The sequence below is a fragment of the Spermophilus citellus genome (genome assembly GCF_964194105.1).
Source record: "Spermophilus citellus genome assembly, chromosome: 3".
NCBI classification, from domain to species: Eukaryota; Metazoa; Chordata; class Mammalia; order Rodentia; family Sciuridae; genus Spermophilus; species Spermophilus citellus.
This window is the reverse complement of record NC_138184.1, coordinates 154258610-154330698: the sequence shown is the minus strand read 5'-3', so window position 1 is coordinate 154330698 and position 72089 is coordinate 154258610. Positions and strand designations below refer to the sequence as shown.

The 72089-nt window shown below is 37.6% G+C and overlaps 2 protein-coding genes across 2 annotated transcripts in view; one reads left to right on the top strand and one right to left on the bottom strand.

Annotated features, from left to right (window-relative positions):
• The first annotated feature begins 27321 nt into the window (after nucleotides 1-27321).
• Nucleotides 27322-57787, top strand: TSPAN13 (tetraspanin 13). The gene is made up of 6 exons (XM_081283762.1): nucleotides 27322-27631; nucleotides 50421-50588; nucleotides 51229-51309; nucleotides 51914-52027; nucleotides 53342-53455; nucleotides 56724-57787. The coding sequence occupies exons 1-6, from the start codon at nucleotides 27569-27571 to the stop codon at nucleotides 56796-56798; spliced, it is 615 nt and encodes a 204-aa protein (XP_081139888.1). The 5' UTR covers nucleotides 27322-27568; the 3' UTR covers nucleotides 56799-57787.
• Nucleotides 57788-62291: 4504 nt separating this feature from the next.
• Nucleotides 62292-72089, bottom strand: part of AGR2 (anterior gradient 2, protein disulphide isomerase family member) — a 12324-nt gene continuing 2526 nt past the window's right edge. The window contains exons 2-8 of the mRNA XM_081286848.1: nucleotides 71196-71341; nucleotides 70867-70930; nucleotides 70703-70755; nucleotides 68747-68820; nucleotides 66272-66335; nucleotides 64847-64930; nucleotides 62292-62996 (exon numbers count right to left, since the gene is read on the bottom strand). Of these exons, the coding sequence (XP_081142974.1) occupies nucleotides 62947-62996; nucleotides 64847-64930; nucleotides 66272-66335; nucleotides 68747-68820; nucleotides 70703-70755; nucleotides 70867-70930; nucleotides 71196-71334 (528 nt within the window). The 5' untranslated portion in view covers nucleotides 71335-71341 and the 3' untranslated portion in view covers nucleotides 62292-62946. The remainder of the gene's footprint in view (nucleotides 62997-64846; nucleotides 64931-66271; nucleotides 66336-68746; nucleotides 68821-70702; nucleotides 70756-70866; nucleotides 70931-71195; nucleotides 71342-72089) is intronic.

Here is a 72089-nt window from a genome sequence, read left to right as displayed (position 1 = left end):
AATAGTACATTATTGTTATTGTGTCCTTAGGTGGGTTACAGATTTAGTAACATTATAAAGCTTATTCTTCAGTTACATACTATAGTTACAATGTACAAATTAGGAGTTTTGTGTAGCTCTCAGGAAAGTCCATTGTTTAAAATTACTGTTCTGTAACAGGTTCAGGTGCAGTGGAGCTTGGTGAAACATTGTAATTGTCTAAGAAGAGAGTTTCTTTTTTAAATTATTATTATTTTTATTTATATATGACAGTGGAATGCATTACAATTCATATTATACATGTAGAGCACAATTTTTCATTTCTCTGTCTGTATACAAAGTATATTCATAGCAATTCATGTCTTCATACATGTACTTTGGATAATAATGTCCATCACATTCCACCATCATTTCTAACCCCATGCCCCCTCCCTTCTTCTCCCACTCCTCTGCCCTATCTAGAGTTCATCTATTTCTCCCATGCTCCCCCTCCCTACCATTCTATGAATCAGTCTCCTTGTATCAGAGAAAACGTTCGGCATTTGGTTTGGGGGGATTGGCTAACTTTATTTAGCATTACTTTCTTTAACTGTATCCATTTACCTGCAAATGCCATGATTTTATTCTCTTTCCTTGCTGAGTAATATTCCATTGTGTATATATGTCACATTTTTTTTTATCCATTCATCTATTGAAAGGCATCTAGGTTGGTTCTATAGTTTAGTTATTGTGAATTGTGCCACTATAAACATTGATGTGGCTTCTTTAATTTCTTTCTTTAGTGTTCTGTTGATTTCATTGCAGAAGTCTTTCACTTCTTTTGTTAAGTTGATTCCCAAGTTTGTTTGTTTGTTTGTTTTGAGGCTATTGTGAGTGGGGTAGTTTTCCTAATTTCTCTTTCAAAGGATTCATCACTGATGTACAGAAATGCATTTGATTTATGGGTATTGATTTTGTATCCTGCTACTTTGTTAATTAATTCTAGAAGTTTTCTGGTTGAGTTTTTTGGATACTCTAAGTATATAATCATGTCGTCAACAATTAATGATAGTTTGAGTTCTTCTTTTCCTATTTGTATCCCTTTAATTTCTTTCATCTGCTTAATTGCCCTGGCTAGAGCTTCAAGGACTATGTTGAATAGAATTGGTGAAAGAGGGCATCCCTGTATTGTTCCAGTTTTTAGGGGAAATGATTCCAATTTTTTCCATTTAGAATGATGTTGGCCTTGGGTTTAGCATAGATAGCATTTATAATGTTGAGGTATGTTCATACTATCCCTAGTTTTTGTAGTGTTTTGAATGTGAAAGGGTGCTGTATTTTGTCAAATGCTTTCTTTGCATCAATTGTTATAATCACACAACTCTTATCTTTAAGTCTATTGATGTGATGAATTATATTTATTGATTTCTGCATGTTGAACCAACCTCGCATCCCTGGAATGAACCCCACTTGATCATGGTACCCTATTTTTTAAATATGTTTTTGTATGAGATTTGCTAAAATGTTATTGAGAATTTTTGTATCAATGTTCATCAGGGATATTGGTTGGAAGTTTTCTTTCCTTGATGCGTCTCTGCCTGGTTTTGGTATCAGGATGATGCTAGCTTTGTAGAATGAATTTGGAAGGATTTCTTCCTTTTCTATTTCATGGAATAATTTAAGAAGTATTGGTATTAGTTGTTCTTTGTAGGTCTTGTAGAACTCAAGAGTTAATCTCTCTGGTCCCAGGCTTTTCTTGGTAGGCTTTGATGGTGTCTTCTATTTCCTTGCTTGAAATTGATCTGTTTAAATTTTGTATGTCTTCTTGACTCTGAGTTGATCATATACCTCTAGAAATTTGTTGGTGTCTTCGAGGTTTTCTATTTTACTAGAGTATAAGTTTTCAAAATAGTTTCTAATTGTCTTCTGTATTTCAATAGTGTCTGTCACAATATTTCCTTTTTCATCACAAATTATACTAATTTGAGTTTTCTCCTGCCTTCTTTTGTTAGGGTAGCGAAGGGTTTGTCAATTTATTTATTTTTTCAGAGAATCAGCTTTTTGTTTTGTCAATTTTTTGAATTATTTCTTTTGTTTCAATTCATTGATTTCCTCCCTGATTTTAATTATTTCGTCTTCTACTACTTTTGGTGTTGATTTATTCTTCTTTTTCTAGGGCTTTCAGCTGTAATGTTGACTTTCTTTTCTTTTAATGAACAAACTCCATGCAATAAACTTTTCTCTTAGCACTGCCTTCATAGTGTCCCAGAGATTTTGATAAGTTATATCAGAGTTCTCATTTACCTCTAAGAATTTTTTTAAATCTCTTTCCTGATGTTTTCTGTCATCCATGTGTCATTCAAAAGCATATTATTTAGTCTCCATTTGTTGGAGTGGCTTCTCTTTTTAATTTTGTCATTGATTTCTATTTTCATTCCATTACCGTCAGATGGAATGCAGGGTAGTATCTCTATTGTGTGTGTGTGTGTAAGACTTGCTTTGTGGCATAACATATGGTCTATTTTGGAGAAGGATTCATGTGCTGCTGAGAAGAAAGTATATTTGCTTGTTGATTGATGGAATATTCTATATATATCTGTGAAGTCCAAATTATTGATTGTATTATTGAATTCTATAGTTTCTTTGTTTATTTTTTGTTTGGAAGATCTATCCAGCGGTGAGAGAGATGTATTAAAGTTACCCAGTATTATTGTGTTGTTGTCTATTTGGTCCTTGTATTTGAGAAGGGTGTGTTTGACATATATAGATGCCTCATTGTTTGGAGAATAGACATTTATGATTGTTATGTGTTGCTGATGTATGATTCCCAAAAGCAGTATGAAATGTCCTTCTTTATCCCTTTTCAGTAGTTTTAGTTTGAAGTCCACTTTATCTGATATGAGGATGGAAACCCCTGCTTGTTTATGTGTTTCATGTGAGTGGTATGTTTTCCCCACCCTTTCACCTTCAGAATGTGGATGTCTTTTCCTGTGAGATGAGTCTCTTAAAAGCAACATATTGTTGGGTCTTTTTAAAAATCCAATCTGTTGGTCTATGTCTTTTAATTAATGAGATTAGGCCATTCTCATTCAGGGTTATTATTTAAATATGAATTATGTTACTGGACATTTTGGTTTATTTTTGGTTTTTAACTTGACTTAGTTTCTCCTTTGATTGGCCTTTCCTTCAGTGTAGTTCCTCCATTTGCTGATTTTCTTTCTTTTTTTAAAAATATTTTTTCAGTTGTTGATGGATCTTGTTTTATTTGTTTATTTTATGTGGTGCTGAGAATTGAACCCAGTACCTCACACATGCAAGATAAGAGCTCCACCACTGAGCCACAGCTCAGCCCCAATTTGCTGATTTTCTTTTTTGTTTTTGACTTCCTCCTCCTGGAATATCTTCCTGAGAATGTTCTGTAGTCCAGGCTTTCTCACTGTAAGTTCACTTAACTTTTGTTTATGATGAAAGGTTTTTATTTCATCATCAAAGCTAAAACTTAATTTTGCTGTATAATAAGATTCTTGGTTAGCATCCATTTTCTTTCAGAATTTGGTGTATGTTGTTTCAGCATCTCCTGGATTTGAGAATCTTGGTTGAAAAATCTGTTGAGATATGAATTGATCTCCCCCTATATGTGATCTGATTCCTCTCTTTTGCAGCCTTTAAAATTCTATCCTTTTTCTGTATGCTAGTCATTTTCGTTAAAATGTGCCTTTGTGTAGATCTGTTGTGATTTTGTACATTTGGTGTCCTGTAAGCCTCTTGTATTTGATTTTACAATTCATTCTTCATATTTGGGAGATTTTCTGACATTAGCTCATTGAAGAGATTGTGCATTCCTTTGGTTTGAATCTCTGCACCTTTCTCTATACCCATAACTCTTATATTTGTTCTTTTGATGCTGTCCCATAATTCTTGGATGTTCTCTTCATGGTTGCTTACCATCTTCAACTTTATTGTCCAGATTGTATACTTTGTCTTCATTATCTGACATTCTGTCTTCTAAGTCATCTAGTCTTTTGGTGATGCTTTCCATTGAATTTTTGTTTTGTTTATTGTTTCCTTCATTTCAAGGATTTCTAATTTTTTTTTCAGAATCTCTTTCTTGAAGTAATCTTTTGCTACCTGTATTTTCTCCCTTATCTCCTTATTAGTGTAATCAATTTTTGCCTGTATTTGCTCATTTAGGTCATTCTTTAAATCAAAGATCATTTTAATTATGTATATTCTGAACTCCTTCTCTGACATTTCATCAACTGCACTGTCCATGGATTCTATTACTATAGTATCCTGGTTTGTTTGGGGCACTTTCTTCCCTTGTTTTGGGCTGGGGATGTGGCTCAAGTGGTATGCGTGCGGCCCGGGTTCGATCCTCAGCACCACATACAAACAAAGATGTTGTGTCCGCCGAAAACTAAAAAAAATAAATAAATATTAAAAATTCTCTCTCTTCCCTTGTTTTTTCATGTTGTGTATGCGTCTTCCTTTCTTGCAGTGCAAATCTGAGGTATTACAGTTTCTACCCTATAATCTTGTAGTATCTGTGCAGATTATCTGTACCTCACCTTGGTGTTGGGCTTCCAGACCCCACCAGTGTCCTGTGATGGATGCTATTACAACTAAAGGTGGTAGTGGCAATAACGGAGGTAAGTTGAGATAACAGTGGGGATGTCCCAAGACAGATGCAACTACTTTCAGACATAGGGCTGAAAGGGTAGGACTTATTATGTCTTTGGGCTGTCTGTTCCAAGATGCAGCTGCCTCCAGGCCCTTGTCTGTTGTCCCAAGGTGAAGGTACTGCATGGGGAGGGCTATGGTGATGGCTGCAGTATCCTAAGATGGAGGTGGATTAGACCTGGGTTCCCAGGTAGGGAGGGGGGTAGGCCTGGGCCTACCATGGTTCTGGGCTCCCATGCAAGTTGGCATAGCGGTCCTAGACCTAGGCCTAGACCTGGATCTGGCATAGGTCAGCAGATCATCAGGGGTGGTCCTGGGCCAGAGTCTGGGCACTGGTGTGGGTCTCCAGGTTGCGGTGTGGACCACATCCTACCCTGGGCCTGGGCTCCTACATGGGTGAAGGGGGTGGTCCTGTATGAGTCTCTTGATTAGTCAAATAACTAGTATAAAGGGTCCACTTAGGTTGTAAGTCAATTGTTGCCAAAAGCTTGATACTTGTCCCTGATGCCAATCCAATACTGAGGATACAGTTCTGATAAAAAGGACAAAGAAGGTTTGTTGCTTTGCTAGCAAAGGAGAAACCCAAAGGCTGTGATTCTGCCCATCAGCAGGAACAGGGGGCTTTTGAGGAGATGATTCAAAGGCTGCAGTCCACGTGTTCTGTGTTCTCTGTGTGGAGTTGTAATTCACTTGTTAATTTGGGAGATAATAATTTCTGACATCTTCTGGCACCATCACCAAAGTCTGGACGCTTCATTACTATGGTGGGTGTATACTCAGGGACAGATAAATCTGCCTAGGATGAGCAAGAAGGTAAACCTGTTTCCCCTGAGATTAGGGAGAGGGGAAGAGAGGAACAGAAGGAAACATGTCCTCTTTAAAAATCACTTGCAGGGGCAGACCAACAAGGGTTATGTTCAAAGCATAAAGTGGACTACTGTTACAAAATGACAAACATCTCTCTATTGAAAAAGTCCACCTAACTGCACAATTTCTTCAGAGCACAAATAAACTATATTGATAATAAACCTTTATTGCAACTAAATTAAGAATTTATAATAATGTTTTTATTCAAAGATGGCTGTAATGTTTCCCAATTTTTTTCAGATATTTTATCATTTTTCTTTCTAACTCTGATTTAATGGAGTTAGAGAAAAATTATCATTGCAGGTTATAAATGAGAAAGTTGAGGATCAGATTTATCCAAGGCCTAATCTTTGACTAAGGGAGAGATTTACTGACTTTCCAATTAAATTTTTTATCAATTATCAAGTCAAAATAATAATAACAATAATAATAAGCTACTTTCCCTATGAATTTCTTTAAATAAAGAAAAAAATACTGCAAACTCATTTTCTTCATTTTGCTAAGATGCCTGTTCAGAGCTGAATGTTTACTTGGTACTTGGCCAAGAAACATGAGAATGATTTAAACCTCTTATGTGTGTAACTTAATTCTTTTAATAAACTCGCATCTAGCACTTTGTATCTCTGAAAAATAGCATGGAAATGTTTTATTATAAGAGAGTTAAGGAGAGCTGGGTGCGATGGCAATTGCCTGTAATCCCAGCAGCTCAGGAGGCTGAGACAGGAGGATTGTGAGTTCAAAGCCAGCTTAGCAAAAATGGGGTGTTTAGCAACTCAGTGAGACTCTGTCTCTAAATAAAATACAAAATAGGGCTGGGGATGTGGCTCAGTGGTTGAGTGCCCCTGAGTTCAATCCCCAGTACCAAAAAATAAAATAAAATAAAATTTAAAAAGGCAGTTAAAAGGTTAAAGGCATAGTTCAGTGTTAGACTACATGCTTAGCATGTGTGAGGTCCTAGGTTTAATCCCCTGTATAACAGGGGTTTACTTGATGCTTCGACTATATCCCTTATGGCTTTGAAACTTACATGTTTTTTTCTTTTTCCCAAAGCTCTTCTTCCTGATCTTGTCCCCCATGATTTTCTTTTCCCTGATCTTCTCTTCCCTGATCTCTCCTCCCTAATCTCATTTTCTCTAAATCACCTCTATAAAAGCCCCCCCGTTTCTGCTGATGGGCAGAATCACAGCCTTTGGGACAAGAGTCCCCTGTGTTTCTTCTTTGCTAGAAAAATTATAAACCATCTTTTTCCTTTTTCTCAAAACTATGTCCTCTTATTGGATTGGCATTGCGGACAAGGACCAAACTTTTGGCAACACCAGCACCAAAAAAAAAAAAAAAAAAAAAAAAAAAAAGTTAATTATAAAAAGCTTTTATTTTTCAACTAAAAGTCCAAATTTATAAGTATAGACTATAGAAATTGGCAAGACAGATAGCTTGGCATATTAGAGATTGTGCTGGGGGGACAATTCATTTTCAGGTTTGCTGATTCACTAGAAGGATTCACAAGACTCAGAAAAGCAGCCACATGCTCCATTTCAATTTAAGACAGTGAAAGGATACAGATAAAATGCAGCAAAATAAAAGGCACATAGGAAAAGTTCCAGGGGTAGCCAGGTACAAGTTTCTAGGTCTTTTTCTCCTATTGATATTCCATGGGATGAACATAATTCTCCCAGCAATACGAAAAGTTCTAAACCAAAAAAGTTCAACCTAGCCTTGATGTCCAGGATGTTGTTGGAGGTCACTTGTGTCTCCTGGCAGCACCAGTGTGACTGACCACAACTGTTCAGACTCCAACCCCTGCTCCTCAGCCCCTACAAGAGCAAACAGACATTTACCATGAATACAGCATGGTCCAAGGCTTCAGGTACACAAAAACAGTGACATATTCAGGTACATTATTCCAAGGACTCATGAGCCATTATTTGGGAAGTGGCCAAAGGCAATCCTTCATTTAGAATGTGTAGGGTTTATGCAACTCAGGCCTGTTATATCAACCCATTTCTGCCCAGATGTAAAATGGGATCTAGAATTTGAACAAAGCAACTTTGTTATATGACCAAAAAGAAAGTCTCTGTAATTTCTAAACTTCAACATCATGATCTTTTTTGTTTTTTGGTACTGGGATGAACTCATCGTTCTCAACCATTGAGCCACATCTCAGCCCTATTTTGTATTTTATTTAGAGACAGGGTCTCACTGAGTTGCTTAGCACCTTAGTTTTGCTGAGGCTGGCTTTGAACTGGCAATCCTCCTGCCTCAGCCTCCCCAGCCATTGGGATTACAGTTCTTTCTTTCTTTCTTTCTTTCTTTCTTTCTTTCTTTCTTTCTTTCTTTCTGTCTTTCTGTCTTTATGTCTTTCTATTTTTTATTTTGTGACAGGGTCTCACTAAATTGCTTAGGGCCTTGTTAGATTGCTGAAGCTGTTCTTGAACTTGCCATCTTCCTGTCTAGTTTCCTCAGTCACTGGAATTAGAGGCATGTGCCACCACACCCAGCCAAGTTTCATAATTTCTTCAAGTGATTATGGAAAGTTGTAGTTGAGTCTTGTAATAAACATTTGATAGTTCATATATATTATTCATTTATTTATTCAGTAAACATTCATTGACTGCCTGCAATTTGCTAAGTGCTAGGAGAGAACAAAATATTTAGCCATACAAATATATTTCCTCCTTTCACAGAAATTGCTTTATGATAGTAAAGGGTAGAGAGAAAGTGAAAACTCCTGGGCAATACGTGAGATAAGGATGTTGGCAGGGAGGCAGGCATGGTGGCATACACCTATAAGCCCAGCAGCTCAGGAAGCTGAGGCAGGAGAATTGTGAATTCAAAGCCAGTATCTGGGGAGATCCAACATGGTGGAGGGCGTGGAGAGATCAAGTCTCTGACCTCTTCAGCTGTGTGGGCACAGGGAGTCGTAAACAGTCTAAATGCTGTTTGCTCAGGATCACTAGGCAATGCTGAGCTGACGTGGATCTGGGGCGAATAGTCTGGGCCTCTCAGAACACACACTGAGCCCGGATCGGCTGAATTCAAGCTCCCGTTCGCCTGCTTCCAACAGACGAACAGCTGTGACTCAGCACTAATCCATCCCGCTAAAACAACTGGTCGGCCCTTCTAATCCTACAGAGGTAGGTAAATGCCAACCGAGCCTTCATAGGCAGTGGCCACAGGATTGAAACGGGGCTTAGGAGAGACAGGACCCATCCATTGCATTGGTCACCCGGCAAAGGGAAACGAACTGTCGCCATTTGCAAGAGACACCACCATGGCAGAGAACTGACATCACCAAACTGCGGTGGAGGAGATAACTTCATTGAAACCAGCGATTACAGGTGTGTAATCCCCTAGCCTTCCTTCTCCACACATCGGGGAAACCTTAAGGGCCCCTCCCAGCTCTCCCTTGAGCGCAATAGCCAGACCGAGGGAATCAGACATGGCGCAGGATCTGTGGAGTGGAATTCCCGGCTACCGCTCCCACCAGTGCTGACAACTGAGGTCTCTTGCACCAGCTACCGGGGGCGTGGCTACCGGAGGGCAAGTAAAATTCCCTGAGGATTCTCAGCCCCAAGCTGTACAAACTTAGGGTCTGAGGGAATGGCAAACAGGGAGAGTGTGCCCAGTCGTTCATGAAAACAGGGCTCCTGGGAGCAGCAGACCTGGCGTGTAGCCAGTATTGTGGTGAGCGGCACCCGTGAGAGGGGCCTGGCTAGAGGAAAAGTGGGGAAGTGACTAGACACAAGAGGAGGCCCTAGGCACTCAGGATTGGAGTCTCGCCCAGTCTGGGAAGAGGAGCTGCTGCACAGTGATTGGTTCCCGCGTATTGACAGGAGAAGCTTGGCCTGGTGGGCACAGCTCCACCTACTGGAAGAGAAGTTAATCAAACTCTAAGACTGCATTTATTAGGTTTTTTTTTCTTTTTTTTTTCTTTTTTTGATTTGGGTTTTTTTTTTCATTTTCATTTTTCTTTCTTGTTGTTTTTAAAATTTTTTTAAAATTTTTTTCTTCTAATTTTAATTTTAATTTTTTATTATTATTCTTTTAAATTTTTTTTCTTTTTTTCTTTCCTATTTTTTTTCTTCTTTTGTCTTTTCATTTCTTTTCAATTTTCTTATTCCCCCTTCCTTGAATTCTACCTGCTTACTCTCATTCTCTTTAGTGACTTCTTCCCTCCCCTTCTAATACTTTTCCTCCCAAGCATCAAATAAATTTATAGGAGTAAACAGTAACTCAGCAGTCAAACAGAACAAGAAGTAACATGAGCAGCATGAAAAAGCAAGGAAGAAAAGGAGTACAAACAATGCAGGACAGCCTAAATATTCAGGAGGACCTAGAGTCATCAGAAAAATGGTCATATAAAGAACTCAAGGAACACCTTAGACAGATGGAATGGAACCTAAAAGAGGATATGAGACAGCAAATTCAAACAGTGAAAGAACACATTGAAAACGAATTACATAAACAGATAAAAGAAGAAGTTAAGCATCTCTATCAGGAGATAGAGATTATAAAAAAAATCAAACAATAATTCTAGAAATGAAGGAAACTATAAACCAAATTAAAAACTCAAATGAGAGTATTACTAACAGAGTGGAGCAAGTAGAAGCCAGAACATCAGATAATGAAGACAAAATATATCATCTTGAAAAGAGTCTAGCTAACTCAGAAAGGCAGGTAAAAAATCACGAGAAAAACATCCAAGAGTTATGGGATAACAAAAAAAAAACAAACTTAAGAGTCATCGGGATAGAGGAAGGTATAGAGATTCAAACCAAGGGAATGAGTAACCTGCTGAATGAAATAATTACAGAAAACTTTCCAGAAATAAAAAAGGAAATGGATATACAACTTGTAGATGCATACAGGACACTGAGCATACAAAATCACAGTATACCAATGCCAAGACACATTGTTATGAAGATATCCAATATACAGAACAAAGAGAAAATATTAAAAGCTACAAGAGAAAGGAGACAGATTACATTCAGGGGTAAACCAATAAGGTTAACAACGGAGTTTTCATCAGAGACACTGAAAGCAAGAAGGTCATGGAACAATGTATTTCAAACACTGAAAGACAATGGATGCCAACCAAGAATTCTGTATCCAGCAAAATTAAGCTTCAGGTATGACAACGAAATAAAAATCTTTCATGATAAACAAAAGTTAAAAGAATTTGTAGCCAGAAAACCAGCATTACAAAGCATCTTGAGCAAAACACTACATGAGGAAGAAATGAAAAACAATAACCAAAACCATCAGTGGGAAGTGCCTCGGTAAAGACAGAGGGAGGGGGGAAAGATAATCATGGAGAAACAAACTAAATTAAAAAAAAGGATAAATAATCAAACATGGCTGGAAGTACAAACCATATATCAATAGTAACTCTGAATGTTAATGGCTTAAACTCTCCAATAAAGCGACATAGGCTGGTATCATGGATTAAAAAAACAAATCCAACAATATGCTGCCTCCAGGAGACACATCTGATTGGAAAAGACATACACAGGCTGAAGGTAAAAGGATGGGAAAAAATATACCACGCTCACGGTCCTCGTAAGCAAGCAGGGGTGGCCATCCTCATATCGAATAAAATCAACTTCAAGACTAAGTTAATCAAAAGGGATAAGGAAGGACATTATATACTGTTAAAAGGAATCATTCACCAACAAGACATAACAATTATCAATATTTATGCACCAAATAATGGTGCTTCGACATTCATAAAACAAATTCTCCTCAAGTTCAAGAATCAAATAGACCACAACACAATAATTATGGGTGACTTCAACACACCTCTCTCACCATTGGACAGATCCTCCAAACAAAAGTTGAATAAACTATAGAACTCAATACCACAATCAATAACCTAGACTTAACTGACATATATAGAATATATCAACCATTATCAAGGGGATATACTTTTTTCTCAGCAGCACATGGAACCTTCTCAAAAATAGACCATATATTATGCCATAGGGCAACCCTCAGTAAATATAAAGGGGTGGAGATAATACCATGCATTTTATCTGATCATAATGGAATGAAACTGGAAATCAATGATAAAAGAAGGAAGGCAAAATCCTACATAACATGTAAAATGAACAATATGTTACTGAATGATCAATGGGTTACAGAAGACATAAAGGAGGAAATCAAAAAATTCTTAGAGATAAATGAAAATACAGACACAACATACCGGAATCTATGGGACACAATGAAAGCAGTTTTAAGAGGGGAATTCATCGCCTGGAGGTCATTCCTCAAAAAAAGAAAAAACCAACAAATAAATGAGCTCACACTTCATCTCAAAGCCCTAGAAAAGGAAGAGCAAAACAACAGCAAATGTAGCAGAAGGCAAGAAATAATTAAAATCAGAGAGGAAATCAATGAAATTAAAACAAAAGAAACTATTGAAAAAATTAACAAAACTAAAAGTTGGTTCTTCGAAAAAATAAATAAGATTGACAGACCTTTAGCTATGCTAATGAAGAGAAGAAGAGAGAGAACTCAAATTACTAACATACGGGATGAAAAAGGCAATATCACAACAGATGCTACAGAAATACAGAAGACAATTAGAAATTATTTTGAAAACTATATTCCAATAAAATAGAAGATAGTGAAGACATCGATAAATTTCTTAAGTCATATGATTTGCCCAGACTGAGTCAGGAGAATACACACAATTTGAACAGACCAATATCAATGGATGAAATTGAAGAAGCAATCAAAAGACTACCAACCAAGAAAAGCCCAGGACCGGATGGGTATACAGCGGAGTTTTACAAAAATTTAAAGAAGAATTAATACCAATACTTTTCAAGTTATTTCAGGAAATAGAAAAAGAGGGAGCTCTTCCAAATTCATTCTACGAGGCCAACATCACCCTGATTCCGAAACCAGACAAAGACACCTCAAAGAAAGAAAACTACAGACCAATATCTCTAATGAACCTAGATGCAAAAATCCTCAATAAAATTCTGGCGAATCGAATACAAAAACATATCAAAAAAATTGTGTACCATGATCAAGTAGGATTCATCCGTGGGATGCAAGGATGGTTCAATATACGGAAATCAATAAATGTTATTCACCACATCAATAGACTTAAAGAAAAGAACAATATGATCATCTTGATAGACGCAGAAAAAGCATTCGACAAAGTACAGCATCCCTTTATGTTCAAAACATTAGAAAAACTATGGATAACAGGAAATTAACTCGACATTGTAAAAGCTATCTATGCTAAGCCTCAGGCTAGCATCATTCTGAATGGAGAAAAATTGAAGGCATTCCCTCTAAAATCTGGAACAAGACAGGGATGCCCCCTATCACCACTTCTATTCAATATAGTTCTCGAAACACTGGCCAGAGCAATTAGACAGACGAAAGAAATTAAAGGCATAAAAATAGGAAAAGAACTTAAATTATCACTATTTGCGGACGACATGATTCTATACCTAGAAGACACAAAAGGGTCTACAAAGAAACTACTAGAACTAATAAATGAATTCAGCAAAGTGGCAGGATATAAAATCAACACACATAAATCAAAGGCATTTCTGTATATCAGCGACAAAACTTCTGAAACGGAATTGAGGAAAAACACTCCATTCACAATATCCTTAAAAAAAATAAAATACTTGGGAATCAACCTAACAAAAGAGGTGAAAGATTTATACAATGAAAACTACAGAACCCTAAAGAGAGAGATAGAAGAAGATCTTAGAAGATGGAAAAATATACCCTGTACATGGATAGGCAGAACTAACATTATCAAAATGGCGATATTACCAAAAGTTCTCTATAGGTTTAATGCAATGCCAATCAAGATCCCAACAGCTTTTCTTGTAGAAATAGATAAAGCAATCATGAAATTCATATGGAAAAATAAAAGACCCAGAATAGCAAAAGCAATTCTAAGCAGAAAGTGTGAATCAGGCGGTATAGCGATACCAGATTTCAAACTATATTACAGAGCAATAGTGACAAAAACAGCATGGTACTGGAACCAAAACAGGCAGGTGGACCAATGGTACAGAATAGAGGACACAAAGACTAATCCACAAAGTTACAACTATCTTATATTTGATAAAGGGGCTAAAAGCATGCAATGGAGGAAGGATAGCATCTTCAACAAATGGTGTTGGGGAAACTGGAAATCCATATGCAACAAAATGAAACTGAATTCCTTTCTCTCACCATGCACAAAAGTTAACTCAAAATGGATCAAGGAGCTTGATATCAAATCAGAGACTCTGCGTCTGATAGAAGAAAAAGTTGGCTCCGATCTACATATTGTGGGGTCGGGCTCCAAATTCCTTAATAGGACACCCATAGCACAAGAGTTAATAACAAGAATCAACAAATGGGACTTACTTAAACTAAAAAGTTTTTTCTCAGCAAAAGAAACAATAAGAGAGGTAAATATGGAGCCTACATCCTGGGAACAAATTTTTATTCCTCACACTTCAGATAGAGCCCTAATATCCAGAGTATACAAAGAACTCAAACAAATAGACAATAAGATAACAAATAACCCAATCAACAAATGGGCCAAGGATCTGAACAGACACTTCTCAGAGGAGGATATACAATCAATCAACAAGTACATGAAAAAATGCTCGCCATCTCTAGCAGTTAGAGAAATGCAAATCAAAACCACCCTAAGATACCATCTTACTCCAGTAAGATTGGCAGCCACTATGAAGTCAAACAACAACAAGTGCTGGCGAGGATGTGGAGAAAAGGGTACACTTGTACATTGCTGGTGGGACTGCAAATTGGTGTGGCCAATTTGGAAAGCAGTATGGAGATTCCTGGGAAAGCTGGGAATGGATCCACCATTTGACCCAGCTATCGCCCTTCTCGGACTATTCCCTGAGGATCTTAAAAAAGCGTACTACAGGGATACTGCCACATCGATGTTCATAGCAGCACAACTCACAATAGCTGGACTGTGGAACCAACCCAGATGCCCTTCAATAGATGAATGGATAAAAAAATGTGGCATTTATATACAATGGAGTACTACGCAGCACTAAAAAATGACAAAATCATGGAATTTGCATGGAAATGGATGGCACTAGAGCAGATTATGCTTAGTGAAGCTAGCCAATCCCTAAAAAACAAATACCAAATGTCTTCTTTGATATAATGAGAGCAACTATGAACAGAGCAGGGAGGAAGAGCAGGAAGAAAAGATTAACATTAAACAGAGACATGAGATGGGAGGGAAAGGGAGAGAAAAGGGAAATTGCATGGAAATGAAGGGAGACCCTCATTGCTATACAAAATTACATATAAGAGGTTGTGAGGGGAATGGGAAAATAAACAAGGAGAGAAATGAATTACAGTAGATGGGGTAGAGAGAGAAGATGGGAGGGGAGGGGAGGGGGGATAGTAGAGGATACGAAAGGTATCAGAATACAACAGTTACTCATAGGGCATTATGTAAAATTGTGGATGTGTAACCGACGTGATTCTGCAATCTGCATTTGGGGTAAAAATTGGGAGTTCATAATCCACTTGAATCTAATGTATGAAAAATGATATGTCAAGAGCTTTGTAATGTTGTGAACAACCAATAAAAAAAAAAAGAAAAAAAAAAACAAAGCCAGTATCTGCAGAGGCACTAAGCAACTCAGTGAGACTCTGTCTCTAAATAAAATACAAAATAGGGCTGAGGATGTGGCTCCGTGGTCAAGTTCCCCCGAGTTCAACTCCTGGTAGTAAAATGAATAAATAAATAAAGGGTTGGGGATGTGGCTCAAACTTAAGTGCTCCTAGATTCAATCCCTGGTAACCAAAACAATTAGTGAATTAAAAAATAAGATAATGGCAGGGTTGTAGAAGGTAGGATAGGAGTGGGTTAGATGAATAGCCGATCAGGTTAGTGGTGATCAGTAATTATTCTAACCACTTGATTCATTTTGGCCAAGGACATTGAGCACTTTTTTTTTTTCCCATCACAGGTATCAAACCCAGAGCCTTATAAGTACTAGGTAAGCAGCAATTCCACTGAGCTTTACCTCTAGCTCCTTAAAGGTCACTTTTGAGTAGAGGTTTCAGTAGCATATGTGTATTTTTCAAGTTCTCTCCTTCCTGCTGTGATAAGATAGAAGCTGCTTGGGTTGCTGGGTCACCACATGGAGGACAGTTGTTCTGACTCTCAATTTTACATGTGTATGAATCAACATTTGTATTATTATAACCGTGGAGCTTCAGGGTCAAAATTTCTATTAAAGAAATTTAGTCTACCATATATGATTAATAAAGTGCCTAACCTAGACCTAGGAGTTAGGAAGGCCCAGACTGAAAAGAATGTCAAGGAATTAAAAACAGTTCAGCATGACTGGATCAAAGAGTGCTTGAAGGTCAATAGAAAAATTAGTTTGAAAGATATGTATGTTCCAAGCTTTGAAAAGCCTTCTAAATCATATTAAGGAATTTTAAAAATGGCAAAAAGCCATTGAGGATTTTGAGCTAGAATGACAATCAGGTCAAATTTATGTTTTAGAATGATGACTTTTGTTTCAAGGCAGAGAAACTAAAACCCAAGGTAAGGAGACTAGTTACAGAGGCTATGATAATAAGTCTGAAGAAGGTTACCCTGAAATGAGGCAGGGACAGGAGGTAAAGGGCAGAAATGGAGTAGAATAACATAAACAGGCTTCTTCCAAGGCCTGGAGAGGGATTTTAGAAATGATTTACATGGTCCAATGTTCTGTAGAATTTCAAATATATCTTAATTCCAATTTAAGTCTGTTGGCCCTCTTTATATTCACCACTCCAGTTTTATAGAGGCTATGAACATATTTGCATTTAGTTCAGGCAAAATGAGTTGGTGGATAGCATTAGTTTGGATTAGGTGTGATAGAATTATGCAGCTTGCAGTCACTTTCCTAATTCAGTTATGTCCTTGCTAGTCTTGTGTATGTGGAGCTTCCAGGAGAACTTGTTTCCACCATGTCAGCCTATCCCATGAAACATGAAAGTGTAGTGCCAGAGATCAAAAAGAAATATATTTAGGGTGTGGTGCCTAGTCTCAAAGATGGTCCCCAATGTCTTCTGGTATTACTATCTTTGAATAATCTCCTTTCCTTAACTCTACATTGGCTGTGTTATTTGGTTTTGATCAGAAAAATATGGTAAAAGTGATTGGGTAAACTCTGAAGCTAAGTCCTAAGAAGTCTTGGAGCTTCTTGAACATGCATTCTAGGTGAAGCACGACATTGTCTAAGACCTATTGTCCTAAGTTTGCCATTCTAGGAGGAAGGTAAGCCCTGTGGAGAAGACCAGCATCTCTCAGCTATTTTAGTCATCCCAGCTGAGGCTCAGAGAGTGGTAAGGAATCCATCTTACATGACCAGCTTACAAGAGCCTTCAGATGCCTCTAACCCAGCTCCATCAAACTGCAAAAGCAGAGCGGAGTCCAGGCAATCCACAGAACCTTAAGAGATAATAATAAGTTGTCATTTTACATATCTGTTTTGGAGATGGTTCATTAAGCAGCAATAGAGAACTAGAATAGAATCCCTGTAGATACAAAATCTTTGCTACAACTCCCAGCAAACTCCCTGAACCTGAATTGGCCTATGACTGCTCTGCCAATAGAGTACACCAGAGGTCACACAATGTCAGTGCTAAGGCTCATCTTTCCAAATATGAGCTGATTCCATTGCTCCAGTGTATTGGAGCAATGAGCCACTTTGTAGAAAGTCCAGCAACCACACGGAGAGGTCCTGATACTATAGGGAAAGGGAGAACATCCCAGATGAATCCCAATATTTCCAGCCTAGCTATCACCTGCATACTTCTGAGAGACTTAGTAAACACTATGAGGAGAAGAATTGGCCAGCCAAGCCGTACTCAAATTCTTTCTTTCTTTTTTTTTTTTGGTACTGGGAATTGAACCCAGGGTCACTTAACCACTGAGCCACATCCCCAGCTACATCCCCAGGGTCTCACTGAGTTGCTTAGGGCCTCACTAAGTTACTGAGGCTGGTTTTGAACTCATGATCCCCCTGCCTCAGTCTCCTAAGTCACTGATATTACAGGTATGTGCCAGCGTGCTTGGCCCTACTCAAAATTCTTGATCTACAAAATTGTCTGATATAATGAGAAGGTTGTTGTTTTAAGCTACTAAATTTTAGGGTAATATGTTATATATAGAAATAGATAATAGACACAAGAAATTTCCCCAAATTTATGCAGCATTACCAATAAAGAATTCCGACTATAAATTGTAAAGCAAAAAGAAGATAATCCAAATTATTGATAAGAATTTTATCTATCTATTTATTTATTTATTTTACTTCTTTTTTTTTTCCTACAGGTGTAGGGGTTTGAAATCAGGGCCTCACACATACCAGGGAAACACTGTACCTCTGAGCTATACTCCCAAATAAATTCTTCCAAAATAAGCTATACTTCCAAAATAAATAAATAAATATCAACTATGCTGGAGCAAAGACTGAATTGCCTTTCTATTCTTATTGTGGAAAATATTGCAAAACTGTTGTCATATGAAGAAGATATTAAAAAGTAAACAATTGAAGAAGCAGACAAATGTATGATATAGTTATTTACTTATGATAAAGTAAGTAAAGAGTGTTAATTAATAAAAACTATGATATTCTTCAGTGTTTTGTGAGGGAGATTTGTAGTATTATCATTTATTTGTGAACATCTGTAATTTGTTGATTTTTTTCATTTAAAATCTTTACTTTTTTACCTAATTTTATTTTTTGTACTCTGATATCCTTTTTTTTCCCTTAAAGAGCTTCTAGAAATTTTCAGAACATTTCAAAAACAACTGTTCTTATAAACTTCCAAATAGAAAAAAAAATACAAATTGTCATTTATAAAATATCAGGAATCAGAATAACTGGACTTTTCAACAGCTCTGGAGGCTCAAATATAATAGAAATATAAAAGCCTTTTAATTCCTAACTGGAAAGAATTTCCAACCTAGAATCCAACATACTGTGAAACTCTCAACCAAATCAGAGAAGAATAAAAATATTTTCTGATTGGTGCAAAAATTTTCACCATGTACTCTATTTTAGGGGAGTATCAAACAATGTGTTCCAATATATTTAAAGTCATATAAACAGGATGTAACCTAATGCTGACACACTTTTATTTCCCAAAACGACGACTCTTTGTCCTAGATTGTACCTGGTAGACTTTGCCAGAAATAGCACGAAGACACAGTTGGTACTTCAGGCAGTAGCAGCCAACAAAGGCCTCTGAAGTGGAATAACAAAGGTCGCCTTATCACTACATTTCCTAAAAAATAAGGAACATTCTAAAGAAAATATGTTTATGAAATTAAGCTTGGAAAAAACCCACAAAGATGGTTTTATTATTTTTTTATAATAGCATTATTTTTATAATCTAAAATTCAGATTAGTGGTGCATTAGACTCAAAGTACTTATCTTCCCCCTCTGAACTCTTTTATAGCTCAATCTCAAAGTGACCAGACAGTACACTAGCATCACCCCAGGAAGCCTCTCTGGTCCTCCTTCCCCATCACCTCTTCACACTACCTTCTCCAACATGTGTGAATCTCCTGACTTTAATGATTAGCAATCCCTCACCTTTATTTATAATGTCACTTTTTGACATTCATCTCTAAATACTGCCATTAAAGTTTGTGTTTTTGAGCTTTATATAAATAGAATCATACAATATACTTGTTTGTATTTCTGGTTTCTTTTACTCAAGTTGATGTCTGTAAAACACAGCCAGATATAAACATAGATATAAATATAGATATAGATATTTTCTCCCTGTAGTGGGGATTGAACCCAGAGGCCCTCTACCACTGAGTTACACCCCCAGCCTTTTAAATTGTATTTTTAGCCAGTGTCTTGTTAAGTTGCTGACAGTCTTGCTAAATTGCTCAGGCTAGCCTCAAACTTGGGATCCTCCTGACTCCCTCTCCCGAGTAGGTGGGCATTACAGGTAGATGCCACCATCCAACTGACACAGTTATATTGTTGAGGTGGCTATATTTTATTGAGGGAGGTTTTCATTATGTAAATGTGCCATGATTTAGTTATCTATTTCTACTGTTGATGGATATTTGAGTTGTTTCCTGCTTGAAGGATTACCAGTACACCAGGAGCTGAATCACACTGTAGCAAATTTTTATAACTCCTAAACCGTTCATAGAGAAGAGGCAGAAAGATACATTTTTATAAAATGTAATAACACTTAACCACCCTTATAAATACCAGGTTTACTTCCATTTCCTCAAACATGCAGCTGGACACCTTAATTGCACCTTCCCCACTCATTTTTACCTATCACTTCCTCTGTGTGTTAGGCAGTGTTATTTGTTACCTTTCAGATAAAAAAAAAAAAAAACTTGTACATGTTTGTTGAAATAGTTGTTGGATAAATAAACACAACAGCTATTGATCTGCAATAATCATACTGGAAACAGATGCAGGCCTCAGAGTCCAAATAGGGTAGAGTTGCAGAAAATTCCTCAGGTGTGATAAAGTATTAAAAATGCCATCAATTCATTCTAAGTTGTGATCACATTGGTGCAATACTTTTATGAATAGAGAGTTGGAAGGGAGGATGTGGAGGAAAAAAAGAGGTAAAATGCAAGTGTGTTAACAGGTAATGAAAGCTGATTTTCTCCCCTCATCAAAGTGAGGTGAGGAGTGGTCAGGCTGGAATTGTCATCAAGCTAGTTTTATCCATTGGGCCCTGAAATTGTGTGTAAGTTGTGATAGCTAAATATGCCACTAAAAAATTCAATATGGAAATTCAGAATTGGGATGTTAGCGCCAACATCATATAACACTATAGTTACATTTATGTGTGTGATTTAGTCCCACTGGCATATGATGGAGAGGGAGAAAAGGAGAAGCATTTGCATATGACAGCAGGCTGGTAACAACAACAGCAGCAGCAACAAAAAACTTACTAGTTTAACTTGTGGTTGGAAGAAAAACATTTTTTAAAATTTGAGTTATGGTTGGAAGTTCTCTGGCATACATAGTGAAATATCCTGCATGGCAAAAGGGAGACTGATATTATTGTAGAGGTGACAAAGGTGTTGCATTTAATTGTTGAAGTCTGATGAAACATCAAAAAGAATAGGATCACACAGAAAACAGAGCAAGAGATAGACGTGGAAGGGTAGAAATCTACTGTTGATAAACTTTGGGAGAGAACTCCTTGCTCATGCTTCATTTAGTTCTAAAGATTGCAAATTATTACAAAGGAAAATTTTCTCAGTTCTCTCCTTTGTTTACTTAGGACACACAGGAATCATGGGCCAAAAAAATTATAATAAGAAATCAATGTGTTGTTGCGCCAGGTGGTGCACGCCTATAATCCCAGTAGTTTGGGAGACTGAAGCAGGAGGATTGTGAGTTCAAAGCCAGCCTCAGCAATTTAGCGAGGTGCTAAGTAACTCAGTGAGACCCTGTTTCTAAATTAAAAGGGGCTGGGGATGTGGCTCAAGTGGTTAAGTGCTCCTGAGTTCAATCCCTGGTACCAAAAAAAAAAAAAATCAGTCAATTTGTCATTAGAAATAATTGAACCTCCATTCCACTTAAAATCACTGACATTTAAAAAATTGGTATTTATCTAGTAATGATATTGCAATATGGAAACATTGCAACAAGATTTAGCTGTAGCATGGTATATTAGAGGAAAAACAATTTGAATTTTGTTGTATCGCTGATGTTTTATGTGACAACAAATTTTGTATGAACAATTTTGTTTTATCTAATTTCATCTTCATATCTCTGAGAAGTCTGGAAAAGTATTTTGGTAGAGTAGTTAACAGTGCTGTAGGTATTTAGGAGTAGCTATTTTGCTAAGATTGAGCAAACTCAAATATGGAATTTGAATTATCTTTAAAAAATGTTGATCTTAAGTTTCAATAATGAGAGTTTAAAATTTTTGAGAAAATGTCAAGCCAAACCTAAACAATGAAGAAAGAGTTTTAAGTAAGGATCATTTTAGTTTTTGTTTTGTCTGTCTTGTGATGCTGGGGATCTTACCCACGGCCTCATGCATGCTAGATAAGAGGGATTATTCAAACCTGAAATGGATTACCTAAAGTCAGAGAATTTCCTTCTCAGATAAAATGAGGAGGACTGCAAACTGCAAGCTGCTTTGAAATACGACTAGAGGGGCTAGGGTTGTTACTCAGTGGTAGAGTACTCACCTAGCATGCGTGAGGCACCGGGTTTGATCCTCAGCACCACATTAAAAAAAAAAAAGTGCCCACCTAAAACTAAAAAAAAATACATAAATAAATATTTTTTTTTTAAAAAATAAATACAACTAGAGAAAATGTTTGTAGGACATAGGGGAAAATGTTATTTGAATTAATTTTTCAAGAAATATACTTCTTGTCAGGTATAGTGGCATATGCCTGTAATCCCAGCTGTTCTGGAGGCTGAGGCAGGAGGATGGTGAGTTCAAAGCCAGCCTCCACAACAGTGAGGTGCTAAGCAACTCAGTGAGACCCTGTCTCTAAATAAAATACAAAATAGGGCTGGGGTTGTGGCTCAGTGGTTAAGTGCTCCTGAGTTCAATCCCCAGTTACCCGACCCCTTCAAAAAAGAAATGTATTTCTCAAATCTACTGTAGGGAGCATAATTGAAGATGATCCCACTGTGGTACAAAATTCATCACAGAATTTGTGGTGATGTTTCCTGCCAGTAATGGAGTATGGCTGCATGATCGGCAGGCTCAATCCAGAGAGGCGTGCAGGATTTCATGACATTCAACTTTGCCTCAGGGATTCTGCATTGGTTTTTGCATCAGTTTCTGTTGTCAATAGCACAATACACAGACTGAGTACATTTTAACAAAAAAAGAAGTTTATTTTGGCTCCTGGTTCTGGACGAGCAAGGTGGAGGGGCATCTGTGATAGTAGGAGCAAATGTGACTCCATTTTGTTTTAAGACTTCATCCTGTAAAACAACCATGCCAAGTAGAAGAGTCATGACTGGGGCAAGATGTTCTTTTCCTTTTGCTATAGAAACCTTTAAGAACACAAAACTATCTAATGGGGTATTGTTTCTGTAACTAGGGTAACAGGGCTCTGTTTCTGTAACTGGGGTGACTGGGCTAACTGTCATTGGTTAGGCTTCCCTCCGCTCGACTGCACTGTCTCACTTCTGTAACCTGGCTTGCTTGCATTGGCTGGACCCTGCCCCCCCGGCCCCCCCCAACATCCCTTTTGCGGTTTTCAGGCTTATAAGGAGCGCCCTTGCAATTGTTTGGGGCTGATCAGGGGGACAGCTTTATGTTCTGGTCAGCCACCACCGGTGTGCTTCAATAAAGGCTTGATTCGATTATACATGAGTGGTCTGGAAGTCAGTTCATGAAACCCTGGGACGAAGCTTTAACTATAACACATCTAGTCATAGACTTCTTGTTGGCAGAGTCCTGAGGAAGCACAGGGTATCATATGTCAAGAGACTGGACATGAACATGTGCACCTGTTTCATCATCTCTTCCCCTCTCTCTTTTTTTTTTTTTTTTTTTTTTTGTGGTGTTACTGGGGACTGGCCTCAGATATTCTTTACCACTGAGCTATACCCCCAGCCTCTTTTATTTTGAGTCAGTTTCACTAAGTTGCCCAGGCTAGCCTCAAACATATCATCCTCCTGCCTCAGCCTCCTAAATTGCTGGGATTATAGGCATTTATCACCATGTCTGGCTTGGCTTTCTGTCCCTCTTTTTATAAACTCACTAGGATTCAACCAGGGGGGGGCTTTACCTCAATGAGCTTATCTAAGATTAATCACCTTCTAAAGGTGCCATCACCAAACACCACAGTTAGATTAAGTTTCTACCCTCTTAATACCTCACGGTTGAAATTAAATTTCAACACATGAGGTATTAAGGTGACACTAACCATATCCAACCCAGAGCAGCTTTGGCCAAATCTTAAAACTGCATCACCATCTGAGACTCTTCCTTTTCTCTCTCCCTCTTTTTTTTCACTCCTTCCTCTCTTAATCCCTTTTTTCTTTTCTTTCCTTCCTTTCTTTGCTTCTTCACAGTTACCAAAACTTGCATTGTGGCCATTCAGCCTGCCCAGCCTCCTATAGCTCTCTCCTTGTGTCCCCTTGTAGGTATTTCTCCTAATAAATCTCTTACACATTTCACCCCATCTTGGCATCTGGCTCTCAGAAGATCTGGACTCTTGCACAAGGATTTTCTTTTGTCCTGGCTCAGAAACATACTGAAAGAGGAAGAAGGAGGAGGAGGGAAACAAGAGGGGAAGAAGGACGGGAAGGAAGAAGGGTGTAGGGGAGAAGGACAATGAAAATGAGAAGGAGGAGAGCAGGGGGGAGTAGGGAGAGGAGGAGATAATTCAGCAATCTCCTAACTTGTTCAAAATTCTCCTTTTAGTTCTGAATCAAACTTTTTTGATCATCCAAGTCTTTCAGAATTTTCTATTGTGTTTCGAGAGTGTGTATAAAAGATAAACAGAGACCAAAGTCAATATTTACTCCCAGAAAGTGGTACACCCCTTATTTTGTTAGGCTGCTAGTGTGGGGACCTCAGTCAGCATACACTTAAGTTGAGCTGGGTCAGGATTTGTTATGGGTTTTGTAGGTTGGGTCCATCATTAGTGCCAAATGTTTCTAAAGGTGTGATTAAGACTTGTATAGGAAGAAGGTCGGTACACCAGTCACTTTGAGCTTTATGTCCTGGCTACCAGGATGTATTTCTGGCCTTGGGAGTTCTCTGTGCTTAGTGTCCTGTTGCTTATTTACTGGAGACTCTTCTTTGCTCTCCAGTCATGTCCTTGGCCTTCAGTACCTTGTGAAATCTCTCCCTACCTTGTTGTTCTATATCAGCCATTGAGGGATTCTTGCATAGAGTAGTTTTCCTTTTTTGCTACTATTTCAGTCTTGGATTAGGTAAATACTCAATTGCTTTGTTGGGGTTTTAAATTCTTCCTGCCCTTTCCCCAGATTTTAGCCACCGTTTTGTACTGGGGAAGGCCTGTATTCCTTAAGGTAGTAGGGGAGGGAGAATGTCTCTCAGTACTCCAGCCTGACCCCAGCCTTTGGGGCTTATAATCCCTATTCCAAGTGAAGGGTCTTGGGGTAGAGCTGGCAAGTAGTTACAGACTCACTCTGTGGCCAGGGCTCCTTGGATTATATTTTGATACATGATTCTACATATTTGAGCGTTATAAGGTGGTTATATGTTCCACTAGTTTCTTCTGATCCTTCTCTATGGTATTATCTTCCTTCTTAGATACTCTACAAGGGATGGAAACAATAGTAGGTTTTTTTTTCTTCCTGAGAATAGCTCATTACTTCCTGGATTCTAGTTCCTTTGGATGTCTTTAGTTTCACAGTTTTGATTGTTTGTTTGTTTTTTCCTCACATCTGCTTTCTCTGTTTTCAAGAAGTCTTGGTTATAAAAACAAACAAACAAAAATCAACAACTTTACACAAAGGATAAATATTTTCACAAAGGAGAAACAGCCTAATTAATTTCTTTTTCATTCATACATTTCTTTTAATATTAAAAAAATGTATCTTTTTCTTTATAGCTCAGGAAGAACTTTTTTTTGGTTGATTTTCTTCAAAGATTTTCTCTCCTCATCGTTTTTGAAAAATTTCATTCCTAAAATGTAACATGAGAAAAGCACATGGGCAAAATTTATTTTGTTTTTACATATATTTGGTTAGAAATGAAATGCTGAGAGGGAAAAGCTAGATATCAATAAAATAACTATGATTTTTATAGCTTATCTAACTTGCTGTTATTAAAGTGGGAACAAATGTTCTTTTGAAAAAAAATGCCTACACCCAAAGTGGAAAGAGAAATTCCATCATAGCTTTTATTATTATTATTATTTTGCTATTTGATTAATTCCTCAAAGGCCATAACTCCTTGCAGATGCTTTCTACAATTACAGCTCCTGTCTGGCTTCTGTAACTGCTTCCTTAAATTATCCCTCAGTCTTAGGGGTAATTATAAGTTTCTGTTCTTACTGGCCCTGGGCTACGTCATCATACTTTGTTGGCTTCCTTCAACTTGTCCACACTTAGAAAATGGTCCCTTTATTAAACAATTATTTGAATGTACCATCTACTTCCTGGTGGGCTCTGGACCCATAGGTGGTACTTCTCTGAGAAAAAGAAAGTGTTTCAACCCACAGGGAGACAGTGAGGGTACTACAAAGAAGGCAGAGAGGGTTGCCATTGGTATAAAGTACATGACACCAAGGAGAGGAAAAGGATGAATAGATTTCCTGCCAACATTTCTTCTTTAGTAAACTTCTGGCTTCTAAAGAGGAAAGCTGAGTAATAATGTACTGTTTAGATTTGCGGATTATTTTACAGATTAATTTTTGGGATATTTCTATGTATACATAAAAGGTCACAAAAAGTAAAGAATCAATGAGACCTTGGTGTGGTGATGATGGGGGAGGTAAGAGGAGGCTAGAAGAAGACATTATTTTTCATTAACTTGTTTAAATCAATGTTTTCTTTTTCTTTTTTTTTTCTTTAAAACCATTGCTTGAATGAGTAACCACCTAGCCACATCTTAGCCCTTTTTATTTTGAGACAGGGTCTCGCTAAATTGCTAAGGCTGGCTTTAAATTTGCCATCTTTCTGCCTCAGCCTCTTGAGTTGCTGGGATTACAGATGTGCACAACCATGCCCACCTGGCATAAATCAATATTTGAACATATTTAGCATTTTCATTCATATAACCCACTCTATATAAAACTGTAGGTTCCATATAAGTGTTATAAATTCAAAAATCTCTTTATAAAAGCCTCTGTTAGGCAAAAGGTACTACAAAATAACTGAACTTTTATTGGTTTAGTTTCATTCTTGGAACACAGTGTTTAAAACTGTCAGATCTGGCTGGTTGTGGTGGCCTGGGCCTGGGAGGCTAAGAGGTTAAGGAAGGAGGAAAGTAACTTCAAGGCCAGCCTGAGCAACTTAGCAAGACATTGTCTTAAACAAACTAAACCAAACCAAACAAAACAAAAAACAAAAACAGACAACCAATCACCCACCCCCCAAACTTCAGCAGCTTGATACACTTTTAATATCTGGATTACAGGTGAGAAATTGAGGATTCAAGATGCATCTCTATAAGTAGACATGTAATGAAGTGATAATTAACTGAGGTGAAAACTTGTTTAAAGGTTTTCACAGTTCCTATTCGTGAAAAACAAAAATAAAACTTACTGAAATTCAGGAAATGACCATAAAAATAATCACTCTTGATTTTCTTTTGCATTCATGTATTCATACTTTATTAGTATTTTGCAAATCCCTATAGAGTAAGTCTTTCTGACTTGACACTGCTCATAATTATAGGCCACGTTTCTTACCTATTTTCTGACAGAAAAAAGATTTTACTTCTTCCTTTTATTCTTTCACTTATTTTGTTCCTCTCATTTGTCCCCTCTTCATCCCTTCTTTTAAATCGTTCACATTCTTGCGTTCATTCTTTCATTCAAACAAGGCCAGGTGCTTAATTTTAAAATCTCATTCAAAATGGTGCCACGTCATCCGCCGGGTCCAAGAATCGAAAGGCGCTGTCATATTTCTCCCTGCCAGCGTGGATCTCTCGGAGCCCCACCCTGGGCTCCTCACCTGCTCCGGGGGAAATGACATGGAGGCCACAAGCTCTGGCCTCCGACTCCCTCCCCAACGGCCCCCGCCCCTCTCTTCCTAGCCCAGGACCGCCCCTCCCCTCCCGGATCCCGGCTGGCAGAGCGCATTTATTTGCATATTTCTACCTTTGTTCCCAGCCAGCAGCCAATCAGAGCGCGGGGCGAGGCGGGGGAGCTGGGCGGGACTCCGGCTCCCGCTGGAGCTGCGGCGGCCGCAGGTTCCACCGCGGGTCTGTGCAGCCGCGGGCGTGCCGGGCACTGCAGCCCCAGTCCCTAGCCCCCAGCCCGCGTTGGCGCTACCGTGTAGCCTCGGCCAGGCCCTCAAGGCAAGGACAAAGCGGCTTCCCCGGAAGGCCCGCTAGAGTGGCATTTACCTGAAGCTGCCGGCAAACACAGGCTCCAAGATGGTTTGCGGGGGCTTCGCGTGTTCCAAGAACTGCCTGTGCGCCCTCAACCTGCTCTACACGGTAAGTATCCGGAGCCGGCCTGGGTGCTTTGCACCTGCAGGGGCGCCTCTTGTCTTCCCTGTCTGGCCATAGACTCGTTCGCTTCGTCCCAGCCACCCCCCCCCCCCCCCACTTCCCGTCTTCCCACGCTCTGCGCGCCCCCGGCCTAACCATCAGTCCCTGATCGGGACCTGGAGCCGGCGCATGTCGCAGTCTCTTCCTTTGGCTCATTGTGAAGCCGCGGTCTTTCAGGCTAGCTGGCCGCGTTTCTGCCACAGTGCTCCACCCCGCCCCCTCACCCACCGCCTTGTTTTTCAGGCATTTAACTAGACCTCCCCACTTTCTCATCCCGATTCCTTTTGCCGCTAGCTCCTAGCTTCCGAACCCATATGGAACGGGTTTGGAGACGCGAGAGCACCAGGGGTCTGAGGACAGTTTTGCTGAATGGCGTGGTCTGAAACTGACTGGGGGCTTACAGATGGTGTACCTCTAGGTTAGCTCTGCGTGTTCTTGTAATTTGAATTGAGGCCACCGAGTAGGTTCTGAGGATATGCGCAGCTTCCGAAGTTTGGTGCTTACATAAAGGGTTGTCTTTTTGTTAATGTTATTGCCAGTTTTGCTCCTACTTGATGGTTTTTCCATGTGTTCCCCACCCCTCCCCCGCTTATCAATATCCTAACTCCATTTTAAGAGAAGTCCTCCAGTAAATAAGATAGCCTCCACCCAAGTCGTTTCTTCTCTGCCAACCATCCTAGGCCTCTTAGTTTTAACGCTGCAAGCTATCTTTGTGATTTTTGAGGCACAATTCTGGACGGACAAGAGGATGACAAGTTGACGTTTATTGCATGCGTATCGTATCCTAGGTTTCATACACGATATTTGTTCGACTTCCTGACAACCATTCGAGGTAAGGGGAGTTGTCTAAATTGTATACACAAGGTAACAGACCAAAAAAGGTTTTAATAAGTTTTCATAGCTGGTAAGTGGTGAATCAGAAAAGAGACCTATGCTGTGGAATCCAGATCTTTCTACAGGCGCTCTCTACTGGGTGAAACTTCCTCTTCTGTCATCATCCCTCCATCATAGTCTTGCTCCTTTCTATAAATACACCTGATGCTTTGCAACACCCACCCTGAAAACAAACCCAGCTCCCCTGCATTAGCAGAGAGGTAGGCATCTTGCAAGCTTAGGTTACGTCCTTGGAATAGAGAGGCTGTCTTGTGGTCACCAACACAGAGGTTGGGTCATTTTACCATCATCCCCCCCCCCCCCCCCCCCCCCCCCCCCGTGAACATGATGGCAAAGCTTGGAAGGCAGGGCAAAAACAGGCATAGAATTTGCTTTTCTAGCTAGGTAGTAGGAATCTCCTCAACATGGTACTTACTTGAGGAAAAAAAACTAGAACATCTGGTGGTTCAGCTGCTTGTAATTGTGGATACATGTCAAGTTTTTTTGTCAAAATCTACCTGTTTCACCTGAGGCATGCCTATTATTATTTGTTAAATAAATGCTGATGAACACTTAAGGTATTTTCTTTTATTAGCATGAATGGTCTGCTTAGAACTTCATATTCTATTTTGTGTTCTTATTTGTTTTTTCCTCCTATTGATGCTTCCCCCTGCTCACCAGACATTTATTCTTACAGTGTCTGCTTGTACACAGTAGAATGTCTACGGAGTCTATGTAATGTTTATACACACACACACACACACACATATATATATATAAACATACACATACACATATATATGCATGCAAGTTATTTTTACATCAAGTTCTATTGCTTTTTTAAGATATATTATTTCTAGTTGTATTTATAGCATATCAGGACAGTAGGGAGATAGAAAGTTTTAAAAAGGAACATTAATACTAATATATATTCTAAATATTTTCCTCCAAAGCATATTCTGTTTATTTAATAGCTATGTGGTAAAACTTAATTGGACTCTGGTACCAAAAAAAATTAATTGGAAATTCATGGGAATATAAAAATGGTTTGTCCTTTTAAACCCTAGACTTTTTAGATAGACAAAGGGACATTTCTTAAAATGAATTAGTGGCCACTTCTTATGCTTTTGGGAATAGGCTAAAATAACTTTGGCAGTTTAAATTGGAGATGAATGACAGGCAGAATTAAACTAGGTCTTAAATAGATGTGGGAAATATTCTATAGCTATTATTTAGATTCTGTATCTGCTCTGGTCTCTCTCTCAACATTTTAACATGAAAAAAATGTGAGGTGGGTGGATGTAGGGTTGAACTTGGGGACTTGGAAGGCATTTATTTATAAAACATGAATAAAAGAATCTTTTGTAGGTTCTAATCCTACCTTGGTCTCTGCCTCTAAAATATGTTCAAAGCTGCAGGATTAGGTTTGAGGTAATTTCTAAAAGAATTAGTAAAACCAGGATTGCTTATGGGAATGGCAGGTGTAAAGACCATGACCTATCTAGGGCATCATTCTTTGTGTGGAAGCGCTTTTCTGAGGAACTAAGGACTCTACAACTGGACTCTGGATTCTCAGGTAGGCTTCTGATGAAACTGAGATTAGTGCTAGATTCATGATTAGCCCAGAAACATGTCACTAGAACATGGTGGAAGGAACATCCCCAAACTTGTCTTGGATACTTGATGACTATGAGAAAGTTTAATGGATGATTTTTTTTATTGTTTTTTTTTTTCTGTCTTAGTTATTATTATTAAAGGAGATCCCTAGTAGTGAACAACCATAAGTTATTGTGGTATATGTAAATAATTTATAAGTATAGAATAAAAAGTGAAAGTTACAGTCTCTTAATCCATCTTCATGGTGTTGTCAGGGAAAGTGACTTGCTTCAAAACTTCCAATATTTAAAGATGATTAAAGTTTCTTCATTCAACAAATATTGTTTGAGTGCCTACTGTATGACAGGCTTTATTTCCTGACTGGAAACACAGCAGCAAATCAAACAGGGCTTTAAAATCAATATGTTTTTAAGAAGCCTCTTTTTTGAGGGATGGGTTACTAGGGATCTAACTCAGAGGTGCTTTACCACTGAGCTACATCTTCAGCTCATTTTTTATTTTTTATTGTGAGACAGGGTCTCACTAAGTTGCTGAAGCTGGCCTTGAACTTATGATTCTCCTGTCTTAGCCTCCTGAGCCATGGGGTTTACAGGTGTGTGCCACTGAGGTTGGCCAAACCTCTTGTGCATATGAGGTCAAGAACTATATTTAGTCTATAAACATTTGCCTACTGTGTGTACTGTACTAAAAATTGTGGGAAATAAATACATACAAACATGAATGCTTGTTTGGAAAAGACAACATCTAGTTGAAGAAATAGTGTGTAAGGGTTTAGGTGCCATGAAATTTAGGAATGGGGAAGGTCTTTGTGGGAGGGGAATAAAGGTTTGATTGAATTGGGAAAATATAGAATTTAGTGTGTAATTTCTTTGAAATTATTTAGGATATAAATAAAACATGTTTGGGAAAATGATTTATTTTAATAGTATGTTTTTATATGAATATTTTAGATTGGAAATATTTTGACAAATAGTAGAAAAGAACTTTAAAAAATATACATAGTGACTTATTGGGAAAATATAAAATGTATTAAAATATGTAACATTTTAAGGTTTTTTTTTTTTTTTTTTTTTTTTTTTGGTTGTTTTTTTTTGTTGTTTTCTCCTGGTGTTGGATGGAGATCAAACCCAGGGCCTTGCACATGCTCGGCAAGTGCTTTACCATTGAACTACATCCACTGCCCTATATTTTGAAGTTTTATAGTACAACTCCTTGTACTTCTTAACCTGAGAATAAAGATCTATTTTTTTTTTAAATGAAAGAAAGAAAAGTAGTTGGGTAGCTGACTTTGTTAAATGGAACCAAATTGAAAGTATGACCAAAAATGTGTTTACTGTGTTGGGACCTTTAAGAGTTGAACTGACGGATGGTTCATATATATGTATGTGTGTGTATACACACACACACACACACACACACACACACACACACATACATATCTACACACACACACACATACACATTTGTAAGAAGTATATATGTAAAATGTATGTGAAAAAATATAAATACTAATGGGTTAATATATATGGGTTTTAATTAAGATTGTAAGGAATAAGCCAGTTGCAGAGGCACATATTTGTAATCCTAGTGGCTCAGGGAAGCTGAGTCAGGAGAATGGCAAATTCAAGGCCCAGCCTAGGCATCTTAGCAAGACCCTGTCTCAAAATAAAAACAACTAAAAAGACTGAGGATGTAGTTCAGTAATAAAGTGCCTGTAGGTTCAGTCCTCAGTTCTGCACCCCCCAAAAGAAGAACCTAAAAAACAAATAACTCATGATCTTAAAATCACAAAGGAAATTTCAGAAGTTTATTTTTGTGTGTTCATTCTTCTAAAATCACTTCAAGTTTGTCTCTTTCTCCCCCAAAATCTTTGATTATTTTGAAAAAAATTCTCACTGAACATCAAAAATTATACTAATTTAAGGCCAGGCCAGTGGCACAAGCCTGTAATCCCAGTGGCTCCGGAGGCTGAGGCAGGAGGATCCTGAGTTCAAAGCCAGCCTTAGCAAAAGCGAGGCACTGAGCAACTCAGTGAGACTCTGTCTCTAAATAAAATACAAAATAACCCTGAATATGTGGCTCCATGGTTGAGTGACCCTGATTTTAATCCCTGGTACTTCCACCCACCCCTCCAATTTTATCAATTCTGAGACACGTTGATTTACATTTTAACATTTCTGAAATTGAGATGCATTTTATAATAGATACAGTGTGCCATGTTTTACAGATTAAAAAAAAAACACTAATTTATGGAGAGAAAAATCATCAGATTTATGAAGAAAATTCAACTTTTCTAGTTCTCCCCCTTAGACAAACAACTTATTTTATTTCATCTTCAGTTTCTTCATTTATAAATTAGTAATATTTTCTATTCTCCCCTCTTGCAGTTGTAGTCAAAGTAAGATGTATATAAATGCTTTGGATATATTACAGAAATAAAATGAGTTGTTGCAGGTTCTGGTGGGAAAAGGTGAATTATTTTACATTTCTTAATTATAAATCCGCATGCTGCAATAAAAAGATTTTCAAACTATTGTTTTTTTTTTTTTTTTTTTTTTTTTTTTTTGGTACTGGGGATTGAACTCAGGGGTACTGAACCACTGAGCCACATCCCCAGCCCTCTCACTGAGTTGCTGAGCACCTCATTTTTGCTGAGGCTAGCTTTGAGCTCATGATCCTCCTCCTTCAGCCTCCTGAGCCACTGGGGTTACAGGCATATGCCCCCAAGATCTAAATTTTTTCTTTTTTTTTTTTTTTTTTTTTAATGGTGCTGGGGATTGTGTATGCAAAGCAAGTATTCTACCAACTGAGCTGTATCTCCAGCCCTCTGGGGTTTTAAACACATTCAGGCTTCAGTTAAGTCAATAGACTCTAGAAAGGAAAAAAGTTCATATCCTTAAAATAAAATAACTCTTTTAGTTCTAAGAAAAAAATTATTAAGGTGTGGTAAGTATAAATTTGGAATTACAAGGTTTACATTTTAGACTTAGTTTTGTGCATTTTTTTTTTTTCTGAGTCCTAATGTCATCACTAGAATGCTGGAGATTTGTAATTTTTGTTCAGTCATAACTCAAATGAAAAAATACTAGTACTTCAGCCAAAAGAAAAAAATGTACTTACTGCAGTTGCTTTCAAATTATTGCATTTGACATTTTAAAAAATTCTGGCCATTTAAAAAATTATTCTAGTTTAATATTTTAATGTAATTAGATTTGTAGCATTATCTCTGTCATTCAAACTACTGGATGAGTGAATTTAATTGGTTCTGAATATTTACTTGCATTTTAAGTAAAAATGATTCACTACTTACAGAAGGTGGAATTTTCAGAGGATATCATTATGTTGATATTTATAATCTGGTTTTGTGCCAAATATGTTCCTAAAATTTTCCACCTTATGATTTAAAAAATACAGTAACAAAAATGTCCTATTCATGCCATTTTTCATTTGAAATGAGCTTACTGACATTCACAAATTTTAACTACAAAATTATTAAAGACATTTCCAAACAAAGAAATAATTAATTTTGGGGAAAATTCATTGTTGAAAAGTGAGGTTTGAACATCTTATTGTCCTAATGTAAGTCACCGTGACCTGATAGTGGGTGTCATCATTTCAAACACATTGGAGTTTTTGGTGAAGGCAGGTTGGGTCTGATCCATATTCCTTCTTATATTGAGATGAATTCACATACAAACCATTTTACCACACTGTAAAAGAAATAATCCAAATCCACTTTTAAAAACATGAAAACCAGAGGAGAACAAATTCTTTAGCATGCCATTTGAGATTTTTCACCACCCTCTGACCTATGTACATTGCTTTATGCTTGGATTGGCAATACAATTGTGCCCTTTCCTACGTGTTTTTGCTAATACTAGGCTCTTCTCTGTCTTTGGAAAGTTATTCAATAAAGCCTGCTCTATCAGGAAGGAATCTTTATTTTATTTTATTTTTTTGGTATCAGGGATTTGACCCAGGGGTATTTTATGACTGAGCCACATCCCCAACTCTTTATTTGTTTTACTTTTGAGAGAGGGTCTTGCTGAATTGCTTAGGATCTTGCTAAATTGCTGGGGCTGCCTTTGAACTTGTGATCCTCCTGCTTCAGTGTTCAGAATCTCTGGGATTATATGTACCACTACACCTTGCAGAAATATTTATTTTTGCATTGTTAAGTCTGTAGTTATTTTTAAATTTTTTTTTTTAGTTATAGATGGACACAATACTTTAATTTTATTTGTTTTTATTTTTATGTGGTGCTGGGGATCGAACCCAGTGCCTCATGCACGCTAGGCAAGCACTCTACCACTGAATCACAACCCAGGCCCCAAGCCTGTGGTTATTTTTTTTTTTTTGGGGGGGGGGGTAACACAGAATTGTTTTCTAAATACTTTGCAAGTCAAATTTACAGAATTGGTTGCTCCTTTACTAACTGCTCTTTCTCACATCAGGAAAACTTCTGGAAAACTATATCTTATTCTTTTTAGCCCACTGTGATCAAAGTTAAATCCAGGGCTGGGAATGTAGCTCTGTGGTAGAGTTCTTGCCTATCATGTGCCAGATTTGAGGTCCATCTCTTGCATTGGGAGTGGGGTGGGGTGGGGGAGTGGTGTTAAATCCAGAAGCATAGTCAATCATTTATTTATTTATTTTGTGCTTCTGGGTTATCAAACCAGGGGTCTCCTATATGCTAGGCAGGCACTCTATGCTGAGCTACACCCCTACTTTTTATTTTGAAGTAGTAGCTCACTAAATTGCCCAGGCTGGCTTTGAACTTGAGATCCTCCTGCCTCACCTCCTGAGTTGCTGGAATTATAGGCATGTGCCACTGTGCCTGGCTATGATTTTTAGGTAAAAGATTGTTTGCTCTTTTATTGAGAATTGTATTCGAAAGCCTGGGCTGAAGCAGTACAACTAATTAGAAGGATATTGATATAATTTACGATTATCATCTCATCCTGAGATGATGGAGACTTGGACCAGTATGGTAGCAATGAAAGTGAAAGAAATAGATTCTGTATCTTTCTTTAGGGTGAGGTCAACAATATTTCCTGATGGATTGGAAATGGAGTGTGAGAGAAAGGGATGAGTCACAGATTACACGTGATTATGACCTAAGCAACTGGCAGGATGGATACACCATAAACTGGGACAGGGAAGGCTATCAGTGAAGTAGGATTTGGGATGAAAATCAGGGGTTTAATATTAGATTTTTTGCCAATAGGTACCCAAGTGGAGAGGTCAGGTGGCACAGACTAAGAACGTTGGTGTTCAGGTGAGAGGGCTGTCAGGAGATTTAAATTCAGAGAGCTGTCAGCATAGAGAATGTTCTTTACAGAGTTCAGATTGGATTAAACCAACAGGTTAGTGAGGTTATATAGAAAAGGGCAGCCATGGATTGAAGCAGTGACATTCATCCATTAAGTGGTCTAGGAGACAAAGCAGATTTTGCAAAGGAGTGGAGAAAGGAATAGTTAGTTGGTCAGGTAGGAGAAAAACCTGGTAGGGTTTGGCATCCTAGACACCAAATGCAAACTGAGTTAAGAAGGTGGGATTGAACATGTGTGTCAAGGGCTGCTGCTGAGATGAGGACCAAGACTTAATTCTTGAATTTATCAATGAAGTCATTGGAAAGAGTAGGCACCCTTTTTATTTTTCTTGAGATACCTATAAGCCTGTCAACAATAAAGACTGTGTCCCAATCATTTTTGCTTTGCTTTGTGCACAGCACAGCCATGGCATATGGTTGGCATTTAGTTAATTGAATGCAGGGATCAGTGCAGAGTTGTCCTGCCCGTAACTTCACTTCTTGTCATTTAGAACTAACTGCTCCAAAGAAGGAAGGGTAGGGTAGGATAGGAACTTTCTTGCCAGCTGTGAGTATCATTGCAAACTAGTTAACCTTGGAGAAAGACAAGTCAGGATCCCTCACTTTCAGTTCCCTTTATGTAATTTCTTTCCAAGAGTTACTAGATGCTCTGTATTTTCTGGCTAGTAAAAATAAAAGCAATGGCACTATGGAGAACCATAAGGAAGAAAAAATATGTGCAAGAACACTTTGGGGTTTTTCTATGACTTAAAGAATGAAAGCAATGGAAGAACTGAGGTTTTGGCTTTCACACTGTCTATTTAGCAATATCTGGATTATTTATAGAGTTTTCACATTTCCATCCAGATGTTTGGCATCATTGAAACACATGCTCGATCTCTAAATTGCTTTTTTATTTTTCCACATTTAATAGTTTAGGAAAGAGTTTAGTTTTCAAACGTGTTTACTCATAAATGGTGAAGCATCTGGAGGAAGGTGGTCTGGGACTCTTCCCATGTCAGTGGATGCTGCATTACATTTCGGTGGTATAGTTCTTCTGTATCTTAATAATGACCTAAATTTTCTTGCTTTATACTACCAGTGTAACTTCTCTCTTGCTTTATTGCTAGCAAAACATTTTTGAATAATTACAACATCTAATCCAGTGTTTTGAAATATTTTAAGTTTTTTTTTTTTTTAGCAATTTACTTACTCTAGTAGAACTTTTGTGCTCAGAAAAATGTTAACTGTTTAAGAAATATTCAAATCTGATTTTTCATCTTATTTTTGAAATGTGCATATTTGATCAAAGAATGAAAATCACTTTTATAGGTTATGTATTATGAAGAATAATCTGGGATATTATCAGACTGAATTTCTTCCCCCCAAGTATTGTATAGGCTGATGAATAAACATTTGCCCATCCTGAGCCATATCTAGAGCTCTTTCATTCAGTAGTGTATCTTGAGTACCTCTTCAGTACTAGGCACATAGCCAGGTGCTAGGAATATAAGATCAATATGTGCCTTGATTGAATGGCACTTAACAGGTAGAGGGCCCCTTAAAGGAATTCAATGAATGGGGGTGGGGATTAGTGACTAATGAATTACCTCTAGGAGTAATCCAGGCCTTTCACATGCTGGAATTTAAGAGCCTAGGTAGACTTTATCCTAAAACAAGAAACAAAGGGTAGCCAGCCCAGGAATGACCTAGTTGGATTGGCTTTAAACAAAGACCACCATATTAGTTTTTTAGTTTGTTTGCTATTGCTAAAACAGAACACACCACAGACTGGATAATTTATAAAGAAAAGAAATTTATTCCTCACAGTTCTGAAGGTTGGAAAGCTCAGGATTGAGGGGCTGCATCTTGTGAGGGTCTTCTTGCTGCATCATCATATGGAGGAAGGCATCACATGGCAAGAGAGTGGATATATACAAACTCAGGTCCACTCCTCTTCTTAAAAAATTGCTTGCTTTTGGGGCTGGGGATGTGGCTCAAGCGGTAGCGCGCTCGCCTGGCATGCGTGCGGCCCGGGTTCGATCCTCAGCACCACATACAAACAAAGATGTTGTGTCCGCCGAAAACTAAAAAATAAATATTAAAAAATTCTCTCTCTCTCTCTCTCTCTCTCTCCTCTCTCACTCTATCTTTAAAAAAAAATTACTTGCTTTCTTTCCTTTTTTGTAGTACTGGGGATTGAACTCAGGGGTGCTCTACCACTGAGTTATATCCCTAGTCTTTTTTAAATTTTAGGACAGGGTCTTACTAAACCTTGCTGAGGTTTACCTTGAACTTGAGCTCTTCCTGCCTCAGTGTCCCAAACCCTGACACTTGGCCCTTATAAAGCTTCTAATCCCCTCCTCCAGGCCCCACCCTCAAGAATTCATCTAACCCCAATAACCTCCCCAAAGCTCCATTTACAGATATCATCAAAACACGGATTTGAGGATTCTGTTTCTAACATTCAAGTTTTTGGACGACACATTCGAGACAGCAATAGGAACATTTCAGTTGCAAGAAATAGCTGCCCAGCTATACCACTGCTTAAAATGGTCAAGTTCATTCATTGTTTCCATTGAGAAATAGGTGAGGAGGTAGACAACCCCCAGGCAAGGTACACAACCCAAGCATGCTGTCATGTACCTAGTCTCCATCTGTTTTTCTGTCCAGTCCTACTTGGCATGTGGCTTTCTTCTTAGGCACCAGAATTTGTTCATGACAGAAGAAACATGATACTCTAAAATGCTTTTCCTTCTGAGGTTTTGTCTTTTGCTGGGGAGCGGGGCAGATTTATTGAGGTGTTATTGACCATGCAGACTTACAGTGTAGCATTTGATAAGTTTTGGTATAGGTGTACATCTGTGACCCCATCACCAAATTCAAGACCTTAAACATATCCATTACCCACAGAAGTCTCCCCATCTCTAATTCCTCTCTTCTCTCAACCTGGATTCCAAATCTGTAGATAACCACTGACCTACTCAGCAGTAAAATTTAGGATGGAGGTAAAGTTAGTAAGCCGAGGGAGTGTGTTTGGAGAAAAAATATGGCCTAGGATGTTACTGTGGCTCATTAACACTTTTTTTTTTTTTTTTGATTTTGGATCAAGAAGCTTTAGAGAGCTCTTCTACAAACATTTTTAAAAAGGTTTTTAAATGGACATGTAGCAATTGTAGGTATTTAATGTGCTACAGTGTGACATTTCAGTTCATATATATACAATGTGTGATGTTCAGATCAGAGAAATTGACATCATCACCTCAGATGTAGATCATTCAGAATCCTCAATTAGCTATCATGGAATGTTCAATTAATTGTTGTCAACCCTGGGTAATGTACTGGGCTGTAAAGCATTAGAAGTTATTTGTCCTATCCAGCTATACCCCTGACCCATTAGTCGTCTCTATATTTCTCTCCCCTTCCTCACCCCATCTCTTCCCAGGCGCTCTGGTAATCACTCTTTTCTAGTTCAGCAAAAAAGTCAAAGCACTAGGATAAGAAATATATGTACTAAGTTGCAAAAAGTGACGTATGTCCACTACAAAGGTTCTTCTTCTGGGCAGCAATTGTTTGGTTCTCTTTAATTCTAGAATATTCTAGAAGTTTCTTCTTTATTTGAAAGACAGTGTCATGGTTTAACATTTTAACACTTAATGCTAGATAATAAAGAACCTTGTGTATCTATTTTCTTTTTCTTTTCTTTTTTTTTCTTTCTTTAAAAAGTCTCTCCATTCTAAGGAGAATGTCTTCCTCCTCCAGTCTAGGTAACCCAGTGTGTACTCTTGTGTTTGTGTGTGAATGTAGGTGTATGTGGCAGAATTTTTTATTTAGATAAAAGAATAATAAAACACAAAAAGGGTACGATAGCATTTGGTAGTTAACTAATGGAAAGGTCATATGATTAGAGGGATTTATTGTTCTTTTACACATTACTGTGCAGTCAAATCTCATAGGAGGTAAATTAAAAAGATGCTCTTCAAACATATTGATCTGGGTTACAGAGCAAGAACTTCAATTTCTTATAAATTGTAATGGCATTTTTGATATTGTGTTAACTATTCCTTAAGTACATTGCTAGGCACAATGATATAGTCTTATGTGGAGGGAAAAATGCACCAAACAGGAAGTTTGCTACAACTCTACCACTGCATCATTTGGATGTCACCTTGCTACTGTGATGCCTTCACCTCTAAAATGAAGGGTTACATTAAGATGACTGACCAAGTACCTTTGTGTCCTGGGGTTCTGTGTTTTTGTGCTGTCTTACAGGTACTGGCTGAGGATCTCTATATCCCTTGCATGGGATTCTATTTATTTACCTTCAGAATCTACTCTTGCATGTGCTGGTAGTTTTGCCGCTGCTGTATACATCTTTGGGATTTGCTTGGTGAAGCTGTAACAGTTTTACACACTTTTATAATCTTGCTGTGGTGTGCCTTTTCCATTACAGCTTTTTTTTTTAACTCTCTTTTTTTTTTTTTGAGCATACTTATTGAATATTTATTATGTGCAAGGAACTGTCTTCAGCTTTTATTCTTTTTATTTATTTATTTATTTATTTTTTATTGGTTGTTCAAAACATTACATAGTTCTTGATATATCATATTTCACACTTTGATTCAAGTGGGTTATGAACTCCCATTTTTACCCTGTATACAGATTGCAGAGTCCCATCAGTTACACTTCCACTGATTTACATATTGACATACTCATGTCTGTTGTATTCTGCTGCCTTTCCTATCCTCTACTATCCCCCCTCCCCTCCGGAGAAATGAATTAACTCTCTCTTAAAGCTTTTTTTATATGGTCAACTTTTCTTTGTTTTAAAGAGAAAACAGGAAAGGTCGGTGCTTCCTGCTCATAAAAACATCACTATCAAGGAGTTAACAGATCCATAATCTGTTTTTATCAGCATTCTGTCTCCCAAAGGAAGGAAACTATTTGTCATGGGTCTAAATTTACTTTCTATTACAATTGGTTTCATAAGGAAACTGTTATTATAATTGAACAAAGGATTCTTTGCAGTTCCTTTTCTACCAAGTTACAGTGACAAGCTTAGACTTTTTAATTATGCAGTTAGGATTAATTTTATTTGAATCAATAATTTTTATTTATTTATTTATTTTTAAAGAGAGAGAGTGTGGGGGGAGAGAGAGAGAGAGAGAGAATTTTTTTTTTAATATTTATTTTTTTAGTTCTCGGCGGACACAACATCTTTGTTGGTATGTGGTGCTGAGGATCGAACCCGGGCCGCACGCATGCGAGGCGAGCGCGCTACCGCTTGAGCCACATCCCCAGCCCCTGAATCAATAATTTTTAGATCACTAGTTTGTAAGAATTCTTTTAACCTCCTCTTCAAAATTGCAAAGCAATGATAACATGTAATTACCACTGCTCAGAAATAAATTGTTTCATTATTATCTTTAAAAGGATCTCCTTTAGTAAAAGTTAACAAAATACCAGTAATCAAATCTTAGGGGCATATTTAAAGTTTTTATATGCTATTTTTAACTTAAAAAGTTAAACAAGTTATGAACATTTGGGAGATTTTGTTGTGTCATAGAAATATTACTCTTATACATAAATACATTGTTTTCAATTTTTTTAATGAAAAATATTTGGGGAGTCTAATGAGAAAATGGATCATCTCAAATAAGTTCATGTTGATACAATTTCACTGTTATGGTGATGGAAAATTTGTTTTTGGATTAAACAGTTGACTCTGTTCTATACTACCTTTGATGGCTCTTATAAATGACTTGTGTGTTCATACTTGAGACCAAGTGTGATGGACTTTTTGTCACACATGTGTGGAGACTCAAGAAATTATTTCCTGCTGCTTTCAGGTCTGTATGTACCACCGTCATTTGAAAGCTTTTTTTTTTTTTCTAAGTGGGAGCAAATTAGAGGAGGGAGTGTGGGCCACACTTGATGATTCAGATTGGAATTGACACAAAATATTTGAAAGAAAAGCAAGACTATCTTCATTCAAATTACTGGGTATGGGAAATGGGAGGAACGAAGGCTAGATGAGGAAAAAATGGACTGATTTGTAGAGTAAAGCCAAAAAGCAGAATTTAGACTTGGTGTTCTTGTAAGAAGCAGTTTTAAATTTTTTTTCTAGTTTTAATTAGAAAGTTAATTGATATGCAGAGAAAATAACATGCTAGAGTCCTGTGAACCCACCAGAGAGACTTCGCAGATGCTGGTACTCTGCCAGGCCCCTGTTTTGAAAGGTGAAGGATTGCAGTGGTGCGACAGGCCCCCTCTCCAGCCCCTGCCTGTTTCTCCCTCTTCAGGACTTCATTGTCCTGAAGTCAATATCTGTAGGTTTATGACATCTGTGACAACTTCACATATTGAACTCCATAGAGAATACTGAGTGTTTTTTGTGTTTGAAATATATACAAATGGTATGTTTCATCTGTATTTGTACAGCTTATCTGGTTTATGTTTTTGAAGTTTATTATTTCATAGGACTAGATTAAAAAGTCATTTGGGGTTCTGTTGTGTGATGATACCAGAGTCTATGAATCCTCATCACGAGTTTGAGGTTGTTTTCAGCTTTTCCCTGTTACAAACAAGGTTGCGGCAGAATCCTGGTGTATAGCTAGTTGGTGAAATGCATGGTTCTCTTGGGGATTAACCTAGAAACAGAATTGCAGTGGTAATACGGGATACACATCTTTAGCTTTCCTGCCAAATTTTTCTATAAAGTAGCAACAGCAGTTCATACTTCTGTTTGTCAGGTTTCTGGATCCCCATGGCTTTGGGGTCCTTGGACCTAATTTTTGACAATCTAGTGCATGTGAGTTCATGGATGTAGTTTTTGATTTTCTGATTTTTAGTGAGTGTTAACATCTTCCATGTGTAGTCCTTTTGGATTCTTCTTCAGTGGATGACCTCTTATTACCTTTGACAACTCTTCAGGGTACTTTTTCCCATTTTAAATTGATTTGTAAGGGTTGGAGATGTTTAGTCCTAGGCTTATCCTATATTTGTTGTATCTTTCATTTTATAAAATTTAAAAAAATTAACACGTATCATGGTATACAGTGGGTAATAGTACAGAATCAGCAGCCAGAAAGCCTATGTTTATATTCTACTTCTACTCCTTACTTGCTGTGTAACCTTGGGCAAGTTACTTAATATCTCTGTGAACAATTTGTTTTCATCCAGGAAATGAAAGCTGTAGTACCACTTACTTCCTAGGGTTGTTATAAAGATTAAATTGGTTAATAAATGTAAAACACTTAGAATACTTTTTTCATACATCAAATGTCATATTAGTGTGTGCCTTTTTGAGTCTTGTTTAAAAATATTTCTTTAACCACAAGGTTATTACAATATTCTCTGTACTTTTTTTTTCTTTTAACTTTCAAGTTGTGCTTCTTTTATTTAGGGTTAAATTGATTGGAGGAGGTAGGGACTAGTCCTATCCTCTTTCACAATGGAAAGTAATTGTCACAGAGCTGCTAATTGAAGCCATCTCCCTACTGATTTAGAATTCCAGCTCTCTCAAACACCACACTGTTGACTTATTTAGATCTGCCTGTCCTGGTTTTAATTACTGAACCATTAAAGTAAGTTCTGACTTTTGTTAGGATGGTTTTTAACTTCTTCACTTTTGATTTTTTTTTTTTTTTTTTTTTTTTGGTACCAGGGATTGAACCCAGAGGTGCTTAACCACTGACTCACATCCCCAGCTCTTTTTAGTTTTTATTTTGAGACAGAGTCTCATTAAGATACTCAGGGCCTTGCTAAATTGCTGATCCTGTCCTCGAACTTGTGATTCCCCCTGCCTCAGCCTGTGGAGTCACTGGGATTATAGGTGTGCCACCGTGCCCAGCACTTCTTTGGCTCTTTTAATTTCATTTATGTACTTATTTTTACTAATGTTTAAAGAATTAAGCATTCCCAAAAGATGCAGAATCAAGCATAAAGTTTCCAGAATAGGATGAAAAGTCAAAGGCAGAGTTCAGGACAGTTGGATTTAATGACTTAGCAAGGTGTGATTTGCCCCCAGGAACATTTCTTCTACGTGGAGCTGGTGACAGTACAGGGTTGAAAAAAAGTATAGTAAATACGGGCATTTATCCTTAATGTTCAGAGTGTTCCCAGCTCATTTGTGCCATTCTTTCCACCACATGAATTAAAACTCTACTATTTTGCCTAGAATTACTTTGAATTTGTGGGTTAGAGGGGGATGAGTTAGTGCCCTATTGTGAGTGTCCCTTCCTGTATGCAATGATATAGCTCTTAATTTAGATCTTTATCAAGTTCTTCAATTCATTTCACAATTTGCTCCAGAAGGTCTTATGCTGCTTTTGTTAAATTTATTTGTATGTACCTTGTACCCTGGGGGCCTATTACAAGTTGAATCCTAAGAAAAATATTTTTAAAATATTTTTGTTGAGTCAGCATGCTATTGACTTTTGCATATTGATCCTGTTATAGCAATTTTGCTGGTTCTTATCAATTTTAGTAATTGGCAAATGTTTAGGATTTTCTGTTTACATATTTGTGCTAATTTGTGAATAATGCCAGCAGTGTGTCTTGTGCCCCACATATTTTTTTTTCCTGTTCACTCTTTCTCAGTTGTCTGAGACCTTCCTACAGTGCTGTGTAGAAGAGGTGAATTTATTCTTGAGTTTTGAAGGAAGTATTTATGTTTTGTCACTGAGTGATTTTTGCTCTGAAATTTTGATAGCTATTTGTTACGGAAATTTTAAGGTATTTACTCTTATTCTTTTTCTTAAAAATAATTTTGCTTAAGGTCCATTGTTATTTTTTTTCTTTTTAATTTATGTTTTATCTTTTCTACTATGTTTCTTCTTTGTGCTTTTTTTTTTTTTTTTGGTGGTTCTAGAATTAAACCCAGAGTCTTGTGCATGCAAGGCAAGCACTCTAACAACTGAGCTATATCCCCAGCCCTGGCTCTTTTTTGAGTGCATTTTAAAAATATAGTTTTGTTTTTTCCAAATTGTGTTGTTGCTCCTCCTTCTCCTCCTTCTTAAATCTATTTAGTTAGCTTAAGTATATTAGCTTAAGTATATATAGTCTCATTTATTTCTTTTCACTTAAAGTTCTTGGAAACTCTAATTGTTCTGTGTATATTGCATCTCTTATAGTTATTTATTTTTTTTCTCTTGGGTTTTGTATTTTTTGCTAAGGTTAGCAATGGTCACACATAGGTGTATATAATTATTTTTTTAACAAAATTTTGGGGAATGGTGTTGGAGTTGGCATTTGATAATGTTCCTCCTGAGTCATTTTGGAATTGCTTCTATGAGTTTTTCTTCCACAAAATGCCATCACAATCTGTGATCAGCTTTTATCTGAAATACTTGGCATGAAAATTTCTGCATGCATGGGGTAGTATGCATTTAAACTCCAAATGTAGAGTGGTGCTTCTCTTTCTTGTAGATTTTGTGAAGAGTCTAAAAAAAAATCTTTGCTGTCTTCCTGGATGTTTAGTTGTTGTTTTTTTATAACATTTTACACTGAGAAAATAGCTTCTTGGAGTTCCTAGCTGTGTGGTCTCAGTTCCACTTCCTAGTTCTGCTTTGGCTTGAAAGCAAAGTCCTTCTCCTTCAAGGACTGTTGTGATCTAGGAGCTCCTTCCCCACCCGCTCATGGGCCCACCTCACCAGTTGCCTGCTTACAGCTTGAGGTTTCAGTTCTTCTTTCATTTCTGATCTCTGGGATTTCCCATGGTTACTTGGAGCTCACATATATATTTCAATAAAATGTTACAATCTTCTTTGAGGTTTTGAAATATTTGTAGCAGGAAAGATTCTAGGGTAACTCCATTGCCCATGTTCTTACTCTCTGTGGCAGACTGAGTGCTGCTTGCCTCCAGGGGAGTCCACATCCTAATCCTGGGAACCTGCCAGTATGTTACCCCACATAGCAAAGGGGATTTTGAAGATTTGAATGAATTGAGACCTTGGAGATGGGGAGGTTATTCTGGATCATCTGAATAAGACTTATATAATCACAAAAGTTCTTATAGGTGGTAGGCAGAATGGTCAGAGTCAGAAAAGGAGATGTGCTGAGAGAAGTGGATTGTAGTCTGAGATTTGAAGATGCCACACTGCTGACTTTGAATGGGGAACAGGGACTGTGTACCAAGAAATGCTGGAAACCTCTAGAAGCTAGAAAGGGTAGAAAACGATTCTCTCCTGGAACTTTCTGAAGAAGTGCAGCCTGACTGATACAACAATGTTAACCTCTCCAGGTCTTTTGACCTCTGGAACTGTAGAGAAATAAATCGGTGTTGTTTTAAGTCACTGCATTTGTGGTAATTTATTCAAGCGAGGATAGGAATCTTCAATGGTTTTGAAAGATTGCCTGGTAGGAGTAATGAGGATGTACTAAAACCTGTTGAAGAAACAGCAGAATCACCTTGGTGAGGAATCCCTACACAGTTAAAGAAGGGAACAACTTCCTCTTTTCTCTCTATTGTTGGGGGTGAGTGGGGGGAATTAGAGCAGAGATCCTTGTGAATGTTCTAGATAACATTTTAATAATAGCATACTGCCGATTTATTTCTCTACAGTTCCAGAGGTCAAAAGACCTGGAGAGGTTAACGTTGTTGTATCAGTCAGGCTGCACTTCTTCAGAAAGTTTCAGGAGAGAATCTGTTTTCTACCCTTTCTAGCTTCTAGAGAACTGGACTAGTACTCCCCTCCACCCTTGGTTGAAAAAAATTAATTTTACAGAGCAAGATGCTATAGGGCTGCCTCTTAGGTCTTAGGGAGGCTGAGTCCAGGAGGTTGGGGCCAGCCTGGGCAACATTCAAGACCCTGAATCTTAAAACAAACAAACAAAAAGTGGTGAGGGGAGTAGTTTCTCATTAATGAGCCTGTTAGTTGGCCATTAAGTGAGAATTGACCAGATTTCTCATTTACTGAAATGCTGCTATTAGTTTCAAAGGTTTGGTTTATGGGGAGGATGCTGACAGATACCTGAGTATTTCAACATGGCCATATAGTTGGGGTCACATTGATAGTAAAATATCAGACAGTTTCTGTCACAGAGGTTCCTGATTTGTCCAACTCCAAGGTGAAAATTGTTTTGTATTTCTTTCCCAGAGCTGTTGGGGCAAATTATCACAAATCTTACAACACCAGAAATGTATTTTCTCATAGTTCTGGTAACCACAAGTCTGACAAGGTACGGGCAGGGTGAGGCTGCCTTTGGAGGCCCTGAGGGAGAATTTGTTTCTTGCATCTTGTGTTTTGGTGACTGCAGGCATTTTTTGGCTTGCACCTACATCAGTTTCTGCCTTTTGTTCCTTAGTTTGTTTACATCACCTCCTTTGTGTGAGTGTGACTCAGAAATCCTCTCTGCCCTACTCTCATAGGGATACTTTCCATGACATTGAGGGCCCATCTGATAATGCAGGATAATCTCCTCCTTTTAAGACCCTTAATTTAGTCACATCTTTTGCCATATAAATAGTGTTCATTCTTTTACTACATAAGATAATATTCACAGTGGCCTCTTTTTTTTTTTTTTGTTTACTCTCTACTTTCTCACTCTTGTAGTCTTTCACTTATTTATCTGGATTTTTTTGTGGGGGGAGGGGAGGAGATTATTGTCCTATATTCTGACCCATTTAAAAAAAATGTGTGATGTAACAATTAGTCTTAGTACCATTGTAATTTTTCATTTTCAAAGTGCTGACCTTTGGGCCAAATCTATTCTACTGCCTACTTTTTTTTTTTTTTTTAATAGCATATTAGCAAAGAACAGTATTACACTTTTAATGGGTGGAAAAAACTGGTGATACATGAAAATTATGTGAATTCAATTTTCAGTGTTTAAAAATAGAATGTTATTGGAATATAACCCTTTTTATTCATTTATGTATTGTCTCAGCTTGCATACCATATTATTTGCATACAGTAGCAAAATGGAATAGTTATGGCAGGGACCATATGATCCGCAAAGCCAAATACTGAATCTCTGGCCATTTGAAGAGAAACTGCTGACTCCTGTTGTAGTTGGGATGTTTGGTCTCTGGCGTTTAGAACACAATTGGTATATGCTATTTGTTAATGAATAATTGGCTTTTAATTTAGCATTTAAGAATATTTAACCTTTAATATTTTTAATGTTTAAGAATTTCACTTACATAGTAGGGATTTTGTATGGTTTCCCAAAGGATTCTATGGCATTAGAACATTTTTTTGATATCAGATTATTCATATTTCTGATTTATTTATTTTTTTGTCTCTAAGACTAAGATGAAAAATAAAGTGGTGGTCTATGAAAAAAAGAGTTAGTAGTTCATGAATTTAATAGAACTTGTAAATAAAGCATCCAGGACTCTGTTGTCCAGAGGGATGTTTAATTGTTTTTTTTTTTTTTTTAATTTTTTTTTGTTGTTGTTGTAGATGAACAATATCTTTATTTATTTATCTTTATGTGGTGCTGAGGATCGAACCCAATGCCTCACATATTTGAGGCAAGCACTCTCCCTTGATCTATAGCCCCAGCCAAGGGATGGTCAATTTTATGTCTCAGATTGTAGATAGGCTCTGGTGTCTACTTGTTTGTTCAAAGCCTACTCTGGAGATTGCTCTGAAGGCATTTTGTAGGTACGACTGACATTTGCAATCAGTGTTGGTAGGTCTCATCCAATTGGTGGGAAACCTTAAAAGCAACCTCTGAGGTTTCTTGAGGAAGAAGAAATTCTGAGTTTCCACCCTGCTGGCCTGCCCTACAAATTGCTGACTTGCCAGTCCTGACAATCGTATGAGCCAGTTCTTTAACATTTCTCTACCTCTGTCTTTCCTTTTCTCATTTTCTCTTGACAATTAGATATAAACATAGATATCTCCTCCTGCTTCTATTTTTCTGGAGATCTATAACTGCTAAGCTACTCTAATATGTGCAAGTGTGGGCCATCTCCCTTGTTTGGTACCAAGATGCTAAGCATAGCCCTGTCACCTCCTGAAGGCGAGACCCCTCCCAGCATCTCCAGCCCTTCTTCCTTCACACCTCCTTCAGGCTTCTGCCTTTTACACCTCGTGAAAGGAAGTATGATATATTTGGAAATCACAAAGTCAGAAATAAGCTCACTTGTGAAGGGGCGGAGGACTTTTTCTCCATCCCAAATTGTTTAAAGTTGTGAGAAGACGGGTGAGGATGATAAAAATGAAACAGAAGCAAATGGGCCTGCTGATAAGGAGCAGTTGAGGAAGGCACTAGACAAATTTCTGGAGTGCCAAAGTTTATGAGAGCTTTTTGACTCCCCTGTTTCTCTAAAAATGAATGCTTTATGTGTGTGCCTGCTGCAGTGGAGACCACCAAGTCTGTAGCTCCGAAGCTTGATTTTATCATGTTAAAGATGCTTTCTTTTATTCTCAAGTTGTTCCTATATGGCAAAAATACAAAATTACAATTTTGGATTAAAATACAGATAAATGTACAGTATTTAGCACTTTTGCTAAATAGACCAGTAATTGTATAATTTGTCTAATAAACCAGTATTTTACATATGAAGGATTCTGCATTTGAGCAGAAAAAGATCCATTGACTAAGTGGTAATTTTTATATTTCTAAACAGACTCTACCAGGCCTTTAAGTAGTGCTACAAAATATATTTTTTAATATTTTGATTCCTCCAAACTCAGTATTAACTCATCACCATTGCTCAGTACGTGGTTGATCACAAGTTCATGGAAGGTGCTTGTTCAGGTTTCCTGCTCTTCAACCCTTCTCCATCTCTTCCCTGATACCTGATGAAGCCGATCTTCTATCAGTTAGCCTTTGTTATATTAAAGAAATGATTGTAACTTTGAATTTTACAGGTTCAAATCAATTAGACATGAGCTCAACCTCTTTACCTGGTGATTCAAATATAAAATAATTTCTTCTTGCTCAGAATGCTGTTTCATTCTAAGTAGCTAAAAATCTCTTACATGCTTTTCATCCTTTTGGAGATTTAAGCATTTTCTGCCTCTCTCTATGAATTCTTATGTACATCTAAAGCATTTCATTTCAGTGACAGTTCTAGGAGCAACTTTTGAGTGTTCCCCAGGGATCAGGGCCTTTGATGAGCTCTGGAAATACATGGAGGTAAACATGGGACTTTACTCTGAAGTGACCTTACTCCTGGAGAGAGGCTTGGAAACAATGTTGAGTGTAGTAATGGAAACAGTCTAACCAAACTCATGGAAAGTACATTGCCAGAGGAGGGAGAGATTCAGTCAGTCTTTTGGGAGCTGGGAGGGCGGAGAGGGATATAGTCCAGTTAGCAAGTTCTATGTGAAGACATGATTACACTGGACTGAGGTATATTGATGTCTAGGAGTATTATGTATGCCGTTACTTCATAAACTTAGGTAGCAGGTGTTTAGGTTTAAGTAAATCAGGTGACTTCTGAGGCTCCCTGTTATTTTTTAGATTATTGTTAGTCTAAAGCATATTGAGAATTAATATAATTTATTTAAACAATATCCACTGAAATCCTTTGTATGTCTTCTAAGACAGTCATCCCTCCATATTCAACCAGCTGTGGATCAGGAATATTCAGAAAACAAATTGCATCTTGGGCAAACATTTTTCTTGTCATTATTCCTTTAACCCATACACTATAACAATTATTTATGTAGCATTTATATTGTATCAAGTATTACTTAGAGATGATTCAAAGTATATCAGAGTGTGTTCAGAGGTTATATAAAATTACCACACCATTATATATGAAAATAGAGGATGCTTAGGTTTTGATATCTTTGGGGGTTCCTGGGACCAATCTCCTGTGGATACTGAGGGACCATTGTACTGAATATTAGCAATTATTTGAAAGATAATAAGATCTAATTAACCTTAAAAATGTTGATATTATGGAAATTGACATTTTCTCCCTTCTTTCTCTCTCCTCCCTGTGCCCCCCCCCCTTTTTTTTTTTTGCAGTTGGTTAGTCTGTTGCTTATTGGAATTGCTGCTTGGGGCATTGGCTTCGGGCTGATTTCCAGTCTCCGAGTGGTTGGTGTGGTCATTGCAGTGGGCATCTTCTTGTTTCTGATTGCACTAGTGGGGCTGATCGGAGCTGTGAAACACCATCAGGTGTTGCTATTTTTTGTATCCTTTTTTAAAATTGGGACTTGTACACCAGTTGGGTTGCGCTCTTATTATTGATTACTATTTTGATGACTACAGCAAATTTAATGTCATTATTAGAAAATTATTAATTGCCAGGAAGCAACTCCCAGGAAGCTTGGTGCACATTTGTTCTACCGATATTAGGAACATTTCTGAGGGTTAAGTTATTGTATGTTTACATGTCTCCACTCACTCTTGTTGCTTTGGACCGTATTCTGCAAGTTCATTATAATCTTACTTATGTATTGCTAATTTAGTTAAATTGAAGTGATTCGGTGAACCTCTAGGTTTTTTCCAATATAATAATGTTTGAGAATTTAACAGTGTATGTTTCAGACAAAAATTAAGAAAGCTTATATGTGTTTGTCTATATTTGTTTTCTGTTTCATGTATGTAAAACTTTTTGTTTAATTTGGATAAAATTCTGATAGAAGTGTTTTTATTTATATAATTATCAATTTTATTTTTCTGTATACATATCCTTCTCGAACTTTCTCAAAGCACCATTTGTTTTATTTTTTGGGTGAACTGCTGCCAGTGCATTTTAAAGTGTGCCAGTACCCACTGATTAATGCTGTTTTAAGAGTATTCAAAAATGTCCTTAACATTTAACTTTCAGTATATGATTATTCTCCTTCTTGTATTTATTGTTCAGTTTTCTGTCTCTTGTGCTTGTTTAGCCCTGAACCAGGAGCAACAGGTAAGCAAATACTTTTTCCTGCTACTTTATTATACTTCTTAGTCTGAGTATGAAAAAGGGGGAAGAAATGGTTGGAGTGTAAAGCATTTCTTCTTGCCCAGAATGCTATTTCACTCTGGAGAGCTGTGCTCTCCTGTTCCTGATTGTGTGAGTCGGACTGATTAGAGTTGACGATACCAGGAGGTGTGCTGCATTTTGTATCCTTAGATCTCACTGGGTAAAATTTAGCACTGTTAAAGCATGTTTATCTAGCCTTTACCCACCACTTTGTAGTGAAACATTTGCTCCAAAATATTTGTGGTTCAATTCTAGCAACTACTCTTTTCAAGCTCTAATTTGTAGAGAAATATGGGTTTCTGTCTTGGAACAACAGAAACTCTATCACATGACATTCAGAATTATGCCTTTGAAGCAAGTGCTTCTTTTAACTTGCATGTGAAAATTAAGACTTCTTCATTCATAGAAATAGCGCTTTAGTTTTTGAAAAGTTTTGATGGTCTTGTAGGGTATTTTATGTACACTCAATACTAAAAGCTGTGGGCTCTAGCTTTACACATTGATGCAGAGATGACACATTTTAATGCATATTAAATGCATTTCCTAGAGTCAGCTTCTGGAGGTTGGTTGGAACAATACAGCAAGTGCTCGAAATGACATCCAGAGAAATTTAAACTGCTGTGGGTTCCGAAGTTTTAACCCAAATGACACCTGTCTGGCTGTAAGTCCAAAGTTTACTGTATATATAAAGTGTGTGTGTGTGTGTGTGTGTGTGTGTGTGTGTGTATAAATTCATTATATACAAATGAATAATAATTGTCATAAAAAAATAGACTTTCTGATTATTGAGGCAAGCCCCAAATGATTATAGTTAGGCTTCCTTACTGAAGCTTCTGGCAGATTGGTGTTTTTAGTGTGTACCCAGGGCTGGGAACCAGCTATGTTATGGTCACGGAGGTACCTGTCAGTTCTACTACCAGACAACCCTGGTGAATCCAGTCTATGTCCCTGGACAGTTGGACATGGCTGGGAAAGACTTTTATTGCCACCTCAATATGAGATGAAACTGACAGTGGCTTTTAATAATCATAAGTGATGGAGCTTGTCTAGTCTAGGCCACAAACACTCTGAATCAGCGTATATACTCAAGGTCATAGACATTTTGCTTGTGAGCATGCTCCCACTTATGTAACCTGTTGGCAGTGTGCCTTCTTTGTTTGGCCTGCATATTAAAGGGGCCTATGAAAAAACTGAGGGGCTAACTGGAACTGACTGGGGAAAAATGGAACTAGCTATAGGCTGGAGGATGTTGCCACCTCTGAATAAAGCATGTCTACTGTCCTAATTGAGTTTTATATCTTCTACCTGCTGAGCCCCGAACCTTACTTCCTGGGTCTGAACCCCTCCCACAACACTGGTGCTGAATTGTATTTCAAAATTGCTTTACATATAACTATCGTATTTCATATACATTTTGTAGCATTTGCCTGTTCTCAAAATCCTGAGAATGCTGAATATTCCAGGGCCCAGTCAGATAAACAAGCTTTGGTTTATCACTCCTAATTCTTTCTCATTTGACTGTTCCTTCAACATGTTGTAAAAGAGCACTGTATGATCAGTCTTAGACATTTAGAGGAGGTATATAAATAATATGGTTTTTGAAGCATATCAGGACAGGAGAAGAAGAATGGTCTATATTAAAGTGGGATTTTTAGCCGGCTATACACTTCCAAGGTGAGGAAATACAGAACTACCCTCTTTTCTCTCTTCCTTCTGTTAAGCAGTAGTATTATAGAATGCAGCCTAAATGTGGGGGTGTCTCCCCCATCTTGTTCTCAAGTCCCAGTCACAGGGGGAAGCAAATACAGGGCATGTACATGAGGAGACTATCTTAAAAATTTGCATACCGCTAAAACACCAATGCCCCAAATTGGATGTAACATGCCCAGACCCTAATTTAGTGTGCGTGTGCATTTTGTATATGCTCTTTATAAATGTAGTTTGAAATAACATGTCTTTTCTTTAATTGATGCAGAGCTGTTTTCAAAGCAGCCACAAGTGCTCGCTTTGTGCTCCAATAATAGGAGAATATGCTGGAGAAGTTTTGAGATTTGTGGGTGGCATTGGCCTCTTTTTCAGTTTTACAGAGGTATGTGCAAAATCCGCAGTATTTTCTCCTTCTTGTCATAGGGAGTCCTGTTTTGTATAGTAAGAGAATATGGTATTGCACCTTACTGTGGGTCAACTGATTTTTACAATGTAACAAAGGACCCCTGGCTTGGAATCAGAATATCCCATCAATCTAGCCTTAACTTTATGACAGTGTAAAATATCTGATCTGTTTTCCATTATGTAAAATTTAATGGGCAAATAAGATAAGTCTGAATAGACTGAATTATCTCTAGGGTCTCTTCTTTTTCAGATTTGCATGATAAATTTCAATTTTAAATTAATTTTGGAATAGGTTGCATATTTATATTATTTAATATATATTAATTATGTGTGTCTAAATATATATATATATATGTAAAAATATATATATAAAGGTATGCTTTGAAAAATTGCCTTGCAACTTTACCCTCCATTCTCCTATGTTCCTGGCTTTCCAAAACTTATAGTTGCCTCTGTTATTAATTCCTCATGAATATATGTTTGTACTATATTAATATATCCATACTAATTATAAATTTTATATAGTATAAATGTCTATAAGAAAAACCACAGAAATATTATTTGATAATTTTTAAATAATATTATTTCCTTAGTGTCTCTCAAGAAAATTTATTTATAATTCTTCTTCTTCTTCTTTTTTTTTTTTATGGTGCTAGAGAGAAGTTTCATACTTTATCATGTAACTGGATACTGAATCATCACCAGCTCTTTTTTATTTTTTAAAGCATTTTCTTTTCTTTTTTAAAATATTTTTTTAGAAGTTGATGGACCTTTATTTTATTCATTCATTTATATTTGGTGCTGAGAATTGAACCCAGTGCCTCACACATGCTAGGCAAGTGCTCTGCCACTGAGCTACAACTTCAGCTCCCTTTTTTATTTTTAAATTCAATTTAATTAATTTATATTTTTTGGGATAGGGTCTCATTATGTTGCTCAACCTAGCCTTGAACTCCTAGGCTCACGCAGTCCTCATGGCTAACCCCTCTAAGTAACTGGGACTATAGATGTATGCTCAGTGTCTTTTCTTTTTAAACTCTCAATATCTGTGCACAGGTTTTTCTTTCTTTCTTTTTTTTTTCCTTTGGTGGCATGCTAGGCAAGTGCTCTTCCCACTGAATTATCTCGCTAGCCCTGTGCATACTTTTTGATGCTTCTGAATTGACATAAAGATTAATTTTTTAAAAAATTTTAACTCATTAATTTCACTTCTAGTATTTTATGGAGATAATTACATGAAACGGATATATAGGACATTTATTTGTAGCAGCAAACCTTTGGGTTAGCTTTGTTTCTCACGGATGGGCTGGTTACATTAAGGTCTATCACCCTGGAGCATATGGTTAAGGAATGAACTTAGGAGCTGCATTATTTGGGTTGGAAACCCTAGAGCAGCTGCTTATTAGTTGTGTAGCCTTGGGTAAGTTTCTTAAGCATTTTGTGCTTTTGTCCCCTCACTTTTTAAAATGGGGATGTGTGTGTGTGTGTGTGTGTGTGTGTGTGTGTACACACATACGTATATACAATGGCCCATTATAAAAAGATGGTGGGACTCCTATTATTGCTATTATGAGATTACTATGTCATACTCCTATTTTAAACAGATAACAGAATTACATGTACCCAGTAATTCTTTTAATTAAGGTTGAATATGTCGCTATAGAACTATGGTAGACTGTTTGTAAGAGTGAACATGTATCTTTAAAGAATATCAGAAAAACCCTTAGTCTTTTGTATGGGTGGAATTTAACGAGTTTGCTTAATTTTTCCTTTAATATGTCACTATAATAAATAATGCCATGGTCTTCTTATCTTGTACAAGATGTTTTTCTGTATCCTATCTTTTGCCCTGTGATTATATTTCTAGACATCAAATATAATCCAATATTGGGATTTTTAAAAGGTTTTTGGTGACTACTATATTGTTTTAATTGACTTTTGGTTCAAGCACTAACTAGGTATTTTTATTATAAAATTTTTTTGACACTTTGATAATTTTTTTTATAAAAGGTATTGCAATTCCATTTTTTTCTTTTGAAAAAGTGGATACTGAATTTGCCCATATATCCGTATGTTTTTTTTTTTTTTTTTGGCTGTATTTCTTTTGTGACTTGCTTATTTACTTTTTTGTCTAATTGAGGCTCTTTGAACTGCATGTAACAAACTCAAAATAGCATATGCAAAACAGGGGATTTTTTTCCTCAGAGTCTCAGAGGGGAACTTGGGGTGGAATGTTTGTGGTAAGCATAGTACAGGGTGGGCCTTAAACCAGGCTCCTCCTGCCTGCTACCCACTCCATACCCCTCCTACCTCCCTTTCTCACTCTCTGCCTTCCACTAATTCCTCTCTAGCCTCCACTTTTTTTTTGCATTGCTTTGCTTTGTTCTGCTTTCAGTTCCTTTGGCATTTACCTAACTTTTTGTTGTTTGTTTCTGTTTCTTCTTAGAGAAAATTTTACTTTTATTGTAGTTAAATCTATTGCCTTTTCCTATATGGTTTAGAACTTTGATTTTTATTCCTAGAAAGGCTTTTCTTGTTTTGATATTTTTTTGTGTGTATGTGGAAAATGTACAGATAATGTATGAATTTCATTTTTGTATATGTGGTGTATATATAACACACACATATATATAACATGTATGTTATATATATACGAAATATATGGTTAATGTATTATATGTGTGTTTTTTTATAAATTCTATTTTAATTTAATTCCCCTCTAGAGTGAAAAATTCAAATTTTCCTATTATTAAAAAAGTAGATAAAAAAGAAAAGTTGAAGCTTAATATTGTATCTTTAAAACTAGAACTGTATAGCATCCTTTTGCTTCCTTGCTTTGTTCTCGGGCTGCCTTCTCTCTGTATTTCTGACTTTGTCCTTCCTGCTTCCCTCTTATGAAAACCCCTGCAATTGTATCATTGAGCTTACCAGATTATTCTCTCTAATTCAGTCACATCTATGAAGTCCCTGTTACCCTGGGAAGGAACATATTCCCAGGTTCTGAGGCTCCTGATGTGCATGCCTTTGGGCAGCAATTGTGCGGCCTACCCCAATGTTCATACTTTAATTTGTTTTACGGCTTCTCATTTGGTTTACTTACTTCATTTGAAAAAAAAGAAATAGAAATTTCTTCTTTTGAACAAACAAAAAAGCAAAGTTATTCAGATTTCAGAGTTATTTTATTGATAAGTAGATAGAACATATATATGCAAACATAACTTTTTTTTTTTTTTTTTAAATTCCAGATCCTGGGGGTTTGGCTGACTTACAGATACAGGAACCAGAAAGATCCTCGCGCTAACCCTAGTGCATTCCTTTGATGAGGAAACAAGGAAAATCTTTCCTATTCTGATTGTATTCACTTTCTCTAATTTGAAGTAAAGCTAGTTTGCCCATTTAACAAAAGAAACAGTATCTGGAAAATTACATTATCAACAGTGGAATTATATATTTTTATTCTTATGTTTCTGTAGATGTTATTCTTTTTTCCATTGCTAAACAAAGACTGAAATCTGTGGTCTCCTCTGGCCCTCAGTGATACCTGTAATCTACTGTACTCAGTGTCTGGCACTGTCCACCGTGGCCTTTCCTAGCATTTTTACCTGCAGAAAACTTTGTATGGCACTACTGTGTTGATCATATTGTGAAACTAAATACACATCTCACTGGAATAATTGTGTGTAGCACTGTGCTGTGTAGATAGTTCCTACTGGAAGGAGTTGAAGCTTATTACAAAGCCAGAATGTAAGAGATTCTATTATGTTCAGTTCAATAAGGGAAATCTAAATCCCAAGATTTTTTGTCTTTTTAGGAAAGACGTGTTGTGGTGAAAAGTGTTGATATAAAAGTGATAATTTAGTTCTAGTAGTCTTTAATGATTACACCAGTGTATTCTAGATATAGCTATGTCTTTAGGCAATTGTGCTTTAGTTTTTGACTTTTATGTGTAAGTGCAAAGGAGAAGTGGTCTCATGAAACGTTTAATGTAGAATGCTCACTTTCATCTTTCAAAAATGGAATGAGTTTGAATAATTCAGAACATATATGATCTTGATATTCTTTTTTAATAATTTGAAGTGCAAAATACTGCATTTTTAAACAAGTTACTATGACTGCATTGGCCCATGTAGCAAAAAGATATTTGATTATCTTAAAAATTGTTAAATAACTTTTTCATGAAACTTCTCAGTATTGTAACAGCAACTTGTCAAATCAAAGCATATTTGAGTGTGATATTTCCCCTAATTTGAACTTGAAATGGTGTTGTAGTCCTGTATATTATGTTGCAAATTAAAAGATGGAAACCTTTCTTTGTGTATGCATGTTTAAATTAAAAGGAGGTAATGGAAAAATTGATAAAGAATTAAGTTTGGTAGAATTCTTTGTTTTAGGTTCCCTTTGGCATACTTAGAGCTGGATGTTGCTATTTTCATACACAGTCAAGCCATGGGAATGAACTTTCAGCACAAGTGTCTGTTGGTAGTTATCCCCAAATCTTTTCGTGAAATATTTCAATGGTTAATATTTTCTGCATGCCAAGAAAGATATTTTTCTTTCTTCCTTTTTTTTTAAGACCTTTTTGTTTTTTAAGAGAAGTCATTTTTATTTATTTGGGAAAATACATAAGTTCCTATCCCTTTTAACATCACACTTTCTTGGCTTGTATTCTGGATAGCATGTAATACTTTTTTAGTAATTGTCTTGATAGGTTTTAGACGAAGAAAGATGGTAAATGGTTGGTCTGTAGCATTTTGCAACATTTTATAGGTATGCCATTCCCATGACTGTAGCATTACCTAATCTTCCAAGAAAACAGAACTGTGCTATTTCTATAATGTTATCTTAAGCTGTGGGCACCCCCTCATATGAGTCCACATATACTGTAGGATGATATCCTAAGTGACACATGAAAGGAGGTTTTTTAGTTTTGTCTTCCTTTAAGGTGTTCTGTATTTTCCTATTTGTCTTGTTTCTTTTCAAAATTCTATAAAGTTCTGGAATTTTCTAATATAACGCTTCTCTTGGTACACATGATTATATGTGGAAAAATCTATTGCAGAAAGAACCAGCCCAGACTATGGTTTGTGCTCTGATTGCAAGTGCTTTGTTTGGATCAACACACTTAAAAATTAGGGTCTAGATAGGATAATCCACCCCCCCCCCTCCCGTACTGAACCCAGGGACTCCTTACTACTGAGCTATATCCCCAGTCCTTTTTATTTTTTAATTGAGACATGGTCTCACTAAGTACCTTAGGCTGGCCTTGAATTTGTGATTCTTTGAGTTGCTGGGATTATAGGTGTGAGCTTCCTTGTCTTGCTAGGATGAATCTTTGGAACTTGAAACTATAGGATTATAAGAGTGGGTAATAAATAACTGATGATTAGTCGCTCAAGAAGTTTTCGTTTTCAAGCGCTGGGGCAGCCCTGTTAAATGAATCTGGCTTTCTCTTCTTTCAGGCAGATCTGAAGGTGATGGATTGATTACCACCTCTTTCATTCATGTCTATTATGATCTGTTTGTGTCTGGTGTATCAACACTGCTCTCGTTCTACAGCGTCTCATAACATCCACTGGGAAAGACCTCTGAACATGTCCATTCAGAGTCCATTATGGTCCTGCATAGCCCCTCCAGAACCAGTGCAAAAGCAGTTTTAGGCTGATCGTAGGATTACAAGAGGGCCACTGCTGTTTGTATAAAAACACAACCTAAAACACAATGTCAGAGGAGGGCATATTTCAGGTCGGGGTCTGTTCTCGAATTGCAACAAATAGCTGTAAGGCAGACCCAAGACCTTACATTTCCTTTTTTCCAAACATCACATTTCTTTAAAAAGGAACTACTTAAAAAAAATTTCTCTGTTCCCTGTTTATATTTTCCATTTACAGGAATATTCCCTAGAACATTTACTCCAGTTAGTCTTGATGTTAAAGGTGAAATTTTAGCTAGAGAAAATAATACAAAAGAAGAAAGGTTTGGCTGTAATTTCTAAAGTTTGAGCTTATTGTGGATAAGATTTGTTTCAGATACTCTGTTATCTGAGCACCAATGTGTTTGGTATGAGAACCAGTTCTGCATGTCCAACCTTAATAATATGCTGTTGACTGGAACCTTTCAAATACGGAAAGGAAACCAGAAGTGTGGCATTTAGTTCTTAGTTTCCTTGAGCCAAAACCCTCCTCCTAGAATTCTTCTAAATATTTGTTTAACCCTGTTTGAGTTTGTACCTTCTTTTGAAAATGCACCAAATACACCAAACCTCTTGCTTTTTTAAGTGAAAAAGCACTGAAAAAGAATCACATCTAGTAATTTTTAGGAGAAAAGTATGCATTGTTATTGTACAAACATGATCACTTACATATGAATTTTGTTTTTAGAGGTAAGAGGAAAGTTAAAGGCTTAACTCTTGTAGATATGTGGATAGTGATGGGATTTGTGTGAAGTTGTATGTGTGAGACTAGTGATGATTTTTATATGGGGCTGTCCATGCTAACTGGCATTAGGATATGTGTTAGTGAATGTGTTCTAACAAAGTTTAAGGGAGCAAGCATCCTCTCACCCGGAGCCTCAGAGTTGGGGTAGGGAGAAGATGGGGTTTGTCATGGTGGTGTTTTCCACAACTGGGCAATTGCCATTGAAATATTTCTTGAGACTTGGGAAAAGGAAAAGTCAGATTCCTCTACCAAATGCCAGGCCATTTCTCATCATTCTCCTTAGGAAAATTAGTTTTTGGAATTCATTTCCAAGTGACGGTTTGTGGGAGTTAACTGTGAGTTAAAATATCTAAGAATGGACTTTGATATCTCTTGAAGGGTGAAACTGCTTTTGCTTGCTTTCAGTATCTCGCTTTTTACAAATAGGTGAGATCACAACTTGACAAGGGCCTTTTAATAAGTTCAGCTGACTTGATTTGGACTTTGAAGTCCTTGGATTTAAAAAAGTTCTATTCCTGTCTTAGAGCTTTTTCTGTTCCCCCTGGTTCCCATTTCATCCATGATCACTAAATAGGAAGATCCTAGCTACTACATAGGATCACTAAATGCAATAAAATAGCAAAACAAAGTAGACATGGATAGTCACAGGTGACCATTCGAAGAATACTGCCGTTCTAGCATAGGTTAAACCTGTTGATCATGATTTTATGGATGATTTATGGTACTAACATTTTTTAAAAAGTTAATTCCTCTTTTTTTCCCCCTAAAGTGTGTTTTGTTTTTGATACTGGGGATTGAACTCAGGGACACTTAACCACTGAGCCACATTCCCAGCCCTATTTTATATTTTTATTTAGAGACAGGATCTTACTGAGTTGTTTAGTGCCTTGCTATTTCTAAGGCTGACTTTGAACTCCCCATCCTCCTGCCTCAGCCTCCCAAACCTCTGGGGTTACAGGTGTGCACCACCATGCCTGGCTTCCCCTAAACTATGGGACTTCAGATGAACAGAAAAATGTTTTTACTGTGGCAAAAACATAGAGTGTAAATTTGTCATTTTAACTATTTTTAAGCGTACAATTAAGTAGTATCAAGTACTTTTATACTGATACACAACTATCATCTTCATCCATTTCACAAACATTTAATCTTCCCAAACCAAAACTCCACAACCATTAGCTCCTGACTCCTTTTCTTCCAGCCCTGACAACTACCTTTCCAATCTGTCTCTGAAGATCACTCTAGGTAGTTATGTAATTTTACAGTTTTTGTCCTTTTGTGACTTATTTTACTTAGCATAAGTAATATTTTCAAGGTTCATCCATGTTGTAACATATTCAAGGATTTCCTTTTTTAAGATTGAATAATATTCCTGTGTGTGTGTGTGTGTGTGTATGTACATAGTTTTACATATGCTATACTTTGTTGATCCATTCATCCATTGATGGGCACTTGGGTTGCTTCCATCATTTAGCTATTATGAATAATGCTGCTCTGGGCATGGGTGTATAAATATCTGTACCCTGGTTTCAATTCTTTGGAGTATACACCCAAAAGTGCAATTGCTGGGTTGTATGGTAATTCTGTGTTTGCTAGTTTGAGGAGCCGGGATATTGTTTTCCACAGTGGCTGCACCATTTTACATTTCCCACTGTGGTGTTAACATTTTTATGTAGCTGCTGGACATAATATTCTCCAGTCTCATGGTACTCTTCTGTTTCTTAGTAGTCAGATTAGTAGGCAGAGATAAATGGTTAAGATACACTCTCACTTGAAATTTATTTAAGCACAAATGAAAGATGGTGAAATGGCAGTGGATGAATCTGGTAGAAAGAACAGGCATTGCTACTGTTTTCATGAGTTTATGAAAACCATTTTAACGTTTGAATCTTCAACACTTTAATCTTATATGTACACATTTCCTGTGGTTGCAAGTGTACCTTGGAAAGTTTTTTTTTTTTTTTTTTTTTTTGGTGTTGGGGGGGGGCGGTTTTGTTAAATTGCTCAGGCTGGCTTCAAACTTGTGATCCTCCTGCCTCCTGAGTCGCTGGGATTACAGGTATACATCACTATACACAGCTCAATTCTGATTTTTTAAAAAGCACAATACAGGATTAAAAGCCGGTAAAGCTGTTTGCCTACTTGATGCCTCACCTTCTCACCCCTTTTTCCAAACATCACTGACCTCTGATCTCTGCCTCATCAATGTGCTATCACTGCCCTTTGCCCTTCTCACAGACCATCACGTGTTGGCAAAGAAGAGGATTCAGACTGAATTTATTCTAGGCCAGTGCTCTAGACCTTGAGAGAGCAAGGCCCATTCCCAGGATTTCTTTAGGATGTGCTTAGGGGTACAGATGTTTGTTGGATGACCTTTCCACTGACTTACTAGCCAGATACTTCCTGAGACCATTTGGTGAATAAAATTGAATTCCTAAAATGTATCCCTGGGAGTTAGTGCCCAGGTGGGGAGGGTTGTCTCTAAGCAGAATGCTGGCTTTCTTGGGGTGCTCCATGTGGTTTTTCACAGTGAAATGTTTGCTCTTTGATGTTTCTGTTGATTATGCTCACGCTTGTTTTTAGTCAGTGAGAACCTGGGGTGTGGCAGAATGACAACTTTGTCAACTTTGTCTTTGGTTTTCATTGTTTGAACTAGTTTTATCTTATTCCCTCCTTGATATATATTTTTTTGTTTGTTTGTGTGTGTGTCCAATAGGTTTATTGGTGAATGAACCAGGTAGCCTTTTCTGTGAAAGGCCAAGTTGATGCCAAAAAACAAAAAAGGTAAATTCAGTTTGGCTATCCCCATAAGGATTTATTTTTTAGAAAATCATGGCTCATTATGGTAGATAATGATATTGTTTTTATACATGTATACTTGAAACCATTAAAAAAAATAGAGGCTGTAACATTAAACCATAATTTTATCTGCATGTCCATATGGGCTTCTGCATTCTCTGGTCTTTTGAAGTCCCTGGTTCCAAGTCTCAAGGCTCGAAACAAAGCAAAGAGCTTGAAGACTTTGCTTTTTTCTCTACAATTCAGTCTTCAGCAACTTGAGAGCTTTCTTCATGTTGTCAAGCACTGGTGGGACAAAAGGTTAGGATAATCAAGTATCATCACAGATTCTATCAGGTTTTAAATAATAAATATAATCAATCTCCAGACACAGTACTCTATTCATTGCTTAACAGGGTGCCTTTAAATCATGGAATGAATTGCTGGTAATATATGGTAATTTTTTTTCTAAAATTATGTGCCATGGTTTTTGTGACCACCCAGTTTTCTAGTGTGCTCATTCCTTCTCAGATCTTTTCTCCAACTCTTCTTACAAAAGAATCTCTTTATAAGCTCTGTTGGAAGCACATAATTTTGACTAATAGAAGTACATTTTAAACCATGTTCATAGGAAATATCCATTAGGTGTGTGAAGCTACTGTAAATTGTTTTAGAATTGGGTGGAATATAAATTACAAATAATAGTAAACCAAGTGTTTGACATAGATAAATTAATCCAAATGAACACCCTATTAGCATTGGGTACGGTGGTGCACACATGTAATCCCAATGACTCAGGAGGCTGAGGCAGGAGGATCCCAAGTTCAAAGTCAGCCTCAGCAAATTAGTTGAATCCCTGAGCAACTCAGTGACACCCCATCTTTAGATAAAATACAAAAAGGATGAGATGTGGTTCAGTGGTAAGAAACCCCTGAATTCAATCCCCAGTACTCTACTGTCACTTCATTTTTAGATAATGAAACAGGCTTAGATGGGGCTAAGCATAGTTTGTGGAGGATCACACAGCTATAGCAAGTGCTGGAGCTATGCACCAGAACCCAAGCTTCTACCTTGTATCCCTTTAGCAGCAACTCATGAATATGAGATCTGGGATCTGGTGACAGGATATCCACATGAGAGACCTACACTGAGCAGCTGCTTATTCACACGCTCCACAAATATTTATTACATGTCTGTTCTATAGGGCATTATAGGATACATGCTGCTAGCTCAAGAATAGTTAGGACTTGCAATGTGCTTCCCCTTGTCTTCATGGCTCCTACTAGAGACATTAATGAACCATGAGGAGTTGTTCCGTGGATAAGGCACAGACTTTCTGCCCCAGCAAAATATTCTAAGCCAGTGCTCTCCAGTAGAAAACCCCTTGCTGTGGACTGAGTATTTGGAATATGGATGGTATAACTGAAAAACTGAATTTTCAATTGTAATTAAAAATTTAAGAGCAAAAAAAAATTACATAGCAACAAGTGGCTAATGGCTAATATATGGGTAGTGAGGTTCTAGGCAGTCACAATAATTGATCAGTACTGGTTCCCAGGATAAAACCCAGTTTTCTTCCCAGTAGGAGTAAGCAGATGTCATAGCCAGGTATCTTCTCCCATTTAGGTACCTCATCTGCCTCAAGTGTGTGCCTGCCTCCCCCTCCCCCACTCCCCTCTCTATTCCAATATGGCAACTGCTAAAAAAGTGAGTATCTTGGCAACTCCTTGGATCATCTTGCCCATTGATCTTTAAATTGAGCCTGACTTCAGCTTCAACAAGCTGGACTACATTATTTCAGTCTGTGATTTGGGGAGAAAAACTATGCTAATTATTGCAACTCTTGCATCAATTCTGTGATGGAAGGGGTTGTGTATTAGTGTGCCTGAGAGATAACCTGAAGTCCAGATAATGTGGTCATGGAACTTTCCTAGAGAAAAAGATACCTATACTAAAGGGTTCTTCTTCACGTGAGATAAAAATAAAATAAATTGAATTGGAATGAGAGTGATTTACCTCTTAAGGTCAAACTGATTCTGTCTCTGCTGTACTTAGCAGAGCTCTCTCTCACCTCACCTGTGCCATCTCATCCCACCACTATAACCAACATAGTTGTGCTTCACCTGGACAACATCCAAGTTGGAAGTACCACTTACATAAAGCTGTGTCCGAAGGTTCATAAGCATAGAGACGATTTGAATATCTTCCGGTGATGTCAGCTCTGACTGTCAGGGATGGGTCTGCAGAGATAAAAGGAATGGGATTTTTGTTTTGTTTTGTTTTTTACAAGTAGCTTTTATTTCACGATGAGCCTAAGTACTCATGTCCTGTTGAACACCGTGTGTTCTACTGCATCACGCTCCATCCTGTCTACTCTGCTGCCCAGCCTTTGGCAGGTAGCAGCCAATGCAGGGCTGGGAGCATTGGACAGCTGTGCTGTGTTGTTTTTGGAAAAGGATATGAAACCTGTTGTTCTGTCTAAAGTGACTTGAAAACAGGATTCTATATATTTGGGGGATGATGTTTTATTGATGAGGACATTAGCATCCATTCCTACAGAATTATTGTAAACTTCTAGAATAATTGCGTTGTAGTTGACTTATTTTACCAAGAGCAACCTGGATAATTAGAAACTCACATTTAATGCTGGTTTTCATTTTCTTTTAACAAATGGAAGAATGCAAACCCTTAAGAACAGCAAGGTCAAATAAACACTAATTGTTCCCCACTGTTTTTTACTTTGTTGTTAATTAGCTGCATTTTAAAGATAGAAATTTGAGGGGCTGGGACTGTGGCTCAGTAGTAGAATGCTCATCTAGCATGTGTGAGGCACTGGTTCGATCCTCAGTACCACATAAAAATAAATAAAATAAAGGTATTGTGTCCATCTATAACTAAATTTTTTTTAAAAATGATAGAAATTTGAGTCTTTTGTGTCTATTTATATTTCTTAGATTTAAATCCATTTTGTCATGTTTTATATGTAGCTTGAAGTTAAATGGTTAATGAGAAAAGATATCTTAAAAATAAGATGCACCCAAAAGGAGGATACAGAGAGGTCTGAGTGCCATTCTACCAATGAGAGAAACATGGTGCTTCTTTCTCAAATGTATTGTGGCAGAAAATGAAAAGTTAAAATTAGCTGATGAGGAAAGAAGTTGTCTGTGTAAATAGGTTGAAGCTCACACTAAAGAAAATATGCTGGGCTGGGGATGTGGCTCAAGCGGTAGCGCGCTTGCCTGGCATGCGTGCGGCCCGGGTTCGATCCTCAGCACCACATACCAACAAAGATGTTGTGTCCGCCGAGAATTAAAAAATAATAAAAAAAAATATTAAAAATTCTCTCTCTCTCTCTCTCTCTCTCCTCTCTCACTCTCTCTTAAAAAAAAAAAAAAAAAAAAAAAAAAAAAAAAAAAAAAGAAAATATGCTGTGAAATGCCACATCCACAGGAATGCCTTGCTAGAGTTTAGCAGTGACCTTGACTGTGTCGAAGTGGCAGAGTAGTGTGGGGAGGAGAGAAGGGGATGTGCAGCACTTACACAGTATATTGAGCAGGTTTTATCTTGTCATTGTCACTTACCCACAAACATAATCCTGGGGACGTACTGGCCATCAGGAGAAAGATGTTTGTCGGTTGTTTCATACTAAGATTTAAAAAAGAAATGCAGATTTTAGTTTGCTTACTCTTTGGTTATTTTCAAATTTTTTAACTCAAGATGTGTTTGTGCCTAGCCTGGTGGCACATGCCTGTAATCCCAGTGGCTCGGGAGGCTAAGACAGGAGGATCGCGAGTTCAAATCCAGCCTGAGCAAAATCGAGGTGCTAAGTAACTCAATAAGACCCTGTCTCTAAATAAAATACTAAATAGAGCTGGGAATGTGGCTCAGTGGTCGAGTGCCCCTGAGTTCAATCCTCAATACCAAAAAAAAAAAAAAAAAAAAAAGAGATTGTATTTGTTACTGGGCTAAGAACAGAAGATATCTTCTCCAAAGAGTTTATGGATATAGGTAGGGAGATAAGTTACGTGCATGAAATAATAATAACAGAATGTGATGCAGACCATGAGGTAAAGAATTGAATGGATGTGATATGGAAAGACCAAAGAAGTTCAAGAAGGAGTATCTGGAAGGAGTTGTGATGTTGTGGGGGAAGAAATCTTGGATGAGGTAGGAGGAGATGGATTAAAGAAAAAAAAAAGCAGAAGATATTTCTGGAGAAATTATAAAAACCAAAAGGATTTTCTTGAGCATTCATCTGTTGGTTTCTATTTAGAGTGTTACTGATTTAGCAAGACACAGTGCTTATTTTTAATGAATGCATAGTCTTTTGTGAGATCCAGGTAGGAAAGTGCATGCTGAGGATCCAGTGGGTGAAATGTTATGATGGGACGTGCAGGTTTCTGGATGACTGGAGCAGGACATTGATCCCAATATGAAAGTTCCCGGGGACTTTATGAAGTGGGTAAGGAGGAATATTAAAGTGAACAGGGATTAATTATGTGGGGAAAAAAGATCACTCCATGAAGTAGGTCGGTCGGTTAAGTGCAAAGGTATGAAAGGAAAACATGGCACTTTCTTGTATGACCAACGCTTGGTCATAGTGAAGCATTATGGACTCCTGAGGGCAGTTAAGTTGCTTCTGGGGGCATTCTTCTGACTGGCCCTGCTCACCATGCCACAGAGTTTTCATTTGCTCAGAAACACGAGCTCCTGAAGGGATGCTTGAAGAGGCACCACAACCTGTTTGGTCCTTAGAGTGATTGCCCTGATAGCCCTGTGGGATCAGGTGGGTTTATCTTGTAGGCAGGAAGATGCTTAGTAACACTGCAGTAAGCTAGGTGAAGTGAAAGGTCATACAGGAACATTTAGAATGGACGAGCAGAGAGCTTCTTGATGACTACAGAAGAGGGAGTGTGATCCAGAAAAGCACTGCTTTCAGTGAAATAGGGAATAAAGACAAATGAGCTATTTGAAAAACCTGAACCAAGGTGTGGAGCATATTGAGTTTAAGCTAATTATGAGCCATCTGGAACAGGGTTGGATAGGCAAGTTGGAAGTTGTTGCATGTTTAGGTAAGATGTAGGAAATTAGTGTATAGCAATCAATTTAACTCAAGTATAGTTGATGATATCCACAGAGAATACAAGATATATAAAAAAAGTGGGTTATCAAATAGAGATTCATTGAGTCATTCACATTAGGAGTAGAAAGAGGAAGAGGAGCCTATGGAAGGGAGACGGGAAAGAATTATTGAAATGGATTGTTCTTCGAAGAAGCCAAATGATGATGAGGAAGAGAGGCTCAAGGGGACATATGCTTAGTAGAATTGATTTTGTTTGTTCACTTTGGAAAGTGGAGTATGCCTGTGATCCCAGCAACTCAGGGGAGGCTGAGGTAGGAGGATGGTAAATTCCAAGCCAGCCTTAGCAACTTAGCGAGGCCCCAAGCAATTTAGTGAGACCCTGTCTCAAAATAACAAAGGGTGGGGATGTGCCTCAGTGGTTAAACATCCTGGAGTTCAATCTCTGGTACAAAACCAAACCCAACCCAAAAGCCCTTTTTTTTTTCTCCCCCTGGGGAAGACAGGAAGCTTGAACATCAGGAGAAGTGTCCATGGTGAAGTCAAATGGGAATGCATGAAGCTACAGTGTGAAGAGGCAGGGTCTAGATTCAGAAAGCCTGGGAATTGGCTTCTTCACATGGCAAAGGGACAGGGATTGAGAAGCCAGGACTTCTGGGGCACAGACACAGGAAGTACTTTGTAAAATATAATTACCTTTCCATTATTACAGAAATAGAAAATATCCTTGCTGCAGGACAGTTTTTTTTGTTTGTTTTTGACAGGCTAAGGTTTTTAATTACTAAATAAAAACATAGACATGTCAGATAGATTATTAATAAGTTGAAGTATCTTTTTTTTTTCTTTCCAATCTATGAGATGGGCTATTTGGAAGACATCCCAGTTAATGCAGTATGACTGAGATATATAGAAAAATGAAACACCTTTTTCACATAATGAACTGGGGGGGGATGTTAATGATGAGAAGCAAACTTACAACTAGATTGAGGAGGACAAACTGCTCCGCCAATTTCTGGATATCTTTATTGTCAGCAAACACTTTCTTTAAAGCTACAATGTAAAGCAACATCATTAAATAGTGTCAGCATGGGTTAAAACTCTTGTTTTCTGTTGTATTTTTAAATCAGTTGTGTTTTCTTGTTCTGCCAAGCTGGGATGGACCCAGGGCCTTGAACATGCCAGACAAGTTGCTCTACCACTGAGCTACACCCCAGTCCCCAAGTTTAATGCAATACCTTGTCCTTTCAGTGAACGATTTGTGAAATAACACCCAACCATTGTCTCCCTTTGCTTTTTTCCATTCACTCACCCATTTACCTTTTTTCAACACATATTTACCGACTGCCTACTATGTGACAGGTATAGTTTTATGCTCTGGGGAAGATGCAATAAAGAGAAAAGCACATGCTTTTTCTGTAGAGAGAGGCTTGTGTGAGGGACAGACCAAAAACAAGTACATAAGCAAATATTTAGTAATTTCAGGTGGAGATGTGTACTTTGAAGAATAAGTGAGGCAAGGGGTTTAAGAGATAGGGCAGATCTCTCTGAGGAAATGACATTGAAGACAGGGTGGTCCATTATGGGGGTAGCGAGTTAAAATTTGTGGGGCAGATCACTGTTGGCAGAGGAAACTGCAAAAGCAATAGCCTCAATATGGGAGTGGGCTGAGAGGCTCAAGAAATAGCATAAAGTCCAGGCTACATAGAGGACTCTGAGAGCAAGGGCGAATGAATGGTGGGAAAGGAAAGGTAGCCTTTGGCTAGACTGGTCAGCACTTGGGGTTTCATTCTGCCTGTGAGGAGAAGCCATTTGAGCAAAAGAGTGACAGGATTTGCTTTGTATTCATTAGCCTCTCTCTGGTTTCTGTGTGGAGAACTGACAGTAGGGTGATGAGTTAGTGGCCGTTACAGCATTCTAGAGCAGATGTGATCTTGGGCCTTGAAGCAATAAGAAGTACTTGGAGGGCTGGGGTTGTGGCTCAGTGGTAGAGTGCTCGCTTCCCGTGTGTGAAGCCCTGGGTTCCATCCTCAGCACCACATAAAAATAAATAAAATAAAGGTATTGTGTCCATCTACAACTAAAAAATATATATATGAAAAAGAAGTGATTGGATTTGGTCAGGACCAGCTAGATAATGTATCCCAAGGGCAAAATGAAAATGCAAAACCCTTTGTTCAAGAATTATTCATAATTTTAAGACATTGGTAGCAGAGAACTAAATCAAATGTGGGAGCCTTCCAAGTTATGGGTCCTGGCACAGGTTGCATGTGGGTGAAGCTAGTGCTGGCAGAAGGATCTTTGAAAATAAAGTCAGCAGTATATGCTGATGTCTTGAATGTGGTACATAAGAGAAATCATGAAGTCGAGATGAATCTGAGAGCTTAATGTTCAGAATATGCATCAATGATGAACACAAAATGGGTAAATATTTGTTACTTTAAAACATGTTTTTACTACATAGTATATATACTTCTTTATACATACATATATTAATATATTTTATATAAAAATAAATATATAAAATATTATAAATATGTATATATTTATAAATATTATATATATATGTACACATATATATATGTGTGTGTGTATAATTATTATTTTATTTTATTTTTAATAACTGGGGATGAACCCAGGACCTCACTCTTGTGCTAGGCAAGTGTTCTAACATTGAGCTATATTCCCAGCCCCAGCCCTCTCTTCTTTATTTTTTTTTTTTAATTTTTTTAGTTGTTGATGGACCTTTAATCATTTATTTATTTGCGGTGCTGAGAATCGAACCCAGTGCCTCACATGTATGAGGCAAGCACTTTACCACTAAGCCACAACCCCAGCCCTCTTTTCTTATTTCTAATGATATAAAGATGCGTGATCCGGACCCTGGTTCTACCTAAAAGCTCATAAAGAAAATCATATTTAGAAGAATAAATACCTTGGCTGTGTGGGCATTCATCCAAATGATGAATAATCATCAAGGGCTTGTTACTGTAAGAGACAAAGGGTTATTTTTGGTGGGTAGGATTTCATGTAGATCTAGGGTCACTAGATGGTGCTCTTGAGAGCCCAGAGAGGGCCCTGTGTAACCATTGTCTTTACCTCGTCTTGGATTTGTATAGAGCTTCTTCATATGTCTGAGTCCAGATGAGTAGATCACCCCAACCTAGAACAAAATAAACCGGCATATTTAAAAACACTGCAATTTCAGGCCAAAACCTACTGAGAAGCAATAGTGAAGACTGGAATAAATATATACTCAAAACAACCTTGAGAAAAAAAACCTTGAGAAAGTAGAAGTAATTATAAACTAGGATAAATCTAAAAGAAACAGAGTAAAATATATTCTGTGCATGCATTTCAGCACCAAGAGTTAGGAAGTCCTTCCCAATGAAGTAGGAGCTAAAAGCCAACAAGAGGCTGACTCCCACCTCTGGAGAGGGTCTGTGGCAGTTTGGGTTGAGAGTCCTTTGTGTCCTTTTTAGCTCCAGGTTTGACTGTGGTCTCTTTGGCCAGACTGTAGGAGAGGGCCACAAGGAGCAAGAACGCTGACATTGAAATTTTCTCCATGGCAAATCTATATGGAAAACAAACAAGAAGGAATTAGGACTCTTCAAGATTTATAGGTTATGTCACAGAATCTGTGTGTAGTGGAATAGAACAGAAACAGGCTCTTCTGAGACTGGACTCGTGAGATTGGAATAAAAGCTAACTTCCATGGGATTTTCATAAGAATACACAGTATGTGATTGGCACAGTGGTGCATGCCTGTCATCCCAGTAGCTTGGGAGGCTGAGGCAAGAAGATTGCAAGTTCAAACTCAGCCTTAGCAATTTGGTGAGACCCTAAGCAACTCATCAAGAACCTACCTCTAAATAAAATATTTTAAAAAGGGCTGGGGATGTGGCTCAGTGGTTGAGCACCCCGACCCGAGTTCAATCTCTGGTACAAAATAAATAAATAAATAAATAAATACATTGTATGTTGGTCTCTGTCTCTTCCCCTATCTATCAATAGATATGATCCATAAGAGAAAGATATATAACTTAAGGAAGGAGATAACTAGTTAGATGTATAAAATTCCACACACCCCCAAAGTGCTGGAGATTAAGCCCAGGGCTTCATGCATGCTAGGCTACCACTAAGCTACATCCAGTCCTGTCTGTATATACTCTTGAAAAAAAGGTATAGACTAGAAGTTATTTTAAGCGTTACTACTTCTTTCCCACTTCCCCAATGCCTCATGATATAGGTGAAGAATCCAAAGTTCAGAGAGATAACATTTGTGAGGTAGGTCGAGCACAAAAACTTCTGGATCTTTTCAT

Coding starts and splice junctions, on each gene's coding strand:
- TSPAN13 (XM_081283762.1), top strand. CDS start 27,569: ATGGTTTGCGGGGGCTTCGCGTGTTCCAAGAACTGCCTGTGCGCCCTC. Junction 51,310..51,913: donor CCCTGAACCAGGAGCAACAG/GTAAGCAAATAC, acceptor TGCATTTCCTAG/AGTCAGCTTCTGGAGGTTGG. Junction 53,456..56,723: donor TCTTTTTCAGTTTTACAGAG/GTATGTGCAAAA, acceptor TTTAAATTCCAG/ATCCTGGGGGTTTGGCTGAC.